Source organism: Euphorbia lathyris, chromosome 8, assembly GCF_963576675.1.
Source record: "Euphorbia lathyris chromosome 8, ddEupLath1.1, whole genome shotgun sequence".
Taxonomy (NCBI): Eukaryota; Viridiplantae; Streptophyta; class Magnoliopsida; order Malpighiales; family Euphorbiaceae; genus Euphorbia; species Euphorbia lathyris.
The window spans coordinates 16,404,860-16,476,948 of NC_088917.1; the positions used below are offsets into that span (position 1 = coordinate 16,404,860).

At 35.3% G+C, this 72,089-nt stretch overlaps 2 protein-coding genes, 1 long non-coding RNA gene and 1 pseudogene across 3 annotated transcripts; all 4 read right to left on the minus strand.

The window, feature by feature from the left end:
• Positions 1-41,774: 41,774 nt before the first annotated feature.
• On the minus strand, positions 41,775-49,429 carry LOC136203861 (probable polygalacturonase At3g15720). The gene is made up of 9 exons (XM_065995086.1): positions 49,156-49,429; positions 44,928-44,992; positions 44,556-44,693; positions 43,766-43,934; positions 42,996-43,205; positions 42,814-42,895; positions 42,609-42,717; positions 42,370-42,486; positions 41,775-42,014 (listed from the first exon to the last, which is right to left on the minus strand). Exons 1-9 carry the CDS (start codon positions 49,427-49,429, stop codon positions 41,775-41,777), a joined length of 1,404 nt encoding a protein of 467 aa, XP_065851158.1.
• A 1,115-nt stretch (positions 49,430-50,544) lies between these two features.
• LOC136203862 (probable polygalacturonase At3g15720) lies at positions 50,545-58,142 on the minus strand. Its single transcript, XM_065995087.1, has 11 exons — positions 58,054-58,142; positions 56,990-57,070; positions 54,936-55,027; positions 53,696-53,760; positions 53,324-53,461; positions 52,536-52,704; positions 51,766-51,975; positions 51,584-51,665; positions 51,379-51,487; positions 51,140-51,256; positions 50,545-50,784 (listed from the first exon to the last, which is right to left on the minus strand). Exons 1-11 carry the CDS (start codon positions 58,140-58,142, stop codon positions 50,545-50,547), a joined length of 1,392 nt encoding a protein of 463 aa, XP_065851159.1.
• Positions 58,143-62,552: 4,410 nt separating this feature from the next.
• On the minus strand, positions 62,553-67,048 carry LOC136203264 (uncharacterized). Its single transcript, XR_010674761.1, has 3 exons — positions 63,586-67,048; positions 63,217-63,312; positions 62,553-62,974 (listed from the first exon to the last, which is right to left on the minus strand). It is a non-coding gene; the product is annotated as an uncharacterized lncRNA (long non-coding RNA).
• Positions 67,049-70,756: 3,708 nt separating this feature from the next.
• Positions 70,757-72,089, minus strand: part of LOC136203863 (probable polygalacturonase At3g15720) — a 2,651-nt pseudogene continuing 1,318 nt past the window's right edge.

Genomic DNA, 72,089 nt, shown 5'->3' on the forward strand with positions numbered 1-72,089 from the left:
TGAATATGTTTATAGATTTCAATGAAATTTGATGTGAATTTTAATATTTTAATCATTAATAATTATGCATTTATATTTTAGTTATTGTTTTACTACAAAGGAACACTCTTGGATCCAAATTTAATGTTTTGTTTTCGTGCAAAATATTAATTTTAAAATAAGAACATTATTCAGTTTACCGAAGGATTAGAAATATTTTTGAAGCACAGTTGGCTACATTTTATGGGCTACCGAGTAGTCTGTACATTACCACAATTCGCTATATCGCAACGTTTGGAACTAAATTGTAAAAATAGTCATTAATCAGTTACCATCCATCGAGTTACTTACTGAATAAATTCAACCATTAACAAAGGCAATTCAGTCTACTACCTTTAGGGACATAATTTCGACAGAATTCCGATCCCCAACATCTATGATTTTCTTGTAGTGTAATCAAAAGATACAGATTTTTTTTTATATTAATCAAATAGGACTATCAAGATTGGAACCCTCTACCACTTGGTTTAAGCTCTAATATCTAATTAAGTATCTAATTAAATCAAAATTGAATGATTAAAGTTCAAGAATAGTTTTTTTTATTCTTGGTGACAAAACTGAATTCTTAAAGACTTTGTATATTCTTGGTGACAAAAGAAGAGCTATTAAAACAACATTTATTAGGTGTTATAAAACTAAACTACTTTTAGGAATGAAAATAATAAGAGAAAATTGAATCCGTTGATGAACGAAGGAATCAAAAAGTTGGTTAAACTTAAATAGTGCCTCAACTTATTAAACTTAAATAATTAACTCTTAAGTTATTATATTGTCATAATTGATACCTAAAACTAATTACAAACTGAATTAATAGTCTTTTAAACTTAATCACAATCCTATAATCCAATGCTAATAATGACCAAAAACTAGGCTGATCATTACAACCAATTTCATATGAAAAGAAGAAAGGGAAAACAGAAATGAATCATGAGTTAAATTAACAATATAGTCTTACATAGATTTTGAAAGACAAGGTACAACAGGTATAGTCGAGGTAGATTTTCCATTAACGTGGTTACAAAAGGCATGAATCTGCTTTCCCGGGTTGGATGAGCTTATGTTAATATGATCCATTATTATATTACCACAACCTATTTTATCACAATCTAATGTAATTGCTTGCTGATGTTCCTTTAACTCCACTATATATTATTCCATTCACTTTTACTGCTACACCCTGCATTAGATAAAAAAGAAATATTTATATGTATATTAATAAATTAAATCAATTTTAACATAGTTTTATTATACCTTTTCTGCACATTTGTGTCCGTTGCAGTAATGTTGATCTATTATGATAGGGTTTTTAGAGTTATGAAGTATGATATCCCTGAATGAAATCTGATTAGCATGCCCTGATCCTCCCTAGATGGACCAAATAAATAAATTAAATATTATGTTAAATCTAAGTTATTAATTATTTATTATGAATTATTGATTATGGATTATTGTTATACTTACCGGCCATGTTTTGATTCTCACACCATTTTGAGTATTAAGAAACGTACAATTACGAACATGAACCTGGTCCACGATGTCCTTCACTCCGCGATCTCCTAAGCTCCCTACACTATATATTTCCATATCCAAAAAATAAAATAGATAAATTCGTAAGCAACAAATCATCACCTAATTTAGTGTTTTTAGTAATATTTTTCTACTGACCTAATTCCATGACCTGGTCCACATGTAACTTTGGTGATATTGATAAATGAGCAGCCTCCATTGATAGCAATACAATCATCACTTGTCACCCCAAAAACAATAACAATAATTATTATTATTAAAAAAAATATCACAATCAATTGATAATATATTTCATGAAAACAAGTAAAATAATTAAATAAAAGAAGGCCTAATATACAAATAACCCCCTAAACTTGTCCAAATGTTGCAACTGCCCCCTCCAACTTTCAATTGTAAGAACTTACCCTTCAAACTTGTCCAATTGTAACAACTTACCCCTTAAACTTGTCCAATTGTAAAACACAACCCCAAATTGCTAACATGCACTGCAATTGAAGAAACACGTGAAATATAAAATCTGAAACGCTCGTGAAGTATGATAATCAGATCTTTGGCGTGATACGAATCCGGAAAAACTTTTTTACGGTTGCTTCAAATACAGGGTAAAAAAATTCCCAATTTGGGGTTATGTTTTACAATTGGACAAGTTTAAGGGGTAAGTTGTTACAATTGAAAGTTGAGGGGGGCAGTTGCAAGATTTGGACAAGTTCAGGGGGTTATTTGTGTATTAGGCCATAAAAGAATTACCAGTTCCTATAATAGAATCGGAAATATGAACGTTGTGTGAAAGAGATAGATCAATTCCATCAGTATTGGGACTATTTTCAGGAGCAAAGATATTAATATTATAAATAGAGACATAATTGCATCTATTTAATCCAATGTGTGCTTTTGGACTGTCAATATATTTTAGTCCACTTATTCAAAATTGTTGCAGTTTCGAAATTGCAAGGCCTGCATCATTAATTTGAATTTCAATTAAATTTAATTAACATCTATAAAAATAAATGAACATAATAAATTTTCGTGTCTTCTAATTTTCTTTTATTTTGTTCACCCGCGGTCTCTTGCATCTGCTCATGATGTCCTGAAAAAAGAAAAAATAAATAAATTACATATATACAGCTTTAACGTCCACATGTTCTTACCTCTGTTTTTAGGCATTGATAAGAGTTTCTTTTTATAAATTTTATTACGTGGAGCCAATATTGCTCCATGTTATGTTATTTGGATCTAAAATCCAAGTTGGAAACGGTAAATTAATTAATTTATTTTTACAGTTTTTATTCTAAGAGCATATATACACTTTCTGTTTGCACCATAATTTAATTTTTTTGGCTTTTATATATTTTTAATTTATTAATTGGCCTAACTTATGTCTAAATAGATTTTTTCAAGAATGAACATCGGGGTAAACCAATCTCCTAAGGTGAACCCCAGAGTAAACTTAAGGTAAATCAAAGGGACATCAGAAGGTCAGTTAATATTTTAACGTGTATTTTGTGAGCCAATTAGAATGCAGGAAAGTTAGAAAGCGTCGTAAGCAATCCATCGTGAAAGTCAAAGTGAAACAGTTATTCAAGACGTGGTTTGAATGTGGAGAACGTGACTTGTGGAAGCAAGCAGGAAGTTACCTCTAACATCTATAAAAGGAAGGAATCACGATGAAACAACCCCAATTCAACAACTCAAAAACTCAACAGACACAAGCCAAAACTCTAGCAATTTATCTATAGACTTCAGCACTTTTACAATTCTCAATTGTTTCTTTAGTTTCAATTTCCAGATCCAAAGTCCATTTATTTCCCAGTACAATTTTTATTTTATTTGTTGTTCAACCATTTCTGTAAGGTCGGTATCGTTTTGATAATCGAATCTTTGGAATTTTACGGTCTCTTTATTCCATTCAATCGTTTGATAATTAGAAGTTATTTAGGCGCACTCAATTTTATTCCATAGTTCGAGAATACTATAATTCTCTGGCACACCCGCATATTTCCCACGAAAGAGCCAAACAAAAATTGGCACGCCCAGTGGGACTCAATCACAATGCCACCGAAGAAAAGTGATAAGAGCAACAAAGATCCTGTAGTTGCAAGTTCTGAAGAAGAGGAGGTCATGGTAACAGGCAATGTTCCACAGATGGTGGGACGAATCGAAGGGGAAAAGGTTACTAGCCCCAGAGGAGAATCATGGATCTCTACAGAGATCCAAAATTCACCATTCTGGGAGAGGCGTTTCAGTTCCATCGAGAAGAATATGGAAGCTCTGCGGAGTGACATAGATTTGAAGATGGATAAAATACTCCAGAAGCTGTCAGAACCAGGGGTAATCAAGAATGGAGAAAACCATGTTCCTCAAGGTTCCCCAGATTCCAATGGGGGACGTGGGGTGTCCGGCGCTGAGAAGTATCAAATTCCACCCTTGAGGGACGAAGTTGTCTTGCAGAAGGCCGCTAGTTCAGCAGGCCGAGAAAATACTGGTAAGTCACCAGTTTCTCAATATTTTGGAAACACTAATCCTACCTCCCACACAGCTTCATATCATGAGGAGGCAGGAGGCCACCATATCACTGGGGACATGGGGGGAAACTATAGAGACAATGGAAGGAACACTAGATTTCTTCATATGCCTTACGGTCACCATCAGAATGGCATGCGTCAACAAGTTCCAGCATTCAATATGGAGGCTGTGAGAGAAGTTGTCCAAGAGCTGTATGGGCCTGGCCTTCGTCAAGTTGGCCGTCCTGAGTTCTACAAGCCTTACCCTCATGTGATTGACATGGAGAATCCTTACCCAAGGGGATACAGAGTACCTGACTTCTCCCTATTCTCTGGGGAAGATGGTTTGTCAACTTTGGAGCACGTAGCAAGGTTCATGATTCAGTGTGGAGAACTTGCCAACTACCCTAATTTCAATCATCTCAAGTTGAGGCTCTTCCCAAATTCTCTGACGGGACCAGCCTTCACTTGGTATGCTACTCTCCCTAGGGACTCCATCCATGGTTGGCACGATATGGAGAGGCAATTTCACACTCAATTCTTCAGAGCAGAGCCAGAAGTATGTGTTGCAGAACTTTCTAGGCTTACTCGGAAGGGAGGTGAAAGAGCAGACCATTTCATTTCTCGTTTCAAAAGGATGAGGAACAGATGCAATGTCTATCTCCCAGAGGTGGAGTACGTGAAGATGGCCCAGAGGGGACTTGACATCGAGCTGAGGAAGAAGTTCCAAGGAATGGAGTTCATAGACTTTTATGAGTTAGCTGCCAAGGTGACGGAGTACGAAGATCTGTTGAGGGAAGAGAGTCACAGAAAGAAGAGTGCCATGGGAACTTATTGCCAAGAAATATACCATGAGGTTGCAGTAGAAGATCTTAAAAGTACAGGGACTCATGTTTGCCCCTTACTCCACTCCACCGGAGGACATGATGCAGCAAAGAAATCTTTTAATGATAAACCTCCGCAATTCAGCTTTGATGTGTCCAAGAGTGATGCTCTTTTTGACTTTCTCTTAAAGGAGAAGTTTATTACTTTGCCTGCAGGTCATAAAATGCCAACAAAAGAAGAAACCAAAGGGAAGACATATTGCAAGTATCATGATTACTGGAATCATGCAACCAACAATTGTTGGGGTTTCAAGAATGCAGTTCAGGAAAGAATCAACAAGGGAATTCTTAAGTTCCCAGAGAAGAAAGAAGCAATGTTGGTTGATGAAGATCCTTTTCCACCGGTGGTGACTATGAACATGGTGGCAGTAGATATGCGATATGTCCTCAATAGGAAGAAAGAAGACCTTCGTTTGAGACTTACAGAGTCCAAGAAGGAGAAAGGCAGAAGTTACCATACTTGGATCCCTAAGGAGTATCTCAGAGGTCCTGATGAACTTCAAGCTAACATCAGGGAGCAAGGGGGTCAGAAGTCAAAAATTTGAGTAGAAGTGAAGAGCATCGGAGGGAATCACTATGAAAGAAGAGTTCAGACTGAGAGGAATCAAAAACCTCTAAAAAGTGAATTTCACCGAGAGAAGCATTCCCCAACTGCCGATCAGAGGAGACCTCGTTTTGTGGTGCCTCAGGCAGAAACTTCTGGTAAGTGGCGCGTGGTGCGCCATAAAAAGTTCCCCCAACCTCTTACAAGAACACAGAAGAGAAGGATGCAACGTAAGAGGGCAGCTGTTGAAAGACACCATGATGAGAAAGAGGAAGTAGGCAAACCGGACGAAAAAGAAGAAGTGAAAGCTGGTGAACCAGAACAAATAGTTTCAGAGGAGGAGCCGGAGGAAATCATTCAAAATGTGCGAATAGGTGACATGGTGATACCGATCAGGTGTGCAACGGCATCAGTGACATTGCCAGCTGATTTCCTAGGAAATTCAAAGGATCATCATGCTGAAGAGGAGAAGAGTTCACCTATTCCTAAGAAGAGAGATTCATTCACCAGTGGGGTCTCAATTCAATCAAGTGGCCCAGGAGAACCAAAAAGAGTAGTTTTTGAGAAACCTGCAGATAGCATGACCAAACACATCAGGCCTCTTTACATCAAGGCACATCTAAATGGCAAGCCAGTATCAAAGGTGTTGATCGATAATGGCTCTGCAGTGAATATCATGCCATTTAGGATGATGAAGACCTTGGGGAAGTCAATAGAAGATCTAATTGCCATAGAGGTTATGGTGTCAGCTTTCACAGGGGAAACCACCAAAACCTTAGGAGTTCTTCCAGTAGATATTACTGTGGGAAGCAACACATCTATAGCAGCATTCTTCGTTGTTGATTCAACAACAAGTTATCAAATCTTGCTAGGGAGAGACTGGATTCATGCCAATTGGTGTGTGCCGTCCTCACTCCATCAATTCTTGCTTTTTTGGAAAGGAAATGAAGTAGAAGTTGTCTGGGCAGATGGGAAACCATTTACAACTCAAGATGATTCCGTGGAGGCAAGGTACTATGATGGAGTTGTGGGTCCAATAGAGTTCAGGGATGAAAGCAAGAGAGGAGGACCCAAAAGTATCACTTGGAAGAAGCAATGTCAGAACAAAGGGAAAGCTATCCTCCAACCATCAGCCATCGTTCCATCCAAAGCTTGGGGAGCGTTGGGAGAACCGATCATCGAAGAAATCGATGATTAGTAAGCATAATGAGAAGGAAATGGCAGTAGCTGCCGCTGCCATACAAAAAGCCCAAATGCAGCAGGTGTTGGAGGAATTACAGAAGGAAGAAGGTCTGGAGGCCCTGGGTGCTGAAGTAATCTATGAAGAAGAGCCTCTGGAAGAAGAAAGTGAAAACGTCATCCAGATAGATGAGTTGAAACCAGCTCCTTCACCACTAGAGGATGATAGATCATTAGCTAGAGATCCATTGGAGGAAGTGAACTTGGGAACTTCTGAGAGCCCAAGATGTACATACATCAGTAGTCTTTTGGATCCACACATCAAAGAGAGACTCATTGCATTGTTGCAAGAATACAAGGATTGCTTTGCATGGGAGTATCATGAGATGCCTGGACTCAGTAGAAAGTTGGTGGAGCATCGTCTGTCAATGAAGCCAGAATTCAAACCTTATAAACAACCTCCCAGAAGAATGTCCAAAGAGGTAGAATTGAAGGTGAAGGAAGAAATTGAAAAGTTGCTGAAAGCTGGATTCATAAGACCCATCAGGTATGCTCAATGGTTATCTAATGTTGTACCGGTGGTAAAGAAGAATGGCAAGCTACGAGTTTGTGTGGACTTTAGAGACCTTAATACAGCAACACCGAAGGATGTGTATGTGATGCCCATGGCAGACATGTTGGTGGATGCAGTAGCTAACAATGAGCTTTTATCTTTTTTAGATTGTGTGGCACGATATAATCAAATTGCCATTGCTGAAGAAGATACTTCAAAGACCGCCTTTCGATGTCCAGGTGCTATTGGGACATTTGAGTGGCTGGTCATGCCTTTTGGCTTGAAGAATGCAGGTGCTACCTACCAAAGAGCCATGAATGCCATTTTCCATGATATGATTGGAAAAAATCTGGAGGTTTACATTGATGACATCGTCATAAAGTCCAAAAAAGAAATGGAGCACATAGATCATTTGAGATGTGGTTTTCAAAGGATGAGGGAGCATCAACTGAAACTTAATCCTCTCAAGTGTGCTTTTGGGGTGAAAGCTGGAAACTTCCTTGGGTTCCTGGTGCACCAAAGAGGCGTGGAGATAGATTAGAACAAAGCCAAGGCGATCATGGAGTCCAAATCCCCTAAAACAAAAAAGGAGCTTCAGCGGTTCTTGGGGCAAGTGAATTATCTCAGGAGGTTCATCTCCAACTTGGCTGGAAAATCTAAGACATTTTCTGATTTGCTGCGGTTAAAGAAAGAAGATGAATTTAAATGGGAGGAACACCATCAGCAAGCCTTCCAGAGTATCAAAGAGTATCTATGCAAACCTCCTGTACTTATGCCGCCAAGGCCAGGTGTACCTCTGAAACTTTATCTATCTGCCGCTCATGATTCCATTGGATGCTTGTTAGCACAAAACAATTCCAAAGGATATGAGCAGGCAATATATTATCTGAGTAGATTCTTGAATGCAACTGAGGTAAAATATTCACCAATCGAGAAACTCTGCCTTACATTGTATTTTGCCTGTACCAAACTGCGGTATTATATGATTGGGGCAAGGGTGTTGGTGGTATCTCAGACTGACTTGATCAAGTACATGTTGAATAAGCCGCTCCTAACTGGGAGGATTGGAAAGTGGACGCTGGCTTTGGCAGAGTTTACTCTGGTGTACTATCCTCAAAAATCAGTGAAGGGGCAAGCACTTGCAGATTTCCTTGCAGATCACCCTTGTCTTGATGTGAAGGATGAAATAGATCAAGATCTACCAATCTTCAGTGTTGAAATATCCCGATGGATTTTGAAATTTGATGGATCTAGCACCGAGACATCTGCAGGAGCAGGAGTAGTCATTATATCCCCCATGGGAACCAAAACAACAATGTCTTTCAACCTGGATTTCAAATGTACGAACAATCAGGCTGAATATGAAGCTGCGGTCATTGGCCTAGAGATTTTGAGGGAGTTAGGAGCAGATGAAGTCTTGATCCAAGGGGATTCCCAACTCGTGCTGAGGCAACTATCAGGAGAATACAAATGCACTAGTCTCAGCTTGGCTCCATATTATACAGCCTCTGTTCAACTACTGCAGGAATTCAATGACTTCTCCTTTCTTCATGTTCCAAGAGAGATGAACTGGGAGGCTAATGAGCTAGCTCAAATAGCCTCTGGTTTGAAAATGTCAGAAGAACTCACCCATAAGTTGATAATGATCAAGAAGCTCAGACATCCTTCCATCATGGAGAGGGGAATTCAAGTGGAGACATTCAATACAGATGTCAATCTAGCTAGTGACTGGAGGAGTCCCATCAAGGAGTATTTGTCGAACCCAGGAAGACGTGTACCTTATTCCCTCAAGATTAGAGCATTGAACTTCTTATTGATGGAAGGTGACTTGTACCGCAAAAATGTAGATGGACTTTTGCTGAAATGCTTAGGATTTCCAAACAGCATGGAAGTTATGAAACAAGTCCACGAAGGAGTATGTGGAGCTCATCAGGCAGGCATCAAGATGAAGTGGCTCATAAGGAGACATGGGTACTTCTGGCCATCTATGCTGAAGGATTGTATGTCTTATGCAAAAGGATGCCGCCAATGTCAAAGATATGGGCAGATTCAAAGAGTTCCTGCAGATGAGATGTACGCAGTCGTCAAGCCATGGCCCTTCAGAGGATGGGCAATTGATTTGATAGGGAAAATTTATCCTGCATCATCAAAAGGGCACAGCTTTATGATCGTGGCAACAGACTACTTCACAAAATGGGTGGAAGCCTTACCAATGAAGAAAGTGGACCAGAGAGATGTTGTGAAGTTCATCAAGGAGAACATCATTCACAGGTACGGGATCCCTCAGTCAATTACCACAGACCAAGGAACCATGTTCACCGGAGATGACATGAAGGACTTCATGGAAGATTATGGAATCAAGTTGTTGCACTCTACTCCTCATTATCCACAAGCTAATGGTCAAGCTGAGGCCTCCAACAAAGTTCTCATCAACATCCTTGAAAAGATGATCGAAGATAATCCCAGGGAATGGCACGTCTTACTTTCAGAAACTTTATGGGCATACAGAACATCAAAAAGGAGTGCCACAGGCGTCATTCCTTTCTCATTAACATATGGACATGATGTCGTGCTTCCTATGGAGGTAGTAGTGCCGTCCCTGAGAGTAGCCAGACAAAATGAACTCACTCCAGCAGAATACACAGAAGCTATGATGATGGAACTTGAAGGATCTGATGAAGCTAGAATGCAAGCACTTGATCGAATGATCGCCCAAAAAAAGAAAGTAACCAAAGCATACAATAAGAGAGTGAAGAAAAAGACATTTGAAGAAGGAAACATGGTTTGGAAACTCATCTTACCAGTTGGGACTAAAGATAGAGCATATGGAAAATGGTCTCCAAATTGGGAAGGACCATTCAAAGTCTTCCAAGTTCTAAAAGGAAACTCTTATTGGTTAGCCAGCTTACAAGGGGAGCCACATAAGAGGTTCATCAATGGAAAGTACCTCAAGAAATTCTATCCCACCCTTTGGGAACTGAGGGAGCATCAGCCATAGGATATAGGCAATATGTATTTGATGTAACGCAAAGCAATTTCAATTTGAAAATTGTAAAGCTGGCTTATAGCCGCTATTTTGTTGCAATAAAATAATAGCAGGCCTCAAGGCCGCAGTTTATTCATCAAGCAATGTCTATCAAGTCTATCTAACAAAGAAATCTCTCTGAGGAGAATTTACCTTTCCCTTGATGGAATCATGTTGATTTTCTCCATTGAATTGATTGATTAGGCTTCTGCTTCTTGTCACCGGCAACCCATTGTCAGAATAAGGATTGGTAGTGCACTGATGTCCACAACAGCTTCATTGAAAACTTGAATTGGGGATGCAATCACAAGCAACTTGTTGGCACCTTGATTAAAGGAAACCGATCAATGATTGATCCGGCCTCTAATCCTTCTCACCATGAAACTTTTTGTCAGAACAGGTACTGGTTGTGCACTTATGTCCAGAGGCCTCTCTACTTCTTGGCACCGACAAACCCATCGTCAGAATAGGGATTGGTAGTGCACTGAGTCTACAACGGCTTCATTGACAAGTTCTCTTTCTCCATTGAATTGATTGATTCAGCTTCTGCCTCTTGGCACCGGCAAACCCATCGTCACAGTCAGAATAGGGATCGATAGTGCACCGATCTACACAGCAAGCTCATTGACAGATTTGTTCATACTTGTTCATACTCCAATCCAACGTGCAAGCAAGCTGAATGATGGAATCTTCATCAACAATACTTGGTAGTGCAACACGGACAACTTGGCAGCATTGTGATTAAAGGAAACCGATCAATGATTGATTCAGCCTCTAATCGTTGGCACCGACAAACCCATCGTCAGAATGAGGATTGAACTTGTTGGCACCTTGATTAAGGAAACCGATCAATAATTGATCCGGCCTTTAATCCTTGAGGCCTTCAAATCCTTCGTCAAAAGAGAAATCGGTTGTGCACTTATTCTCAGAGACTTCAATCAAAGGTACAAGCGAGTAAAGAGTTGGTAGTGCAATCACGAAGAACTTGTTAGCACCGTGATTAAAGGAAACCGATCAATGATTATCAATGATTGATCCGGCCTTTAATCCTTGCTACCGGTAAGCGTATCGTCACAACAGGAACTGATTCGGTTCAAGAAGATGCAACGGACAAAATAGTTCTTCAATCTGCAGAGCATTAAAAAAAAAAAAAGTTTATGCTGTGAAGAAAAATAATTTCTAAAACAAAGCAAGCACAATAAGAATGTTGATAAACGAAACCAGACTCAAATTCAAAGTATGGTGGAAGCTATGAAAGGCTCTCAATTGAGTGTCAGAGGATGAAGTTTGAGGATGAGTTTCTGTATGGCATTTACATCTTCGAAAGAATGAGTCTCTTATCACAAGTTGATTACCAATTCTCCATCAACGGTCGCAAATAAAGGGAAGTAATCGAAGACCAAACCCAAGCAAGAATAGGATCATTACTCACAATTGGAGGAAAAGTAAAAAGAATACCAACATCATCACTTGCAATGCTGCATCCAAAACCTGATCTCCAGCCATTTAATATCAGCAACCGAAGCTTTAAGAAGATTCTGCACTTTCCTAAAATCGGCAACACTGATGATCGTCACAACCCGGTGAAACACACTCCATCGCTTATACTTGCGGATTACGGTTAGGGCACGGACAAGATTCTTATAAACCTCGGCAATGATTCTCCGAACTGGGCGGTCATAGGAAGATTGAACGGAGCCAATAAATCAGACGAGACAACGCAGCTTCTCGGAAAGAATATCGGCGCTGATGTTAGCACTCTTGCTTAAAGGAGTCGGCCTCCTCAACAGCTGAAGTGTGGTGGCTCGGTGAGGACAATCGGAAAACCTTGATATATTTCTCCTACAGATGTGTGTTTGGATTAGCAGGTAAACAAAAAGAAAAAAAAAAAAAAGGTCGAACATATATACTGATGAATTTTAGGGTTCTCTTCCACTACGATTCAGTTTTCTAATTCTAATCAAATTGATGGTTAGCTTTTTATTATATTCTATTAGTTTTTAAGTCCACCTAAAAGTCTCAAACTCTGTGCTTCTGTTTTGATTGATCTTGTTGATTTTTTGTTTTTATCTACTTTTAAGTTCAATTTTCTTCTTTTTCTGTCCATATACATATCTTTTATAATTTATTTATATTCATTTTTTTAAAGTTTGATTTTAGATTAACTAATACCTAGTCTTTTATTTCAATTAAGTTTCTTAAATTCGTTGGTTAAATTTGTTTTATTTTATTCTTTTGTGCATTTTTTTTTTTTTAATTTTCGAAGTCTAAAAGATTTTTTTGTTAGGGACCAAGCATAAATTTTCGTCTCTCAAATCCATGCTTGTGGGGGGCAATTGTTTGCACCATAATTTAATTTTTTTGGCTTTTATATATTTTTAATTTATTAATTGGCCTAACTTATGTCTAAATAGATTTTTTCAAGAATGAACATCGGGGTAAACCAATCTCCTAAGGTGAACCCCAGAGTAAACTTAAGGTAAATCAAAGGGACATCAGAAGTTCAGTTAATATTTTAACGTGTATTTTGTGAGCCAATTAGAATGCAGGAAAGTTAGAAAGCGTCGTAAGCAATCCATCGTGAAAGTCAAAGTGAAACAGTTATTCAAGACGTGGTTTGAATGTGGAGAACGTGACTTGTGGAAGCAAGCAGGAAGTTACCTCTAACATCTATAAAAGGAAGGAATCACGATGAAACAACCCCAATTCAACAACTCAAAAACTCAACAGACACAAGCCAAAACTCTAGCAATTTATCTATAGACTTCAGCACTTTTACAATTCTCAATTGTTTCTTTAGTTTCAATTTCCAGATCCAAAGTCCATTTATTTCTCAGTACAATTTTTATTTTATTTGTTGTTCAACCATTTCTGTAAGGTCGGTATCGTTTTGATAATCGAATCTTTGGAATTTTACGGTCTCTTTATTCCATTCAATCGTTTGATAATTAGAAGTTATTTAGGCGCACTCAATTTTATTCCATAGTTCGAGAATACTATAATTCTCTGGCACGCCCGCATATTTCCCACGAAAGAGCCAAACACTTTCCAATAACCTTAAGTTAAAATTGATTTTACCTCTATGTATTATAATGAAAAAAATAAAAATAAATAAATAACCTGATTAGTCCACCAAGTTGAGCCGTGGCCATCAAAAGTACAAGATCCATCAAGTGTAAGACCATTTACACCGTCGAACAGCAGCCAAAATTGAGCATTGCAGCTAGGCCATTCACCGCCACTGGGTGCTACTATTTTCCCTATAACCTGTCACCAATTTACTTTTCAATAATTAATCCGAGTACTCGATCTCAGATTCAACAGACACGATTTATCTATTATTATTATTTACTGTATTCTCTTTCTCTAACATAAAATGGCTATTAAATATGTTTAGTTTATAAAATAATAAAAATAAGCATATACCTTCATATGGATAGTCTTAGACTTGCAAGGGCCTTTAAATATCAAAGCTTCAAAAGAAATGTTCCTGATGGCACTACAAGAGTTGGTATATTTCCTTTCTGTTCCTGTGCTTCACACAAGTCTCTCCATGCATTTAAGAAAGCCTTCAAAAATAACAATTAAAAAATATTAATATTTTGTTACTATATAAAATTTGAGAAAAAAAAAGTAATTATATATAATAGAAACAATTACAAAACAAAAAATCAGAAATAATTACATTATAATTATCAGTTTTTCCATCTCCAAATGCTCCAAAATCTTTCACATTAAACATAATCTTCCCATCCCCAATGCTTACTAAATTAGATGTAACAATTAAAAGTACCCAAATAAAAGCTTGAAGTATTAAACCCTGCATTTTAATTTTAAGAAATAAGTAAAACACTAAAATATTCTATTACAGAATGAAGGAAATAGGATCATTTACTCATATATATAGGTGATTTTTATATACTTGTTCTCACTCATTTGACTTGTTACATTTTTTAGTTGGATTTAGTTTAGTTCCTAAAATATAAATTTCCTGAAATTCTAGTTGGATTTCTTATAATTATTTTATTATATTTAATTACATATTATACTACTAATAGGGATATAAGCATATATACAATGAATTAAACAGGTTAAAAAAAGTTGACTGTACTGAGATATCTTATGGATTCTGAATGCCACAGATTAATCAGAAAAATTCACCAGGCTTGGTAAATTTTGAGTAAACTTTTCTCTGCAGAAACAATCTTTGTAGTTACCAGTTTCCTTATTATATAGGATTCTGTTGGATCAGTGATATTAGATTATCTGAATGCTAATTTTGCAAACTGTTTAACTATTTAATCTTTGTAGTAAACTCTAACTATTTAACTTAATATTGATGTTAATTAATCAGTAAGATATAGGATCATTTGACTTGTTACATTTTTTTCAATCCAAATCCTAAAATTATAATTGGATTTCAGATAATTCAGATTTATTATATTTAATTACATATTATACTACTAGTAGGAATATACACGTATCAATGAATTAAATAGGTTAAAAAAAATTCACTTTTGAGATATGTGATAGATTTTAGGTATGCAACATTGTTCACTGATCTTCAAAATTCACTTTTGAGATATGTGATAGATTTTAGATATGTGTTATATGGTTATCTCATGGTAACTCAACTTCAATTTGTCTCAATCAAATCACTCAACTTTGAGTTTTGTCTCAAGTATGTCACTGTAACGATTTCAGTGATTAAAAAATATGGAAATGATGACATAAGTGATACATCAATTGGAAACAAGTCATATTTCTAAGGGAAATGGCACATGACATCCAATTGACGTATCACCCATGTCATTATTTGGATGTGTTTTAATCACTGAAATAGTCATAGTGACGAAAAAAATCAAAGTTGAGTGATTTTATTGAGACAAATTGAAATTGGGTGATCATTTTGAGACAACCATGTAAGTTCAGTGACCAATGATGCATTTAACCCTAATATTAATAAACCTATCAGGTTTGCTACTTGCTTTCCTAAAGCAATATTAAAATGTTAGTTTTTGTCCGTGATTGATTATTTAATAATATTTGTCCCTTGATATATCAAAATTAGTGAAATACAGAGACTAACATTAAAATTTGGCCGTTAACACTTGAAAATGAATTTTTTTAAGAATTTGATGATATCCTAAACATTTTTAATTCTTCAACTTTTTAGTTTTGAGTTAATTTAGATAGAAAATAAGATTTCAACTCAGAAAAATCCCAGACATAGGCCTAAACTAGGAGACTCTTTCATTCTAATCCTTGCTGGCACTAAGCTATTCAGTCCCTAACTAAACATGTTTGGTCTAATGATAATTTGGTCAGCCTTTTGGATTCAATGCTTTGAACACCTTCTTGGTCTTTATTTGCATACTTATATTTCTTTGTCAGCTATTAATATGAAGTGGACCTTTAACTATCAGCTCGAGTTTTGGTTCAAACGATTTCATGACATGGTATCAGAGCGAGTGTGACCAAGTGGTCCTGGGTTCGATTCCTGGCAGCCCCATTTGTTGAGTTATTTGCAGGACATGGTAATATGGGCCTGTGTTGTCACGCTTCAAGCCCAAGTGTCCTATAGACAATTGTTCTAGGATACAAGCTTAATGTAAATGAAGTGTTCTTTATAAAGTGTTCATACAAGCATGAAGTGAGACAAAACTTTATAATAAACTAATAAACTTAAAACCACCCCAAGTCAAGTAATATGTTTAGGATTGACATGGGTAGATTCATCCTTGTCACCTGTTCATCTCATTAGTGATTGCGGGATCGTTATATATTGGATTGAGCATTTATCACTCCCGATAAATGGGAGATATGTCCATGGATCGCTTGTGGAAGTCTTGACTCTAAATCCTTGCAAGGTGATAGCTTAAGAATGAAATTAGATTTCTCTTAACCTATCTAATTGGAGTTGACTCGGCCAAGAACAAGTAAAACGAACGTCTCGCTATATGTGACTTGACATTACCCATAGTCATAAGATTCAGTTCAAGGACGTAGTTGATAAAGGATCGAATTATACCGTAACTAATACTGAAAGGTCAACGACAGAATCAACCTGTCTTCTTATAGCTCTAGGGGAATGATTACGGACTTGCTAATCACATACTCTGTACATCATTCCATTATGCAAAGATTAAAATATAATTCTTTGAAAATTAATTTTAATAAGTTGCATACGGCTAGAAGCAATAAGAACCTAATGGGTCACACATAAGACTTGGAACCCAAAAGAGAGACAGATGTTAATTAATTGACGGAAGCCCAACTGAGCCCAATAAGGCCCAGTGACTGTAGGGGTCGAAATTTATGTATAATAAATACATAAATAATTAATTTGATTTTATCTATTCTAATTAGATTAGGATTATGAATTAAATTAATTAAAGGATAACTAAGTTAGGAGTTTTAATTAGATTAAATTACTCCCATTATTATCCAATAAGGTTATTGTTAATATCTTTTATATTTAGATATATTAATAGATAATAATTAAGAGTTCTATTCCGAATTGAATTCTTATTCAATAACCTAATTCTATCTAACTAAGGATTAGATACAAGGAAGATTATAAATACCCCTAAAGGATTTTCGAAATCCCAACTCTTGAGAATTTCGAATTCCACACTAAGAGAGAGAGAGAGAATTTCGAACCCCTCTAGCCCGAGGACGAGATTTTCTACCGCTTTCTTCCGTTCAATTGATTTTCATCTTTCTTTCTTTATCCTTGATCTTGTGTTGATTAATTAGAGGCAATCTATTTTGGTTGCTACTCAACGGTTGATTCTAACTTGATTTTATATTTGTTTTGTTCTGTGCTCGGGAACTCAAAGTAAGAGTTGTGGGCACTTCGTTTGCAACGGTAGATAGAACATCTAAAAGGTATTTCTTCTTATCTCTCTTTATATGAAATAACGATTAACGGATCTTGTGGTTTATGGAAATAGGTTAAAAATATTATATTTCCGCTGCTATACGTTAGCCTATTTTTCCAACATTGGTATCAGAGCAAGGTTAAATCCGTTATTTCATATATGAAAATTGAGAAGTTTTTCAATCAGATTGAATAAATACGTATAGTTAGGTTAATTAACAAAATTGTTTTGATTAATTAGTTCTAAAAGATAAATAAGTTTTAATTAATTGTTAATTAAAATAAATTGTGCACATGTTCCTAATAATTTCGGTTGATAATCATTATAACAAAATCTCTTAGTTTTATGGTTAGATGAATAAAATCAATTCTATTTATTCTAAAAGATAAAACGGAAAATCTATGATAGTTTTTCCTATTTTCTGAAAATCGTTTTAAAACCGTTTTAAAACTGATATATATATATGTATATTTTATAAATATAAAAAAAAAATAAACAGTAGTTCGGGTCACGCCATACGACGCGACCCGACTACTGGCTGCCGCTGCCGCAAGGCAGCGGCATGTCCGACGCCTAGGGCTGCTGCCAAACGGCAGTAGCCTGACCTCGGGCCCGGCCCGATTCCCACCTAGTTTTAAATTGTTTAAAAACTATTTTTTTAATATATGTATGTATGTTTCAGAAATTAATAGTTTTATGTTTTGATTATCGAATGAAAATTTATTTAAAAGTTTGTTTTACCTATTCGTAAATCAAAGTTTTAAATGAATTAAAATCAAAATTATTGGGACGTGCATAATTAAAGTTTTGTGTAGTTAGGATAACATAAAAGACACGAAACTGTTAGAAGTAAAATTGGATGAAAGTTATATGATGTGTTAATGTGATTAACCCAAATATTACATAAAATTGTTATATAATCAACCAATTAAATTTATTTAATTGAGTCTATGTATGTTTGGAGTTATGGACATATTTGGACCCTCTTTAGTCTTTTCTTATTTTTGAAATAGGATCTGCGAGTCCTGCCTTTCTACTATCTATTGTAATTTCTCCTCTCATCTAATTCCCTTCAATTTAATTGAAGTTTTCTTTAGTAGTATAGAAATTAATTTGTAATTTCAAGGCCTCATTGAGAAGACGGAGGACCTAAAGAGAAATATGTAATAGTTAGTATTTCCCTAGGTTGGCCTTTTATTCCGTCTCTGGCTCGATGGAATAATTTAGATGATATGTCCATAACGCCAATGTATGTGTCTGATGTATGCTAAAGCAAATCAAGACTAAGTTAGATTATGAGACCTAAAATAAAATCCCTCATTAAAAAGTTAAGTAAATAAGCAAGTTATTAAAATCGGTTGTCCCTCCCTAATATTATAATTCAGCCGGCAGTACTGAGGGCCTTTGGGTTGTTGGGTAAACTCAAGCTCGGGGTCTTACGGTAACACCTGAATTATCGAAAATCACTTTTCATGAATATGAGGTAATACTTAAATTAGATTATGATAATTGGATGGGTAAACTCATGTTTTCATAAACTAATGGACAATACGGTTGGGATTAATATGAATAGCATATTAGTTACTAATGTGGTTAGTAACCCAATAACCTAGGAATCACATTTAAGATGTGATTGATTACACGAATCTACCTAACGAATGAGACTAGCTTGTTGGGTAAACTCAAGGCGAAATCTCAAGAGTTAGGATCCTAGCTCACTAAAGGATTTGTGAAATTCTTCGAATTAATATGGAGGGCTATTAATTTGGCAAAATAGTGGGAGCAATCTAAAATAAACAAAAGGCCTATAATTTTAGATTGATATACTTTAAAGCAAATGAATAACATACGTTTACTCTTTCTCACTCTCAGGTTTATATAATCACTCTTAAAATCATGACTAAAACCAATCTGCAAAACATTCTTACCGATAACAAATTGAATGGTTCAAACTTCACGGACTGGTTTCGGAACCTCAAAATTGTTTTGAAGTTCGATAAGATAGGGTATGTACTTGATACAACGATACCCCCTATCCCTGCTGATGATGCTCCCATTGAGGAAATTGATGCTTACCAGAAGCACAAGGCTGATGATGATCATGCCGGATGCATCATATTGCATCGATGACACCGGAATTACAAAGGCAACATGAGGAAATGGATGCCTATTCCATCATCATGCACCTTAAAGAGCTGTTTGGGAAATAGACTAGGTGCGAACGCTACGAGATATCCAAGTTGCTATATCGTTGCAGGATGCAAGAGGGCACATCTGTCATGACACATTGTGTCAAGATGATTGGCTATATTACCAAACTTTCACGTATTGGATTCACGATGGATAACGAACTAAGCATAGACTTAATTCTTCAATCCCTCCCAGAGAGTTATTCACAGTTCATCATGAACTACCAAATGAATGACTTGCAAACCTCTCTTGAAGAGCTTGCGAATATGCTCAAGTCAGTTGAGCCCAATATGAAGAAAGACAAGGCAATACCAGCTCTTGTCATAGAGGGATCAAAGAAGAGGAAAGGGAATTTTCCCAATCCTAAATATCCCAAGAAAGGCAAGAGGGACATGCCCACTAGAGCTAAGGGAAAGGAAGTAAAGAAGCCCAAAGGAGAGTGCCACTTCTGTGGTAAAGACGGGCATTGGAGAAGGAACTGCAAGGAGTATCTAGCCACCCTCAAGAAGGGAAAAGGCGGTGCTTCAACATCTGGTATGTTTTATATTGAAATAAATACGATTTCACAGTCTGAATCTTGGGTACTTGATACCGGATGCGGATCTCATATTTGTACAAATATGCAGGAACTAAATCAGACTAAGGAATTGAAGAAATGACGCATAAACTTGCGAGTGGGAAATGGAGCAAGAGTTGCCGCCCTCGCAATCGGAGATTATGTTTTAAATTTTCCCTCTGGGCTTGTAATAGAATTAAGGAACTGTTTATACGTTCCGCAAATGTCTCGTAACATTATTTCTATTAGTCGTCTTATTGACGACGGTTTTCATATTTCAATAAAAGACAAACGTTGCGATTTTTATAGAGATTCGATTTTCTATTTTTCAGGAATATCACAAAATGGGATTTATATGTTAGATGACAAAATTTCTGTTTTCGCGATTGATACCAAAAGACATAAGCTAGATAATTCAACTTACTTGTGGCATTGCCGTTTAGGCCATATAAACAAAAGACGCATGCTTAAGCTACATCAAGATGGGCTTATAAATTCAATTGATCCTGAATCATTGGAAATGTGCGAAGCATGTTTAAAAGGCATAATGACAAAGACACCCTTTAGCAATAAAGGTGAACGTGTATCAGACACTCTAGGACTCATTCATTCAGATGTATGCGGTCCTATGTCAGTCCAAGCAAGAGGAGGATTCAGATACTTCATTAGCTTCATAGACGACCATACCCGATATGGTTATATCTACTTGATAAAGCACAAATCCGAAGCTTTTGAGAAATTCAAATGCTTCAAGAATGAAGTGGAAAATCAACTAGAAAAGAAAATAAAGACACTTCGATCCGATCGAGGTGGCGAATATTTTTCAGATGATTTTCTGAATTATCTAACTGAATGTGGGATTTGCTCATAATGGACACCTCCCTATACACCACAACACAATGGTGTATCCGAGAGGAGGAACCGTACCCTACTAGATATGGTACGATCCATGATGAGCATATCATTACTTCCAAAGACATTCTGGGGCTATGCCTTGGAAACCGCCCTCTTCACCCTAAATCGAGTACCAACTAAATTCGCTAGTTCCACACCATATGAATTGTTCGTTGGTAGGAAACCCGTATTCTCATTCATGAGAGTATGGGGTTGTTCAGCATTTGTCAAACGCATTGCGTCTGACAAACTAGATTCTAAATCTGATAAATGTTTCTTCATTGGATACCCTAAGGAAACTATGAGGTATTACTTCTATCATCCAGATGATCAGAAAGTGATAGTATCCAAGTACGCAACCTTCTTAGAGAAAGAGTTTCTCGAAGACACAGAAAAGGGAAGCATGATTGAACTTGATGAAGTTCATGAACAAAAAACACCAACTGAAACAACAGAAGCGATTGAGGAACCCGATGCAGTCCCATTAGATGAGACTCAAGTGCCACCCCTTCATAGATCACAAAGAGTTCGTGAACTCCCTATTAGATATGGTTTTCTAGTGGGAGATGATGAGGTTCCCGTGTTAGACGATGAACCCGAAAACTACGAAGAGGCTCTTACTAGTCCAGATTCTAAAGCGTGGCTCGAGGCCAAGGATTCTGAAATGGATTCCATATACACCTACCAAGTGTGGACTTTGGTTGGTCCACCCGAAGGGATAAAACCCATTGGGTGCAGATGGATCTTCAAAAAGAAGACAGACATGGATGGAAAGGTTAGCACCTACAAAGCTAGGTTAGTAGCGAAAGGATATCGTCAGAAGCAAGGAATTGATTATGACAAAACTTTCTCTCATGTGGCTATGTCCAAATCAATCAGAATAATGCTTGCTATTGCCGCTCACTACGATTACGAGATTTGGCAAATGGATGTGAAAACATCTTTCCTAAATGGAAACCTGCTTGAGGATGTATATATGATGCAACCTGAAGGTTTCATATCAAAGGATGCAAACAAGGTTTGCAAACTTTAGAGATCCGTTTATGGACTCAAGCAAGCATCTAGAAACTGGAACAAGCGTTTTGACGAAACCATAAAACAATATGGTTTCGAACAAAATTGCGAAGAAGCTTGCATTTACAAGAAAGCAGGTGGGAGCTCTGTAGCATTTCTAATATTATATGTGGACGATATATTACTAATGGGAAATGACATAGCTCTGCTACAGTCGGTAAAAGTATGGTTATCTGGTAACTTCTCAATGAAAGACCTTGGTAAAGCAGCTTATATACTTAGTATAAAGATCTACAAAGATAGATCAAGAAGACTGCTCGGTCTTTCATAGGCTACATACATCGAAAAGGTGCTAAAGCGGTTTAGCATGCTTGAATCGAAACGAGGTAACTTACCCATGCTACATGGAGTAAAGTTAAACAATCATCAATGTCCTAAAACCAATGATGATAAGAAGCGTATGGCTGTAGTCCCGTACGCCAGCGTAATCGGTTCGATTATGTATGTTATGCTATGCACTAGACCTGACGTAGCGTTCGCGTTATCTATAACGAGTCGTTACCAAGGAAATCCGGGAGACGAGCACTGGATTGCTGTCAAAAACATTCTTAAGTACTTGAGAAGAACTAAAGACATGTTTCTAGTGTACGGAGAAGGAGATCTGAAAATAGAAGGATTTTCAGACGTAAGTCATCTCACAGATGAGAACGATTTTAAATCCCAATCAGGATACCTGTTTATCTTGAATGAGGGCGCGGTCAGCTGGAAGAATTCCAAGCAAGGAAGCGTAGCTTTCTCTACGACCGAGTCAGAGTATATCATTGATGCGGAAGCAGCAAAGGAAGCAGTTTGGATGAGGAAGTTCATTACTGAACTTGGTGTGGTGCCTGACATTGTAAATCCCATTACACTGTATTGTGATAACAATGGAGCCATTGCGCAAGCAGAGGAACCACGGTCTCATAATGCGTCGAAGCATTACCTTAAGCGATACCACATTATAAGAGAAATTGTGGCGAGAGGAGATGTGAGAATAGAAAGAGTACCTACAGAGGACAACGTTGCAGATCCGTTGACAAAGCCCTTAACCCAGAAAGTACATGATCGTCATCTAACTTCTACTGGGATAAGTTATAAAAACAATTGGCTTTAGTCCAAGTGGGAGTATGTTGGGGTTTAGTGTCCTATAGACAATTGTTCTAGGATACAAACTTAATGTAAATGAAGTGTTCTTTATATCATTTGTTTTAATGAGATATATGTTTTATAACTATATAAAGGCAATCCCTTTTAAGCACTAAATAAAGTCTAATAAAAGGAAATCCGTAAGTTTGTTTTAAAGTGATTATAAAGTGTTCATACAAGCATGAAGTGAAACAAAACTGTATAATAAACTAATAAACTTAAAACCACCCCAAGTCAAGTAATATATTTAGGATTGACATATCACTGCTAAGACTTCATGTAACAATGTCTTCTGTCCGACAGAAAGCTGATCTCACAAGCTTCATATATATAGATATCTGGACAGTTACATGGATCCGATGAAAAGTAGTTCATTAGGATTGGGGACCCGACTTGAGATAACAGGATGGGTAGATTCATCCTTGTCACCTGTTCATCTCATTAGTATTAATAGGTATAAATAATCCTCAGACTCAAAGGAATGTTAATTGGTATTCTGGATTACGGAATGTGACGCTTTTATCCTATTGTAACACGATCCTTAACAGAGATGACTTTGGGTGTGAACAGCAGAGGTTGGGTATCACAGGAAGTGATTGCGGGATCGTTATATATTGGATTGAGCATTTATCACTTCCGATAAATGGGAGATATGTCCATGGATCGCTTGTGGAAGTCTTGACTCTAAATCCTTGCAAGGTGATAGCTTAAGAATGAAATTAGATTTCTCTTAACCTATCTAATTGGAATTGACTCGGCCAAGAACAAGTAAAACGAACATCTCGCTATATGTGACTTGACATTACCTATAGTCATAAGATTCAGTTCAAGGACGTAGTTGATAAAGGATCGAATTATACCGTAACTAATACTGAAAGGTCAACGACAGAATCAACCTGTCTTCTTATAGCTCTAGGGGAATGATTACGGACTTGTTAATCACATACTCTGTACATCATTCCGTTATGCAAAGATTAAAATATAATTCTTTGAAAATTAATTTTAATAAGTTGCATACGGCTAGAAGCAATAAGAACCTAATGGGTCACACATAAGACTTGGAACCCAAAAGAGAGACAAATGTTAATTAATTGACGGAAGCCCAACTGAGCCCAATAAGGCACAGTGACTGTAGGGGTCGAAATTTATGTATAATAAATACATAAATAATTAATTTGATTTTATCTATTCTAATTAGATTAGGATTATGAATTAAATTAATTAAAGGATAACTAAGTTAGGAGTTTTAATTAGATTAAATTACTCCCATTATTATCCAATAAGGTTATTGTTATTATCTTTTATATTTATATATTTTAATAGATAATAATTAAGAGTTCTATTCCGAATTGAATTCTTATTCAATAACCTAATTCTATCTAACTAAGGATTAGATACAAGGAAGATTATAAATACCCCTAAGGGATTTTCGAAATCCCAACTCTTGAGAATTTCGAATTCCACACTAAGAGAGAGAGAGAGAGAGAGAGAATTTCGAACCCCCCTAGCCCGAGGACGAGATTTTCTACCGCTTTCTTCCGTTCAATTGATTTTCATCTTTCTTTCTTTATCCTTGATCTTGTGTTGATTAATTAGAGGCAATCTATTTTGGTTGCTACTCAATGGTTGATTCTAACTTGATCTTATATTTGTTTTGTTCTGTGCTCGGGAACTCGAAGTAAGAGTTGTGGGCACTTCGTTTGCAACGGTAGATAGAACATCTAAAAGGTATTTCTTCTTATCTCTCTTTATATGAAATAACGATTAACGGATCTTGTGGTTTATGGAAATAGGTTAAAAAATTTATATTTCCGCTGCTATACGTTAGCCTATCAATTGAGTCTTCCCTTGCCTTTAGTGATTTTAATTTGGCCTTTATGTAAAACTCAAACCCTTTGGAACAATGAAACAATGAGCATGTTTGAAAAGCAAATTCCAGTCATCATCAGTACAAATGACTCACCAAAACTTCAACAAGCTCCATAAATTTCTTGCAAACAACATGTAACCGACCCATTCTGAAATTTTTAAGGAATGTATGCTTTGAAATGGTATTTTCAACTTCTTTAATATAATGATGGTAGCATTGCAAATGTAAATTCTTGTAACTTGGTTAGCAGAAAGTGTGACTCATTCTTGCATTTTAACAGTAAATCTCAACTCAATTTACTGCATTTTGTAGGGAAAGTCGAAACAACAACAACGAAACAATGAGCATGTTTGAAAAGAAAACACTTCATTGAATTACTAATTTTAATCAGATGGAAAATGCAACATAGTTTAGACATTAAGCCAAATCTCATAATCCAATAAGGAAATAATTCTACTTTTCTACATGGGGGAAAAAATGGAGGACAATACATCCTCCTAAACTACACAAGAATCCACAGGACTAACTATGAATGTACTATGCTCTTCCACTTCATCAAATTCTTAACCTCCTCATTGTTAATGTTGTGTGAAATGATGCATCCACTTTCTCCAACTACTCCAGGTATTGGACTCAATAGAATCAACACTTCATCCTTATTTCTGAACCCCCAACGCTATTGAATAGTAGAGTTTTAATTTAGGGTTGCTAACTGTTGAAAAAATTAACAATTAATTTAAAACAATTAAATAAAAAAGGAACTGTTGTGAAGTCTCAATTAATAAGGGACTATTTTTGTAATTTGTAGTAATGAGAGATTGTTTTTATAATTTATAATTATTAAAAAAAATAATAAAAAAATAAAAATTAAAAGTTTGAAAATTGACCACCAAAATTTGGTGGTCAATGTATCAATTAATTGTGCCAGCAAGTTGCTGGCACAATTAATTAGGTTGCATACCTTGGCTTATAAAAAGCCAATGATGCTCAATTTCAACTTGAGGTATTGAGAAAAAAAAAGTGAGAAAAGAAAAGAGAGTGGAAGAAGGATATAGAGTGAGAGGATGCAAATTGTGCCTTCTGAGTTTTTGAGATTTTATTTTTAGAGGGTAGTTTAATTGTTTTGGGAGACAAAAATAGTAAGATAATTATTTTGGGTATTTTCGGGAAACACCTGAGTGATACTATTTTTGGTTTTATCTCATTGTAACTCTAGATAACACCTCTTGTACACCTCATAAATTCAATAAAATTGTCTTCAAGTTTTAAGCTATTATTTTTCTTAGCAATATATTGCTTATGATTTGAGATTTATTGCTTTCGCTAAATTGTCCTAGTCCAGAAAATTTCCAACACTAACTTGATCCATGATTCCAGTGAACCATATTCTTTCATCACCCATAAATGAGCTACATGTTGAGTCGGCTCAATAGCCGCAATTGATGAATCCCCAAATTCCATGATTCTCCTTCCATTTATTAAACCTGGCTGATGAGGCTGGAAATTTGCCGAACATTCTGGTGATGAAATCTGATGAAAAATCTCAGCCTTGACATCAAACACCATAATGAAATCACAATGCAACTTCGGACCAAGGTGATGAACGGCAAGCCAATGAAACCGGCCATTCACAAAAATGGCTGATTGGAATTAAGTGAGTAGATAAAACACCGGCTCCGCGCAATAAACAAGATTTTGTAATCCTGCGTGCTTTCATCAAACCCTAAGCCCATAACAATGGAAAGGGTGTAAATGGTGGTGGTGAAAGGTGGAGGAGGAACGGACAGAAAACCTCCAAATGAAGGGTTAAAGAGCATGAAGTCAAGAACGGGATTAACACCAGAGAGACCGATTAAACGATTGACAGATCCGACCATATGTTGCCGCATACAACGATGAGGAGGAAGATGGAGTAACATGGGGCGTAAGTAGTCTTGTTCATTATTGTCAAAAGGCAATACACAACTTCCAGAAGTTTTATCAGTATAGTCCCGTTGATGTACAAATAATTGGGTATTTTGGGTTTTGAGATTGAGATTAAGATTGCGTAGGTAGTTTGAAATGAAAATAGGAGTTGTGATGAGAGAAAATCATGATTTACAAACGCACATGTACTGGATAAGTTATTCGGTGTTTGTTTGGGAGATAGAAAAATGAGACGCATGAAGGATAAATCTATTATCTCTCAAATCCTATACCCAAGAGGGGTGGTATAAGAATGTGGGATAAGCTCCCTGCGATTTTAATTGGATGGATAATTCCATTTTATCCCTTAAATTAATGTTATGTAGTTTAAATAAAATTAAAATAGTAAAATGTATTATTTTATCCATATCCCTATCTCACATAACAAACATTGAATAATAATTCTCGACTATCATATTTTTATCTTTATACTAACCATTTATAGGTTGTTGATTCAGGTGCAATGGACCACATAACCAAAGATAAAGATGCCTTTGCTGAATTCCGACGAGTGCCAATTGGAAAAAAAATGGATCTATGTAGGGCAAATTTGAAAATTTAAAGTCCAAGGGATCAAAGCTTGTAGATTACATCCGCATGGTGTTCGAACTCTTATTCTTCAAGATGTCCCATATGCTCTTCAGGTTCGAAGAAATCTCATTTCTGTAACAGTGTTATTGAATTTTTGATTAATTTTCTTTTTAAAGATAACAATTTAAAATTGTGTTTGAATGATGAATATTTTGGTTCTGGTTATACTACAAATGGTTTGACTATTTTTTATGTTGATTTAAGCCATGATAGTAGTTTTTCCCATTGAATTTCTTCTTCTTGATCATCATCTTTTTTTAATGATAAAGATGTTAAGTTATGGCATGCTAAACTAAATCACATAAACCAAGATCGAATGAGTCGATTAGTAAAAGAATCTATCAAGTAGTTTAAGAAAAGTACAATTACCTCCATATAAATCATGCCTTAAAAGGAAAATCTCTGGAAAACCATTTAGCAAAGCTACTAGAGTCGAAGTTCCTTTGTAATTAATTCACTCACACATATATGGTCTAGTGAATGTGAGGGCTAGGTATGGGTCGTACTACTTTATCACTTTTATAGATGACTATACTAGGTATGGTCATGTCTACTTGATGTCTCATAAAAGCACTTTCAAGAAGTTTATGAACTTCACCGAGAATCAACTATAATGAAATATTGAAGCTTTGAGAAATCATCATGGTCGGGAATATCATTTAGATGAATTCAAAGCTTTATGTGATGAAAATGGAATTGAACAATAGTTGTCCATCCCTTATACTCCACAACGTAATGCTAAAAGGAGAAATAAAACTCTTCTTGATATGGTTATGTCGATGATGGCTGAATCGAATCTACCAATTTCTTAATGGGGAGATGCATTGCTAACAACCATTTACATTCTGAACTGAGTACCCTCCAAGTCTGTCACTCGATCCCATATGAATTAAGGATGAATCGAAAACCCAATTTGAGCAATCTCAAACCTTGGGGTTGTACTATCTTCACCCATGATACCTCAAGTAAATTTGGAAAATTAGGTCCAAAGGGTAAAATGTGTATCTTTATAAGATATATAGATGCATCAAAAGGATGTGTCTTAGTGGGAGAAAATGAGTGACGAAATTAGAATCACGAAACATTGTCTTTTTGGAGAAAGTGTTTCCTAAATTATGAGAAGTATGCTATGACCTCAATTTATTTGAGGAATTGGATTCAAACGGATCTCTTCAGAGTGGGAGAAATTTTGAGGAACAAGGTCAAGATCTGGTACCTCAAATGATTACGAATGATCTAAATCCTACCTTAAGTGGGAGTGTGATTCCTAATTATTTTGAGAATATGGATCTTGGTCCTAGTGGAAGCAAACGGGACTATGATGAATATGTGTGACATGTTTATCAAGATTTAGAGCCACATCGCACTATAAGGTAAAAAAGTCAAACATCATCAATTTACCATCGAAGGCACTGTTAATTTTTTTTTTTTTGGTAGAAAATAAAGTTTAGGTAAGGGTAGGTCTACCCACTCCCAAGGTCAGAGCAAACCACAGACCTCGATAAGGGTTTACAGTGGAATTTACAGATCACCTGCCAATGAGGGCTAAATTTTGACGGAGTGGGGAATCGAAGGCACTGTTAAAATTAATAAACTTAATTATATTATTAAAAAAAATAAAAAAATAAAATAAAATAATAGATGCATGTTCAAGTGATAAGGGGATAAGGTAAGGTATGCATTTATTAGAAAAGAAGAAGATAAAAATAATAATGCATGAATGTATGGACTTGGGATTCCAAATTAGTCAAAATTATGTGCTAAGTTTGACAATTATATATATATATATATATATATATATATATATATATATATATATAAGTAGATATAGATGCAAATAGAAAAGTGTTGAGAGTGGAGGGTGCTTCAAAGTTTTATCTTTGTGTGTTTGTAATAGTAGAATAAAATCAATAAAGGATTTATTTAGTATCAATTCTTATTTCCGAAAAACATTAAATTCCTCACTTAGTCCTTGTATTTCAACAAAGTGGTATCAGAGCCATATTACGAGAGTCATTCTTTCGCCAAACAGACCCTATAAAAAATGTCAGACGGTCTCAAACTTCCTTATCAATACCCTCAGCTCACAAAAACCAATTATTCAAGTTGGTGTATTCGAATGAAGGCGTTACTCGGATGTCAAGATGTCTGGGATATTGTCGAAAAAGGCTACGTAGTCCCAGGCAATGAGGCAGCGTTGCCACAAGCAGAAAAAGATACTCTGCAGAAAAATCGCAAAAGCGATCAAAAGGCGCTTACACTCATCCATCAAGGTTTGGATGAATTAATGTTCGAGAAAGTAGCCGAAGCTACCACCGCCAAACAAGCTTGGGAAATCCTACGAGTTTCTCTTCAAGGGGAGGAGAAAGTGAAAAAAGTTCGTTTATAGATGCTGAGAGGAGAATTTGAGATGATGAGGACGAAAGAGACGGAGGCCATTAGTGATTACTCATCCCGAGTAAAATCTGTCGTAAATCAGATGCGGCAGTATGGAGAAAAAATTGAAGAGTCCAGAATTATTGAAAAAATTCTACGATCACTACTACCAAAATTTGATTATGTAGTGGTGGCTATGGAGGAGTCTAGAGACATCAGTGAAATGTCAGTTGACGAAGTTGTAGGGTCACTACAAGCACGAAAGGAGCGGTTTGAGAAATGAAGAGAAGATTCCGCAGAACAAGTCTTAGCAACAAAGGCTGTGTTTAAAAATGGTGAAAGTAGTCAGTCCGGCAGAGGACGCGGAAGAGGTCAAGGAGGAAATGGTAGAGGACGAGGACGTGGCAGAAATCAAGGCAGAAATGAAAACCGCAACAACAACAATGACAGAAGCACTCAATTCACCAGAGGCATAGGAAGAGGCCGAGGATGCGGTCAAGGAAGAGGAAACTAGAGGCCGAATGAAGGACGTGACAAGTCCAATATTCAGTGTTATAATTGCTCCAAGTATGGTCACTACGCGGTAGAATGTTGGAGTCCGCATAAGGAGGTAGAAGAGACTACCAATAATATTCAAGATGAGGAAGTAACTGGTACTGTGTTACTTACCTACGAAGGTGAAGAAAATCGCGAAAATAATATATGGTATCTTGACAATGTGGCAAGCAACCATATGTGTGGTGACAAGAAGATGTTCGTGGAGCTCTATGAATCCGTTCGCGGTAATGTTGTATTTGGAGATTCCTCCAAGGTTCATATTACAGGCAAAGGAACAATTCTTATTCGGCTCAAAAATGGCGCTCACCAGTTTATTGATAATGTTTATTATGTTCCTAATATGAAAAGCAATATTTTGAGTTTAGGACAGTTACTGGAGAAAAATTATGAAGTTCACATGGTGGACCGGAAACTACTCCCGTTGAATGAGAAAAAGGAGCTAATTGCACGAGTACCCATGGCGAGAAACAGAATGTTCACAATTAACTTTCAGATGGACGTGGCCAAATGTTTGAAAGCTTGTGTGCAAAGTCCCCCCTGGCTTTGGCATTTACAGTACGGACATCTCAATTTTGGAGGACTGAAGCAGTTGGGAAAGAAGCAGATGGTAAATGGATTGCCTCATATTGACCAGCCTCATCAACTGTGTCAAGGATGTCTTGTTGGAAAACAATTCAGAACCAGTTTTCCAAAGGAGTCCATGTCAAGAGCAAAGGCGCCACTTGAGCTAGTTCACACAGACGTGTGTGGACCGATCACTCCACAGTCTCTAGGTAAAAATAAATATTTTCTACTTTTCATTGATGATTATAGTAGAAAAGCTTGGGTGTATTTTTTGAAGAAAAAAACAGAAGTTTTTGAGACATTTAAAAAATTCAAAGTCCAAGTGGAGAAAGAAAGTGGTCATTTTATTAAAGCACTCAGATCAGACAGAGGCGGTGAATACATGTCCATATCTTTCAAGCAATTTTGTGAACAACATGGAATCCGTCATTTCCTTTCAGTCTCCAGATCACCTCAGCAAAATGGCGTAGTAGAAAGAAAGAACAGAACGGTGCTCAACATGGTGAGGAGCATGTTAAAAAGCAAAAATTTACCGAAGGAGTTATGGGCCGAAGCAGTAGACTGTGCTGTCTACCTGTTGAACATATCACCAACTGTTAGTGTTTGGGATCAAACTCCACAAGAAGCATGGATTGGAATAAAACCTAGTATTTCTCATTTGTGTGTTTTTGGCAGTGTTGCTTATGTCCATGTACCGGATGAAGAACGCAAGAAGCTAGATGATAAAAGCAAGAAATATTTGTTTGTGGGCTATTCAGAACATTCTAAAGGGTACAAAATGTTCGATTCGCAGACTCAGAAAATTGTAATCAGTAGAGATGTCACAATTGATGAAGAAGTAGTTTGGGACTGGACCGGTGAAAAAGAAAACAGCTACAGTTTTTATCCTTTCATGGATGAAGACAATGATCAGGAAGAACCAGCCACAGTCACAGCCACAACACCAGCAACCAGTTTGACATCAGCAAGCTCATCCAGTTCGAGTTCGTCCTCAAGTGATGGAGACAGTTCAGATGAACATCCGCCCGGAAAGCCAAAAAAATTCATACCTATTAAAGATCTGTATGATGTAACAAGAAATCTCGATGATGAATTAACTCTTTATTGTCATTTTGTTAATGATGAACCAACAGATCTAGAAGAAGCAATGAAGGATGAAAAATGGAGACAAGCCATGGAAGAGGAGATTCATTCGATCGAGAAAAATAAAACATGGGAGCTGACATCACTTCCGGCCAGTCAAAAACCCATTGGAGTTAAATGGGTGTTCAAAACAAAGAAAGATGCAAACGGTGAAATTGTCTGACATAAAGCAAGATTGGTGGCGAAAGGGTTCAGTCAATGACCCAGAATTGACTACAATGAAGTTTTTGCTCCTATTGCCAGAATGGAGAGTATCAGACTGGTAATTTCTGTAACTGCTCAACACGGGTGGAGAATCCATCAAATGGACGTGAAATCCGTATTTCTCAACGGATATCTGGAAGAGGAAATTTATATCCAGCAACCACCTGGGTATGTTGTGAAAGGTCAAAAAAATAAAGTGCTAAAATTGAAAAAGGCACTTTATGGTCTTAAGCAAGCACCATGAGCCTGGAATAGTCGCATTGACAAATATTTTCAAGAAAATGGTTTTGTCAAATGCCCATATGAATATGCCCTGTATGCAAAGGTGAAAAATGGAGATATGTTACTTGTTTGTTTGTATGTGGATGATCTCATTTTTACAAGGAACAATCCTAAGATGTTTGAGGAGTTCAAGAAGACAATGGCTCGTGAGTTCGAGATGACTGACATTAGTCTAATGTCATATTATCTTGGCATTGAAGTGAAGCAGAATGACAACGGAATTTTTATTTCTCAAAGTGGTTTTGCAAAGGAGATCTTAAAGAAATTCAAGATGGAAAATTGTAATTCCGTCAGCACGCCAGTTGAATGTGGAATTAAATTGACAAAAGATGAAGGTGGAGACAGAGTCAACCCGACATTATTCCGAAGCTTGGTTGGAAGTCTCAAGTACTTGACATATACGAGACCGGATATTCTCTATGCAGTTGGCTTAATAAGTCGATACATGGAAGCCCCAACGGTGTCACATTGGAATGCAGTAAAAAGAATTCTCCGTTACGTGAAAGGTACAACTAATTTGGGATTATTTTATTCAAAAACTGACGATTTCAAATTAGTTGGATTCTGTGATAGTGATTGGACCGGTGACAAGGATGACTGAAAAAGTACAACTGGTTTTGTATTTTTTATGGGTGATACTGCATTTACGTGGAGTTTGAAGAAGCAGGCGATTGTGACGTTGTCAACCTGCGAAGCTGAATATGTTGCTTCAACCTCATGTGTGTGTCATGCGATTTGGCTCCGAAAATTGCTAGAAGAATTTCATATGACTCAAAATGATCCGACGGAGATTTTTATCGATAATAAATCCGCACTGGCGTTAGCGAAAAATCCAGTGTTTCATGATCGAAGTAAGCACATTGATACGAGGTATACTTTTATTCGTGAGTGCATTGAGCAAAAAGAGGTGACACTGAAGTACGTGAAGACGCAAGATCAAACTGCAGATATTTTCACGAAGCCGTTGAAGTAGTATACGTTCAGCCATTTGAGAGCTCAACTGGGAGTCACGAAAAATTAAGTTTAAGGGGGTATGTTAAAATTAATAAACTTAATTATATTATTAAAAATAAATAAATAAATAAAATAAAATAATAGATGCATGTTCAAGTGATAAGGGGATAAGGTAAGGTGTGCATTTATTAGAAAAGAAGAAGATAAAAATAATAATGCATGAATGTATGAATTTGGACTTAGGATTCCAAATTAGTCAAAATTGTGTGCTAAGTTTGACAATTATATATATATAAAATATAAATGCCTTGTATTGAATATATATATATATATATATATATATATATATATATATATATATATATAAAAGTAGATATAGATGCAAATAGAAAAGTGTTGAGAGTGGAGGGTGCTTTAAAGTTTTATCTTTATGTGTTTGTAATAGTAGAATAAGTTCAATAAAGGATTTATTTAGTGTCAATTCTTATTTCCGAAAAACATTAAATTCCTCACTTAGTCCTTGTATTTCAACAGGCACGACTCTTTTAGTCACTTACACTACGCCAAAAACCCCTTCAGACGACGGTTAAAAACCGTCGTCCCACGACATATAAATCTGTCACGGGGCTCACTGCCGTCTGTTGCCCCTTCAAACGATGGTTAGGTTCTGTCAAGTGAAGATACGATGCATGACATAAGTCTAGTTTCGTACTGTCATATTAATCTTGTTACGATGCAACTTTTTTATTATTAATGTCACCTTTAATGTCATCACATAACATACCAATAATTAAAAATGTCAAGTAGATATATGGGAAATTGACATATTGGTATTCACGATGTCAGTTTTTATAATAATTATGTCCTTGTAACTTGTTTCATATGACATATTTCTTGATCAATCATGTCAATGGATTTATTTTCAGATGACAGATTCGTTTATTTTAATGTCTTTGTATTGTTGTTTAGATGATATTTCTTTTAACGTAAATATCACTTTTTGCCTTCTTCTTCGAATGAATCTGGTTATTGAAACATAATCAAATGAACAAGAATTTATGTATATCAATGATTTTAAATTTGCCAATCTATTTACATTTGAACCAGACTAATGCTCATAATCTGTTTACATTTGAACTAGACAAATTTCTGAATGTATGTAAAGGTAAAAACAACAAGCAATTAATACATCTCCAAATCTGTCAATCTTTCAAAGGCGTGGTGTTGGAAGAAAAATCTAACTTGATCTTTGTATATATCTATAAGTCATTATTAGGCATAGAATCCCTAGTCTTGATATCTGCAAAACCAACTGATGCTCATTAATCACGTACCGTATACAGATAGACCTAATAACTCTCATTTACCCTTTCCCCTTCCTAGACCTTTCACTTACCCACAGTATAAATATGAAGCTTTTACCAGTTCTCAAGAGTCACAACCCAACACTATACTTACTCTAGTTATATCGATCATGGATAGACGTATAAATAGGTACAAATTAAATACAATTACATCCGGGTATTCCTGATCCGCACAAAAGCATTGTTCTCTTATATTCATATCCATCAAAATAAAAGGTTAGAAACAAATAACATAGAGATACAATTAATTATGGTGTAAAAATGGACAAAGGACTAAATTGAATAAATTTAAAAAGTTTATTTAGGGACCTAATTGAAAAAGAGAGGACAACTTTAAATTAAGGACTAAAGTCAAATAAAATATAAAGTTTCAAAATAGGGACTAGAATGGATAAAATGAAAAGTTCCAAATTAGGAACTAAAATGAATAAAACATAAAGTATTAAATTAAACGTTAAAGGAACAAAAATAAAAGTTTATTAAATCAGGGATTAAAAGTGAATAAAAATAAAGTTATTGATTTTTTTTTGCTGCTATTAACATGAGGAATGATCATGACAACATCAAGAACAAGAAAATATATTAAGTAAAATAATTAAATAATTGAATTACCAGTTCCTATAATGAAATCCAAAATATGAATGTTCGATGAAGAAAAGAGACCAATTCTATCAGTATTGGGACGATTTTGAGAAGTAAAGGTGTTAATATTAAAAATATAGGTATTATTGTATTTTTTTAGGGTATTGCTATATACCGCACCCAAATTCTTTATCACTGCACCCATTGGACCATTTTGCCCTTAGAATAAATTTTTTTTATCAAAATTGGGAAAAAAAATTTTTAGAGAAAATTCAAAATTTAGCCTAAACGGATGCGGCATACCATTCCCACCATGGCGGGAACGGATGGCCTAAACGGATGCGGCATACCATTCCCACCATGGTGGGAATGGTATGCCGCATCCGTTTAGTCTAAATTTTGAAATATGCAAAATCGTAAAATTTTTAGTGACAAAAAATACTAAATCATTCAATTTTTTGTGACAAAAAATTAAAAATTATCCTATTTTTTGTGACGAAAAATGCAAAATCGTCATGAAAAATATGGATTATTTTCATGAGTTCTTTGATAAAAAGATGTAAATCTTAAAGTTTCCGACTCGTAATCATCCATTTTCGGGGTTCGGATTATCACACATCAATTATTTTCATAATTTCAATTATTGTTGTTCGGGTTTATGATGTTGGAGAGAGAATTTTCACTTTTTGATCAAAATTATGAGAAGGGCTAAAAAGTCCAAAAGTGGCGGTGAAAAGGAATTTAATGGTGGTATTTAGCAGTTCACTTTTTTTAATGCAAGACATTATTGAATTTATTTAATCCAATATGTACTTTTAAACTGTTAATATAACTTAGTCCACTTATTTCAGCATTTTTGCAGCTTTAAATTTGCAAAGCCTGCATCATTAATTTGAATTTTAATTAGATAATTAATTAGCTAATTAGTCCATTTATTTCAATTATTATCTATAAAAATAAATAAACTTAATAAAAGTTTTATTATGTTTACTCAGGTCTCTTGCATCTATTCATAATGTCCTGAAAAGAAAAAAATAAATAATTTATATATAAGTTTATAAAACATTATGGAATAGTAAAATTTTTGAGAAACATTAATTTTATCTTTAATATTTCTAATTTGAAACAAGTTTAGGCCTAGATAATATGGAGTCCGCCTTTGAATGCTTGGATTGCAACAAATAAACATAGTCCATACAGGAAAAAAAAATAGAAAATTACACTGAAAAACATATTTTAACTTTTTTACTTTCAATTTTCTAAATCATTTTTCTATGTTTTGCCACCCTAGAAATATCTTATTTTGAAAAGTATCAAATTTTCTTATAAATGAACAATCCTATTGGTATAGGATGAACACCATATAAATGATCAGTTTTCTTATTTGGGCTCAGTAGATCCTAAAATCCAAGTTGAAAATGTTAAATAATGTTAAGGATGTGAAGGATATATATGCACTTCCAAATAATCTTAAGACAAAATTGAATTTATCTTGATATATTTTAATAAATAAATAACCTGATTAGTCCACCAAGTTGAGCCCTGGCCATCAAAAGTATCCAGCCCATCAACGGTATGACCGTCTACACCATCAAACATCAGCTAAAAATGAGTGTTGCAACTAGGCCATTCACCGCTACTTGGTGTTACTTTTTTTCCAATACGATTTTGATCACATGCATCTTAATGATCATTAATTCAATTTATTTTTCGATAATTAATTCAATTTACTCAGTTCGAGACTCACTCAACACTGTTTATTCATTATTATTATTATTATAAAATGGCATATTAAATGTTTAGTTTATAAATAGTAAAAATAAGCATGTACCATAATAGTGATAGCATTAGACTTGGAAGGGCCTTTAAATTGGTTAAAAAAAAAAGTTTACTATACTGAGATATCCAATGGATTCTGAGAAATTCTTACTATTTAACTTAAGAGATTGCTGTTAATTAATTAGTGAGATTTTGTCATTGATAAATAATATAAAAAAAGTCTGTGTTTTGCACTTGGATTGATGACATGTCATCTCAAGTGGTTAGTGACATTTTGAAAAACCAATTTCATTCATTAACATTTGGAGCTAGCTCATTTCCTATGTGGCCGTGGCTAAGCATCAATACTCGACTTCCCGATAAACATTGCGTACTTGCTAGTAGACATACCATTATCCTGACATGCACCCTAACCCGCATCGGAAAAGCCATGAGATGCCATGCAATTCCACTAAGTAAAATGCGTTTAACTACAGACCATTGTATCTCAGTAGGAGCAGAACTGTGAGACCTGGTTTACGGGAACAGAGATTTCTGGACGAGTGAAAGTTAAATACTGCAAGCTTCCCACCATTCTCTGATAAAGAGTTGGGTCATAAAAAGTCGGGCTGTAAAGTGACCCATAAGCTACTTGGCGGTGATAGAATGTCAATATTTCCTCGCATTCATGAAGAGACCCTTACTTGTAAAAAATCAAATTCAATACCTAGAAAATAATGTGCTTTCCTAGATCGTGTTTTCTATCGGTAATTAGTAAATCATCCACATATATCAAGCAATACACATCCACTTTGATAAACAAATATGTAACTAACTACCTGTTTTGAAACCCCAGCAGACCAATTGTGTAATGGAGGTGTCAATTTCTCATGCTACATATGAGGGTATTGTTTAAGACCATATAAGGATTTTCTTAATTTACAAACAGTTTGAAGCCGAGCCGGATCAATAAAACTAGGTCAATTGCAACAAACATTTGGAGCATCCCAATTGATCTTGGGTCAATTGTGACCCACGTTTAAAACGCCTTTGGAGCAACTGCGAAGAGTGCACTAGCGACCTGCAAAACACGTCGATAACGTCACTAAAAGCGCGTCACTAATGCCTTTTTTTGCACTAGTGGTAATATCTTTCCAATGCTAACATTTTTTTTTGCTTTCAATTCTTAAATGGCTTAGCGATGTTACTGCTAAGAATTTACATCCTAACTAGGATTATCTGTTATAAACAAATTAATGAGGTCTATAAAAAAAGTTAAATACATACAATTTTTTTTTTTTTAAGTAATCAGGGGAATTGCATTTTTTTTTTCAAAGCATTATCTACAACATGATAATATTATACAGGACAATTAAAAAGATGTTTTTCACCATAGGAAACATAATTTTATTTATTGTTTATAAAAGCTCAAAATATTTTTTTTGCTGAAAATTACTTTGTATTAAAAATAAAAAAAAATTAAAATTACAACAAGAGAAAACCAGCTTTTGATCGAGAGAAAACCAGCTTAGTGTTGAAACGTATATAAAGAGTACAGAGGATGATACTAGATAGACTTGTTAACAAACTAAGATATACACAAATCCTATATTTACGGTTAACCAATTTAAGACATTATGTACTTACACATCTCAATAAAATGGAATTATTGAAGTCACAAGGTCATTAATAATTTCTTTGGCCTCATAGGCCATCTGAAATCAAAATTTTTAATTTTTTTACTTGTCCAACCCTTCCTAAATCCAAATATTATTTACATGTTAGGACCATTAAACAAAATCTATCTTAATTTTGAGAAATTTTACATTAATATTTAAAAATTGGTTCTTGACCATTCAAATTATAATACGCATATATACAAAAAAAATTGAGCAAATTCCATTTAGCAAATTTTTTTTTGGAAGGCAGGTGTAAAATCGGCCCCCCAACTGAGTAATCCTGTATTCGCCGCTACTCTTTATCATGTACTAAACAATAAAACATTTAAAAAGCCCCTTAATGGCCTATTTAGCTCATATGTTATTGTTTATTATTTACTGTTTGTTTAACTCAACTGGGTTTTACACTAAATTTTTTTATCCATGCCCAATCCAACCCGCATCTTTTAAAAATTGGGCTTGGGCCAGATTTAGCCCGAGTAGAAAACCTAAATCTCAGGCCCAGCCCGACCTGCCCAAAAAATTTCTTAAATTATAATTTATTATAAAATCAAATGGTGAATTACATCTTAATATATAAAATCCTCACAATTTCTGTAAAGTTATATAACTATATAATTTTTATCAAAAAAAAATATATATGACTATATAATAAAATTATAATGTCCGTCCATAAAAAAATCTACAAAATAGAATTCACAAAAATGTAAAACTGAAATTTCTATTTATTTTTTAATGGTACAATGGTGTATAAATTATTAATGGTATATAAGTTATTAACTACCGAGTGATTAATTAATTACACTTTAGGCAAGTTGAAGGGGCTACTTGAACATTTTGTACAAGTTGAGGGGGCTATCAAGACATTTTAAAACATCATGAAGTCAATTAAGATTTTTGGACAAGTTCAGGGGGCAAATGATGTATTACGTCTTTTTTTAAAAGCAATTGCATGACTTATTATTTCACCATTTGGATAAGAGTACTGTATTTTATTTTTTTGAGAAAAAAGCACTTTAAACACCCACATCCTTACATAAAGCACTTTCTAAGAAACTATGAACACACAAAGTAATAAAAGGAATAAGATTGGTATAAGAATGATGAGCTAACTCATGAGCAACTATATTCGTTAATTGAGGAATAAACGTCACCAAACAAGTCGTGTATTTCTGAAGAAGTTTCTTGATCTCTTGAACTACTTCACCATACTCTGTAAGATCCTTGTGACTCGAACACTAAATATTACCAACTCCTTTTGCGTAACTTCAAAATCGATATTGTTGTAGCCTAAGAAAGGCGTCTAAGGAATACCGTCTCGTAACGTCAATGCTTCACCCAGCTTGGGCGATATCAAGCCATTCGAGACCGAGTTATAACAAGCTATAAACAGGCCTCCATGATTACGTAGAACAACATGCATACCGAAACAAGAGGGGTCGAAACAATAGTTGCGTCTACATTGTATTTCACCTGCTCTTCTACTCAGTTTCTCTAGAAATTCTGTCTTTGCTTATTGCCCTGATTCCTAGTCATCCTAGTATCAATATTGGTCATCTGCCCTTGCCGCCAATTATGTGAAAACCACATTGAACTTTTAACGCCGTTGTTGGTATTCTGCCATGACTTCGACACCATGACTTCGACCAAAGCTGGGCATTCCTCCGTGTACAGATAGACAAGAGAACCACCGCCAAAAGACAATTTTCTGCTTAACCAATCTTTGACCTGCTTCCATTTTACTCCAGGAGTTGTGATTGAACTATTGCCCAATATTGATTCACGTACGAACATTCCCCAAAGAGATGTCAGTCGTGTTCAACGTGGTTCATACAAAGAAAACACTCAATTAGAACACTAACGTGCTACCGAATGAGGCGAATTCTAGTAGGCAATTTAGTAGCAAATCTCCAAAGGAAAAACTTCAATTTAGGGGGAAGAACTAAGTTCCATAGATTTATCCATCATTTTCACCTTGGCACCATGCTATGAGCAGACTCAATAATCTGATACCTAGCTTTTAACGAGTACAAATTGTCCTTTGAGAAATGTCAGACGAAAAAGTCATCTTTATCCGAGAAAGATACCACCATTTATTCCAAATGATATTGACCTCTGAACCATTTATACCATCATTTTATCAACTATTGACACAAATTACCTACTAAGCTTAATTTGCTATGTAATTTTTAATCCAACTTGCTAATAAAATTGATAAAATTGAGTAGGACAAAACAATGAGAGTAAACTTATAAAATAGAGTGAATATGAATTTTAGTTTCATTCACGTTTGCCCTTTAAAAAAAGCAATGCAAATGACTCTTTTCCAACGAATTGTTTGTCAGGAAAAGTGTCATTTGCATCGCGCTTTTAAAGAGACCCACGCATATGTAATCATTTGCATCGACTAAGAGCTTTTACTTGAATTACTTACTTGATCTTCAGTATATACAGGGGCAATCCCGACGCATGGTTCATCATGAGTTTCAAAATATGCTACTTTGATATAATATTGGAAACCCAAGACTTCCTTTTATTTTGTGACTGTATAAAAAATGTGGTACAATATTGTATATATAAATACATCAAAGGCGTTGTTCATTTTGGAATCTCATACAAATTAATGAAAGTTTTTGAACTAATTGGTTTTTCAAGGACAGATTCAAAAGATGACATGAAAAATACATCTAAAAATGGTCCAATGCCGAAAAATGAAACATAACAAGATCAAATTTCATTTTGTTCGAGAACATGAAAATGAAGTTGAAGTTAAATAATTGTATTAAACAAATTGTAGAGATTATAACTTTGGTATAATATTGGAAACCCAAGACTTGGCTTTATTTTGTGATTGTAACAAAAATGTGGTACATTGTATACTTGTATAGAGTAAAATTAAAAAGAAACACCTAGCTAATTAGTGAAGTTAGACAAGGAACAATAGGTTGAACAGAATGAGAAGAACCATGGACATTTTGGCAATAAGCTTGAGTCTGAGAATTAGATGATGAAGAGGTTATGTTAATGTCTTCCATTATGATATTATTACATCCTATGGTCTCACTGCATTCCAATTTAATTGCTTCATTATCTATTGTACTTCCATGGAAATCTCTGTATGTAACATCACTCACTACCACTGCTGTTGTCTGCAAAAAACAAACAAAAAAAAAAGAATTAATTAATCACATTTTGAGTTCATTAATTACACTGTTTGTTGACTGTTATTCTGCTTTTACTTTTTTCTTTTAATAACATTGGCGTACAAGGAGGAGGATTGGATCCGTATGGACTCCCTTTATGGTATATTAGGGTAGATATATTGAAGGGTGGGTTAAATGAAGATGAAAAATAGAAGAAGAATAAGATGAAGGAAGAATACTCAGACAAAGGTCCAGAAGAAAGGAAGAGTATTTTTCAAATATAGTTGGGATGTCCGGTTGCTCCCTTCTCTATTGCCAACTCAAAAAAAAAAAATTACACAAAAAAGTGTAAAAAAATTACCCCATTTTGGCAATTATGTCCCCCATTGCAATAGTATTGATCAATAAGTATAGGGTTTTGGGTATCTATTAATGTGATATGCTCGAAACTGATTGTTTTTGCAAACCCTAATCCACCCTGAAAAAATATACAAAATTATAAGAAAATTAGTAAAACATGATATTTAAATATATACTAACTTAATTATAAATATTTTGCTTGGTTATTAATAATCAATTAATTTTAAAATATATAGATACCTGCCATGTCTTGATTCTTGCCCCATTTTGAGTTCCATTGAAAGTACAATATTGAACTTGAACATCTTCTACAGTATCATTTCTTCCATCTTTTCCTAAACGTCCCACACTACAACATAATATACATTGAGAATTTAATTAGCGATTTTAAAAGTTAAGCATCTAATTTCCTTTCAAAATAATAGGGTTAAATTTCCCTACGAACCTAATACCATGGCCCGGACCGCAATTCACATTGGTGATTGTAATATGGTACGATTGGCCATTGATAGCAACACAATCATCACCTATTCAATTTATAATAAAAATTCTTTATATTTTTATGCATTAATTAATTAATTAAAAAAATAAATATCATGCAAAGATAATTTTAAAAAATATAATCACCTGTTCCGATGTTTGAGTCAGTAATATTAACATATGTCGACTGAGAGATGTCGATTCCGTCAGTATTTGGACTCTCTTTGGGTGCTTGTATTTGAGGATTGGAGATAGAAACACCATTACAATCACTAATTGAGATATGATTCTTTGGGCTGTTAATGTGGGTGAGGCCACTTAGTTGAAGATTGTCACATTTGCTGAAATGCATAGCCTGTAATTAATTAAATAATATATTAATTAGTAATTAATTTTGTTATTTTATAAGGGTCAAATTTATCAATAATCATATATATCAACTAAGATTAATTATATCAATTATTGTAGGGAATGGTGTAAGAACTTACCCCGACGTGGTAGTAAAACCGTTGCTAAAGGTAGCAACGGGCGCATTAACAACATTTTTCGAACGGTTTTCAAAACCGTCGCTACAGTAAAAAACCCAACGGTAAAAGGCTTTTTTTTGTAGTGTTGAGAATTTCTGCCGATATTTATTTTAAAAAGGATAAAATTAAACTAAGGTTTATGCCACTTTATATGATAAAAATAAAATTAATCTTCTTTGCTAACTCTTTCTTTATATAAAAGAAATAGCGACATCTCACCGTAGGTGCTCCGTCGCAATTTGCATAACTCCCCTCAAATATAAAAATGGAAATCAATAACAGATATCAGAACTCAACTAACAAAAGTAAAGGAAATAGAATTTAGCAGGTAAAAGGAGAATATGATAATTGAATTAGAAGAAAAAGTAAGTATATAAAAGATTAGGAAATTTACAAAATTGTGGAGTTTTTGATTGGTCCACCAAACACAACCTTGGCCGTCGATGGTTCCAGATCCGACGATGGAGAGATTAGCAACATCTGAGAAAGACAACCAGCCATCCAATGGACATTCTTTCCAATCATCTCTACTTGCGGGTGCAACTATTTTCCCCAATACCTGTCCACACCCAATACAACTAATTAACTACCATAAATTAATTGCTCAATATACATGTATTTTGAAAATATATATATATATATATATATATATATATATATATTATAAAGAAGGAATCAAGATGCATTTAATATTTTGTAACAAAAAAAAAATAAACATATAATTTTGATAATTTATTGTAGAAACAGCATGAGAATATGATGCGAACTCTATATGGTTGCATTTTAAGGAGTTGTTTGAGAAATAGACGAGGAACGAGTGATATGAGATATCAAAGCTCCTCTTTAGTTGGGAACAGTAAAATGACCACGCCTCACTACAAGAAAGATATTTTTTGTAGGGAAAATTTTCCTCATTAAAGATCAGTATTCGCCACTACAGGCTTTAGTGGCGGGAATAAAATTCCCCACAAGTTCTCAATTCGCCACAAATGTGCATATTTTGTTGCAAAACACTTTTCCTGGTGTTTCACACTTTGGTGTACAACCTTCATTTTCTCACACTAAAATGTACACCTCACATTGTGTTATACAACAGGTAAAAATGACAGGTCAACGGGCCTCCTTAGTATTTTTTGCAATTACTAAAAGTGGGCCACTATGGTAAGATATTTTCAATGACCTGAACAATAATTGTGGTGGAGGCACAAGGACCCGAAAATTTCACCGGCTGCAATAGAAATGTTTTTCCCTGTGGTATCTCAAGGCTAGGGGTGCCCTCTTTAACTTGGCACAAAGCCTTCCAGGCTTGTTGAAATGCCTACAAACATGCAATTTAATTCACATCAGCAATGGCGAAGTCATGACACAATTTTTTTATTTTTCTAGTGTTAAAAGAAATTGAAAACAGAGTTATGGAACTGGACCGAGACTATTAAAATGGTGCTGCATCAGCATTTAGAGCTTGACATGGCAGCATCAGAGGGGTCCCGAACCAGTTGGGTCTGGGACCCCTATAGAACCATTCATAACAAACACTTGATTTTATACTTACATTGGAATCATCAGTTTCGCCATCTCCAACAGCTCCAAAATCAACAACATTAGGACCTTCAACCACTTATAAAATAGTGCAAAAGTACAATATTCTGAGAAATACTTCCTGCACCATTAGCAAATTTCATAATTAATGACTATAAATTTGATATTTTCACTAATTAACTTCAATTATTCTCACCATTTTAAAGGGTTAGAAAATTAAGAAAGAACAAAAGCTATATATTATACTATGATATTATCTTAATCTTTGCTTTGATCAATATTATCAATAGATTATATATATATATACATGTGATCGATATTATCAAGGAAAGAAATCACATATATTTTTAAAATCTGGCAAGTGAAATCAAACTGGATTATGGACAACTGAGGTTAAAATTAATTAAATTTTTTTAAGTCAAATCTGGTAACCAAATATGATTTACTAGTTAGTATGATTTTGTGAAATTAATTCATTTCTGTTAATTACTAGTGGATACGCCTACCATTGATTCACCTAGGTAAGCTTTTGCCAAAGGTTCATTTTCCCATTAGGTACTTTGATTCGACCCATGATTCTTGGAGCACTACGTTGTATAAAGGACCTAGATAGGATGTCCTTATCATTCCCTCTTTCTTTTAAAGCGTTGGATCCCGATTCGCCAATAGTAATTTCAAAGGACCTATCTGGCTTCCATGGACTGAGATCACGTATATTGAAGGTTGGTGACATCTTGGCTAGCCAGTTTGGTAGGGTCACGTGATAAGCATTGACATTATTGATCCTCTTACTCACTTTATATGGATCGTACCTTCTTCATCGAAGTTTGCTGCTCGGGGCGCTGACGAGTCTTTCTTTGCTTAGGAAAACCACCACTTCACCTCCTACTTCGAACTGAAGGTCTATTCAGTGTTCATCCACTTTTGCCTTCAAGTTATGGTTTCATTTCTGAAGAGTCTCATTTACCTCTAGATACATCTGCATATCCTCATTCGCCAACTGTTGGGTGATCACATTCCCTCCATTATAAGCAAACTCTACCTGAGCCAGAACCAAGTCCCACATCCTGGGCTTGTCCTTACACTTGCTTCTGAGTAAATTCCCTAGGGTCCGGTTAACCATTTCTTTCTGACCATCAGTTTGCGGATGTGCGGTAGTACTGAACTTTAAGATCGTATCGAAGAGCCCATAACGTCCGCGAAAAGTGGCTCAAAAACTTCGTATCTCAGTTTGAAACCATACTCTTTGGTACCCTGTGTAATCTTACTATCTTGAAGAACATTTTTTGGTGGATGGGGCATCATTTGTCTTTTGGCAAGGGATAAAATGGGTATCTTGGAAAACCTGTCAACCACAGCAAAAATGGAATCCATGCCCCTCTAGGTTATGGGTAATCCGACAATGAAATCCATGGACAAGTCTTCTCATACATTCTCTGGCACATGTAATGGTAAATGTAGGCCGGTGTTGGTCGTGTGTTGCTTGGCGGTTTGACAAATGTAACATCGCTCCACCAAATAAGCTACACCCCTTCTCTGTTTTTTCTCCTTCTTCTAAATTACAGGAGCATTTTTTTTTCTTTCTAAAAACAACACATATGAGGGGACTGTTTAAAGCGATATAAGGATTTTTGTAATTTACAAACGGCTTGAGGCCGAGCCGGATCAATAAAACCAAGAGGTTGAACCATATAAACAGCCTCATGTAAATCCACATGTAAAAATGCATTCATGTTGAAATACAAACCAGTTAAGTGCAACAATCAAAGCAAATACAAGACGTAAAGTAGTGGGTTTGACCACTGGATTGAATGTATTGTTGAATGAGTTGACCGTATAAATTTGTTTTTCTCTTTCTTAATACATAGCAATTTCTACTTCCTCTTTAAAATTTCTTTTTATTTGACAACAAAACTGAGCAAAATTTTGGAGTGTATGTTGAACGAGTTGGTATTAAGCAATACGAACTCGTATCTTATTTGAGTGAGCTGTTTTATCATGAAAACGACCAGATTATACGACTGCTTACACTATTAAAAGATAGTCACAAACGTCTGAAAGAGAGCGAGCTCGTCACCGACTCATCCCAAATTTGTATTTTTTTTTTGTTTGTGCAACAGCAAGTGCATTTCCACTACAAAAAAATGGATTTTAATAATGGGAGAAATAGTTATTAAAAGTCCAAATACCCTTAGTAAAAACGTTTAATAAGTGGAAAAACCACTTATGGACCTCTTATTAAACGTTGCCTTGCTAAGAATTTACATCCTAACTAGGATTATCTGTTATAAACAAATTAATGAGGTCTATAAAAAAAGTTAAATACATACAATTTTTTTTTTTTTAAGTAATCAGGGGAATTGCATTTTTTTTTTCAAAGCATTATCTACAACATGATAATATTATACAGGACAATTAAAAAGATGTTTTTCACCATAGGAAACATAATTTTATTTATTGTTTATAAAAGCTCAAAATATTTTTTTTGCTGAAAATTACTTTGTATTAAAAATAAAAAAAAATTAAAATTACAACAAGAGAAAACCAGCTTTTGATCGAGAGAAAACCAGCTTAGTGTTGAAACGTATATAAAGAGTACAGAGGATGATACTAGATAGACTTGTTAACAAACTAAGATATACACAAATCCTATATTTACGGTTAACCAATTTAAGACATTATGTACTTACACATCTCAATAAAATGGAATTATTGAAGTCACAAGGTCATTAATAATTTCTTTGGCCTCATAGGCCATCTGAAATCAAAATTTTTAATTTTTTTACTTGTCCAACCCTTCCTAAATCCAAATATTATTTACATGTTAGGACCATTAAACAAAATCTATCTTAATTTTGAGAAATTTTACATTAATATTTAAAAATTGGTTCTTGACCATTCAAATTATAACACGCATATATACAAAAAAAATTGAGCAAATTCCATTTAGCAAATTTTTTTTTGGAAGGCAGGTGTAAAATCGGCCCCCCAACTGAGTAATCCTGTATTCGCCGCTACTCTTTATCATGTACTAAACAATAAAACATTTAAAAAGCCCCTTAATGGCCTATTTAGCTCATATGTTATTGTTTATTATTTACTGTTTGTTTAACTCAACTGGGTTTTACACTAAATTTTTTTATCCATGCCCAATCCAACCCGCATCTTTTAAAAATTGGGCTTGGGCCAGATTTAGCCCGAGTAGAAAACCTAAATCTCAGGCCCAGCCCGACCTGCCCAAAAAATTTCTTAAATTATAATTTATTATAAAATCAAATGGTGAATTACATCTTAATATATAAAATCCTCACAATTTCTGTAAAGTTATATAACTATATAATTTTTATCAAAAAAAAATATATATGACTATATAATAAAATTATAATGTCCGTCCATAAAAAATCTACAAAATAGAATTCACAAAAATGTAAAACTGAAATTTCTATTTATTTTTTAATGGTACAATGGTGTATAAATTATTAATGGTATATAAGTTATTAACTACCGAGTGATTAATTAATTACACTTTAGGCAAGTTGAAGGGACTACTTGAACATTTTGTACAAGTTGAGGGGGCTATCAAGACATTTTAAAACATCATGAAGTCAATTAAGATTTTTGGACAAGTTCAGGGGGCAAATGATGTATTACGTCTTTTTTTAAAAGCAATTGCATGACTTATTATTTCACCATTTGGATAAGAGTACTGTATTTTATTTTTTTGAGAAAAAAGCACTTTAAACACCCACATCCTTACATAAAGCACTTTCTAAGAAACTATGAACACACAAAGTAATAAAAGGAATAAGATTGGTATAAGAATGATGAGCTAACTCATGAGCAACTATATTCGTTAATTGAGGAATAAACGTCACCAAACAAGTCGTGTATTTCTGAAGAAGTTTCTTGATCTCTTGAACTACTTCACCATACTCTGTAAGATCCTTGTGACTCGAACACTAAATATTACCAACTCCTTTTGCGTAACTTCAAAATCGATATTGTTGTAGCCTAAGAAAGGCGTCTAAGGAATACCGTCTCGTAACGTCAATGCTTCACCCAGCTTGGGCGATATCAAGCCATTCGAGACCGAGTTATAACAAGCTATAAACAGGCCTCCATGATTACGTAGAACAACATGCATACCGAAACAAGAGGGGTCGAAACAATAGTTGCGTCTACATTGTATTTCACCTGCTCTTCTACTCAGTTTCTCTAGAAATTCTGTCTTTGCTTATTGCCCTGATTCCTAGTCATCCTAGTATCAATATTGGTCATCTGCCCTTGCCGCCAATTATGTGAAAACCACATTGAACTTTTAACGCCGTTGTTGGTATTCTGCCATGACTTCGACACCATGACTTCGACCAAAGCTGGGCATTCCTCCGTGTACAGATAGACAAGAGAACCACCGCCAAAAGACAATTTTCTGCTTAACCAATCTTTGACCTGCTTCCATTCTACTCCAGGAGTTGTGATTGAACTATTGCCCAATATTGATTCACGTACGAACATTCCCCAAAGAGATGTCAGTCGTGTTCAACGTGGTTCATACAAAGAAAACACTCAATTAGAACACTAACGTGCTACCGAATGAGGCGAATTCTAGTAGGCAATTTAGTAGCCAATCTCCAAAGGAAAAACTTCAATTTAGGGGGAAGAACTAAGTTCCATAGATTTATCCATCATTTTCACCTTGGCACCATGCTATGAGCAGACTCAATAATCTGATACCTAGCTTTTAACGAGTACAAATTGTCCTTTGAGAAATGTCAGACGAAAAAGTCATCTTTATCCGAGAAAGATACCACCATTTATTCCAAATGATATTGACCTCTGAACCATTTATACCATCATTTTATCAACTATTGACACAAATTACCTACTAAGCTTAATTTGCTATGTAATTTTTAATCCAACTTGCTAATAAAATTGATAAAATTGAGTAGGACAAAACAATGAGAGTAAACTTATAAAATAGAGTGAATATGAATTTTAGTTTCATTCACGTTTGCCCTTTAAAAAAAGCAATGCAAATGACTCTTTTCCAACGAATTGTTTGTCAGGAAAAGTGTCATTTGCATCGCGCTTTTAAAGAGACCCACGCATATGTAATCATTTGCATCGACTAAGAGCTTTTACTTGAATTACTTACTTGATCTTCAGTATATACAGGGGCAATCCCGACGCATGGTTCATCATGAGTTTCAAAATATGCTACTTTGATATAATATTGGAAACCCAAGACTTCCTTTTATTTTGTGACTGTATAAAAAATGTGGTACAATATTGTATATATAAATACATCAAAGGCGTTGTTCATTTTGGAATCTCATACAAATTAATGAAAGTTTTTGAACTAATTGGTTTTTCAAGGACAGATTCAAAAGATGACATGAAAAATACATCTAAAAATGGTCCAATGCCGAAAAATGAAACATAACAAGATCAAATTTCATTTTGTTCGAGAACATGAAAATGAAGTTGAAGTTAAATAATTGTATTAAACAAATTGTAGAGATTATAACTTTGGTATAATATTGGAAACCCAAGACTTGGCTTTATTTTGTGATTGTAACAAAAATGTGGTACATTGTATACTTGTATAGAGTAAAATTAAAAAGAAACACCTAGCTAATTAGTGAAGTTAGACAAGGAACAATAGGTTGAACAGAATGAGAAGAACCATGGACATTTTGGCAATAAGCTTGAGTCTGAGAATTAGATGATGAAGAGGTTATGTTAATGTCTTCCATTATGATATTATTACATCCTATGGTCTCACTGCATTCCAATTTAATTGCTTCATTATCTATTGTACTTCCATGGAAATCTCTGTATGTAACATCACTCACTACCACTGCTGTTGTCTGCAAAAAACAAACAAAAAAAAAAGAATTAATTAATCACATTTTGAGTTCATTAATTACACTGTTTGTTGACTGTTATTCTGCTTTTACTTTTTTCTTTTAATAACATTGGCGTACAAGGAGGAGGATTGGATCCGTATGGACTCCCTTTATGGTATATTAGGGTAGATATATTGAAGGGTGGGTTAAATGAAGATGAAAAATAGAAGAAGAATAAGATGAAGGAAGAATACTCAGACAAAGGTCCAGAAGAAAGGAAGAGTATTTTTCAAATATAGTTGGGATGTCCGGTTGCTCCCTTCTCTATTGCCAACTCAAAAAAAAAAAATTACACAAAAAAGTGTAAAAAAATTACCCCATTTTGGCAATTATGTCCCCCATTGCAATAGTATTGATCAATAAGTATAGGGTTTTGGGTATCTATTAATGTGATATGCTCGAAACTGATTGTTTTTGCAAACCCTAATCCACCCTGAAAAAATATACAAAATTATAAGAAAATTAGTAAAACATGATATTTAAATATATACTAACTTAATTATAAATATTTTGCTTGGTTATTAATAATCAATTAATTTTAAAATATATAGATACCTGCCATGTCTTGATTCTTGCCCCATTTTGAGTTCCATTGAAAGTACAATATTGAACTTGAACATCTTCTACAGTATCATTTCTTCCATCTTTTCCTAAACGTCCCACACTACAACATAATATACATTGAGAATTTAATTAGCGATTTTAAAAGTTAAGCATCTAATTTCCTTTCAAAATAATAGGGTTAAATTTCCCTACGAACCTAATACCATGGCCCGGACCGCAATTCACATTGGTGATTGTAATATGGTACGATTGGCCATTGATAGCAACACAATCATCACCTATTCAATTTATAATAAAAATTCTTTATATTTTTATGCATTAATTAATTAATTAAAAAAATAAATATCATGCAAAGATAATTTTAAAAAATATAATCACCTGTTCCGATGTTTGAGTCAGTAATATTAACATATGTCGACTGAGAGATGTCGATTCCGTCAGTATTTGGACTCTCTTTGGGTGCTTGTATTTGAGGATTGGAGATAGAAACACCATTACAATCACTAATTGAGATATGATTCTTTGGGCTGTTAATGTGGGTGAGGCCACTTAGTTGAAGATTGTCACATTTGCTGAAATGCATAGCCTGTAATTAATTAAATAATATATTAATTAGTAATTAATTTTGTTATTTTATAAGGGTCAAATTTATCAATAATCATATATATCAACTAAGATTAATTATATCAATTATTGTAGGGAATGGTGTAAGAACTTACCCCGACGTGGTAGTAAAACCGTTGCTAAAGGTAGCAACGGGCGCATTAACAACATTTTTCGAACGGTTTTCAAAACCGTCGCTACAGTAAAAAACCCAACGGTAAAAGGCTTTTTTTTGTAGTGTTGAGAATTTCTGCCGATATTTATTTTAAAAAGGATAAAATTAAACTAAGGTTTATGCCACTTTATATGATAAAAATAAAATTAATCTTCTTTGCTAACTCTTTCTTTATATAAAAGAAATAGCGACATCTCACCGTAGGTGCTCCGTCGCAATTTGCATAACTCCCCTCAAATATAAAAATGGAAATCAATAACAGATATCAGAACTCAACTAACAAAAGTAAAGGAAATAGAATTTAGCAGGTAAAAGGAGAATATGATAATTGAATTAGAAGAAAAAGTAAGTATATAAAAGATTAGGAAATTTACAAAATTGTGGAGTTTTTGATTGGTCCACCAAACACAACCTTGGCCGTCGATGGTTCCAGATCCGACGATGGAGAGATTAGCAACATCTGAGAAAGACAACCAGCCATCCAATGGACATTCTTTCCAATCATCTCTACTTGCGGGTGCAACTATTTTCCCCAATACCTGTCCACACCCAATACAACTAATTAACTACCATAAATTAATTGCTCAATATACATGTATTTTGAAAATATATATATATATATATATATATATATATATATTATAAAGAAGGAATCAAGATGCATTTAATATTTTGTAACAAAAAAAAAATAAACATATAATTTTGATAATTTATTGTAGAAACAGCATGAGAATATGATGCGAACTCTATATGGTTGCATTTTAAGGAGTTGTTTGAGAAATAGACGAGGAACGAGTGATATGAGATATCAAAGCTCCTCTTTAGTTGGGAACAGTAAAATGACCACGCCTCACTACAAGAAAGATATTTTTTGTAGGGAAAATTTTCCTCATTAAAGATCAGTATTCGCCACTACAGGCTTTAGTGGCGGGAATAAAATTCCCCACAAGTTCTCAATTCGCCACAAATGTGCATATTTTGTTGCAAAACACTTTTCCTGGTGTTTCACACTTTGGTGTACAACCTTCATTTTCTCACACTAAAATGTACACCTCACATTGTGTTATACAACAGGTAAAAATGACAGGTCAACGGGCCTCCTTAGTATTTTTTGCAATTACTAAAAGTGGGCCACTATGGTAAGATATTTTCAATGACCTGAACAATAATTGTGGTGGAGGCACAAGGACCCGAAAATTTCACCGGCTGCAATAGAAATGTTTTTCCCTGTGGTATCTCAAGGCTAGGGGTGCCCTCTTTAACTTGGCACAAAGCCTTCCAGGCTTGTTGAAATGCCTACAAACATGCAATTTAATTCACATCAGCAATGGCGAAGTCATGACACAATTTTTTTATTTTTCTAGTGTTAAAAGAAATTGAAAACAGAGTTATGGAACTGGACCGAGACTATTAAAATGGTGCTGCATCAGCATTTAGAGCTTGACATGGCAGCATCAGAGGGGTCCCGAACCAGTTGGGTCTGGGACCCCTATAGAACCATTCATAACAAACACTTGATTTTATACTTACATTGGAATCATCAGTTTCGCCATCTCCAACAGCTCCAAAATCAACAACATTAGGACCTTCAACCACTTATAAAATAGTGCAAAAGTACAATATTCTGAGAAATACTTCCTGCACCATTAGCAAATTTCATAATTAATGACTATAAATTTGATATTTTCACTAATTAACTTCAATTATTCTCACCATTTTAAAGGGTTAGAAAATTAAGAAAGAACAAAAGCTATATATTATACTATGATATTATCTTAATCTTTGCTTTGATCAATATTATCAATAGATTATATATATATATACATGTGATCGATATTATCAAGGAAAGAAATCACATATATTTTTAAAATCTGGCAAGTGAAATCAAACTGGATTATGGACAACTGAGGTTAAAATTAATTAAATTTTTTTAAGTCAAATCTGGTAACCAAATATGATTTACTAGTTAGTATGATTTTGTGAAATTAATTCATTTCTGTTAATTACTAGTGGATACGCCTACCATTGATTCACCTAGGTAAGCTTTTGCCAAAGGTTCATTTTCCCATTAGGTACTTTGATTCGACCCATGATTCTTGGAGCACTACGTTGTATAAAGGACCTAGATAGGATGTCCTTATCATTCCCTCTTTCTTTTAAAGCGTTGGATCCCGATTCGCCAATAGTAATTTCAAAGGACCTATCTGGCTTCCATGGACTGAGATCACGTATATTGAAGGTTGGTGACATCTTGGCTAGCCAGTTTGGTAGGGTCACGTGATAAGCATTGACATTATTGATCCTCTTACTCACTTTATATGGATCGTACCTTCTTCATCGAAGTTTGCTGCTCGGGGCGCTGACGAGTCTTTCTTTGCTTAGGAAAACCACCACTTCACCTCCTACTTCGAACTGAAGGTCTATTCAGTGTTCATCCACTTTTGCCTTCAAGTTATGGTTTCATTTCTGAAGAGTCTCATTTACCTCTAGATACATCTGCATATCCTCATTCGCCAACTGTTGGGTGATCACATTCCCTCCATTATAAGCAAACTCTACCTGAGCCAGAACCAAGTCCCACATCCTGGGCTTGTCCTTACACTTGCTTCTGAGTAAATTCCCTAGGGTCCGGTTAACCATTTCTTTCTGACCATCAGTTTGCGGATGTGCGGTAGTACTGAACTTTAAGATCGTATCGAAGAGCCCATAACGTCCGCGAAAAGTGGCTCAAAAACTTCGTATCTCAGTTTGAAACCATACTCTTTGGTACCCTGTGTAATCTTACTATCTTGAAGAACATTTTTTGGTGGATGGGGCATCATTTGTCTTTTGGCAAGGGATAAAATGGGTATCTTGGAAAACCTGTCAACCACAGCAAAAATGGAATCCATGCCCCTCTAGGTTATGGGTAATCCGACAATGAAATCCATGGACAAGTCTTCTCATACATTCTCTGGCACATGTAATGGTAAATGTAGGCCGGTGTTGGTCGTGTGTTGCTTGGCGGTTTGACAAATGTAACATCGCTCCACCAAATAAGCTACACCCCTTCTCTGTTTTTTCTCCTTCTTCTAAATTACAGGAGCATTTTTTTTTCTTTCTAAAAACAACACATATGAGGGGACTGTTTAAAGCGATATAAGGATTTTTGTAATTTACAAACGGCTTGAGGCCGAGCCGGATCAATAAAACCAAGAGGTTGAACCATATAAACAGCCTCATGTAAATCCACATGTAAAAATGCATTCATGTTGAAATACAAACCAGTTAAGTGCAACAATCAAAGCAAATACAAGACGTAAAGTAGTGGGTTTGACCACTGGATTGAATGTATTGTTGAATGAGTTGACCGTATAAATTTGTTTTTCTCTTTCTTAATACATAGCAATTTCTACTTCCTCTTTAAAATTTCTTTTTATTTGACAACAAAACTGAGCAAAATTTTGGAGTGTATGTTGAACGAGTTGGTATTAAGCAATACGAACTCGTATCTTATTTGAGTGAGCTGTTTTATCATGAAAACGACCAGATTATACGACTGCTTACACTATTAAAAGATAGTCACAAACGTCTGAAAGAGAGCGAGCTCGTCACCGACTCATCCCAAATTTGTATTTTTTTTTTGTTTGTGCAACAGCAAGTGCATTTCCACTACAAAAAAATGGATTTTAATAATGGGAGAAATAGTTATTAAAAGTCCAAATACCCTTAGTAAAAACGTTTAATAAGTGGAAAAACCACTTATGGACCTCTTATTAAACGTTGCCTTGCTAATTATTTTCCATAACCTGAATGAGTCCACTTATTAATAACTTGCAATAATGAGAAATCTACCATTAGTAAAAAAGTATTTGTAATAATTAAATATTCACTTATTAAAACTAATTATAACAAAAAAAAATCACTTATTAATAACTAATTATAATAAAAAAACCCTTATTAAAACATATTCAAAATAATAATAAAAATTCACTTATTAAAACCTATTTATAATTGATAAAAATTCCTCTTAATAAAAATAATTACAATGACAAAAAAATCTCATTATTAAAATATTGACATTACACCCATTTGGGTTTCTAAACTAAAGCTTCAAAATCAATTAGGACATCAAACTATCAAAATCATCAATTAGATCTTTGAATTAAGTAAAAATCAATAATTAAGTCCCTAACATATCTTAAAATCGGAAACTCCGACTATTTGATAGAGACTGTAATAATATTTGTATTGGTTCAAAATGAGTTTGGGGAATAATTTCTGAAGCTGTTTAACCTAATTATTATCCATGGGTCCTCAATTGAATATTTTTTGTTTAGAATTTGGACTCGATTAATGATTTTTAGCTAGTTTATGGATATGATTGATGATTTTGATAGTTTAGAATCCTAATTGAGTTTGAGGATCTAAATGGATGTTATACCTAAAATATTTATAATAACTAATTTTTTTTTGTTATATAATAATGAACAAATACTCAAGTTAAATCACTATTTTTTTACAATTAAATCATCACAACATAAATTAACCACAAAAAACTACCATATAATAAAGATTGAAAACAAACCATACAATATTTACAATATATATACTTTTAATATGTTCACAAAAGTTGTCTGTAGAGTTAGTTTCATCAAGAGATAGAAACAAATTTCCTATTTACTTAACAAAATATATCCAAAAAGCCGTTTGGATTCTAATCTGTATCTTGAACCCAAAAGATAGAGACAAATTTCCTATTCACCTTAAACTAGCATCAGCATGCCATTTACTCCATAACACTGACCCTATGAATCGATTAAAAAAAATGAACGAAGCTAGTACCATGAGGCCCAAAGCTGCCTTAACTTCTCACTGCAAACCAGAACATATACCACCATAAGTTTCTCTTTCTCTGTCTCTCTACTGAAACAAAACCACATATCCTTACATTCACAGTCAGAGCATCAACAGAAAAAGTGAGAACTAATACATACCCTTAATTCGCTTTTGTTAATAGTATTTGACTCTTCTTCAATTCACTGATAATTTCACTTCTCTGCAATAGAAAATAACGAGTCAAACACTAATTGAAGTAAAATTTGGGCGAAAACCCAAACATTGACACTATTTCAAAAAGTACATGTACAAAACCCAAAGAGTGTGAGAAGGAGGCAGATTACAGCAAGGGATTGAGCAGAATGAAGTGCAAAGCATGGGATTGGAAATGACAAGAGTGTAGGTAGCAACATATTTTTCACATGTAACACTTTGAACGGTTGTGGGCCTTTTGACCCATGCATTTGCTGAATTGGTTATAATTTCCATAAGTAACAGCCAAGCTATTACTTTAATTTATCATAATTCTTTACTGCTGAGTTCTGTTTTATCTCTTATTCTGGTGAGGCTTGTAACAGCCAAGCTATTACTATTTACCACTTGGTATGCCTTAGTTTTCCACCAAGCTTTGATCAATCAACAAGTTTTATTGTGTAAATTAAATAAGCCTAATCTATAATCTTCATCCTATGTAGCTCTCATCTTTACTTAGTTGTTCATGTTCAATTCCCACTTTCGGGGTGAGGATTTTCAATTCCTACAAGTTTAGCTCGTGAATCTTGAGAGTTTCACAGCTCCTTCAACTTTTGCTTGAGAATATTTTTGATAGTTTGTAATTAAAAACTATGGCCGCAAATCCAATCCGTATCAAAAATATTAGACTATGTATTTAGTTATTATTTATCTGTAATTATTCTGTTACCTATCTCTAGCCTAGAATATAGGTTCAGTTGTTGACTATAGTTGTTCACTACAGAGTGAACTGTATTCTGTATAAATACTTCAATTGATATCAATAACAAACACAGAGAATTATACTCCTTCATGGTATCAGAGACCCTAACCCTAACCCTTCTCTTTCCTTCTTCTCTATCGTCGCCGCCGCCGCGACACCGTCTCTAACCATACGGCCGCCGCCGCCGACTTTCATTCCGGCCATCTTTCCCCTGCCGATACATCACCCAAATCGCAACCCGTTCCTTATTCTTCTCGTCGACAGTAATGAGCACCATCACAGAAAAATCCTCCACCGGTACCCCGCCCAACACCAATTCGACCATGAACAACACAGACTCGAACCCAAATCACCATCCGTCCCTCACCGTCTCCAATATTTCTACCTTCATCAAAATAACCCTAGACGTCGAAAAAGGGAATTATCCTACTTGGGCTGCTCTGTTCAAGCTCTATGTCACAACATTTCAGGTCCTGGACCATATATTTCCTCCATCACCCACAGACCCTTCCGCCACCACTCTTCAACAATCCAACCCCAATCTCTGGGCTCGTATCGATGTTGTTGTGCTTCAATGGATCTATAGCACCATCTCCCTCGACCTTCTCCATACTATTATTGAAGCTGATTCCACAACCGCCAGGGCCTGGAATCGTCTATAGGAAATTTTTTCAGATAGCAAAAATTCCCGGGCTCTCTTTCTTCAGCAAGATTTCTCCAAAACCAAACTTAGTGACTATTCTGACATTTCAACCTACTGTCAGCATCTAAAATCCTTGTTTGATCAATTGTCAAATATGGATTGTCCGGTTACCAATGATCAAATGGTGTTACAGCTTATATCCGGTCTGACTGAGGCTTATGATACTGTTGGTACTCAAATTAGACATGGGGATCCACTTCCACCCTTTCAGAGAGCCAGATCCATGCTAATTCTTGAAGAAACAGCCCGTGCCCGCAAGAACCCTACTCCGTCTAAACTAGTTGCATTGACCGTGTCATCTGCTACAGCTACGGCTGCACCGTCGCACTACTCACCGCGTCCTACGAATTATCGGGGCTCCTCCTCCTACCGCGACGGCAGACATGGTGGTTGTTCAAATCGCGGCAGAGGCGGTCGACACCACTACCGGTCGTCTCAGCCATCGCACTATCGACCTGCTGCCCTTCCTCCTTGGGGATATACCTACCCATGGGCACCAGCGCAACAATGGGCGACTCCTCCATGCCCTTATCCCACTTCAGGCAGGCAGCCATCACAGTCTGGTATTTTGGGACCTCGTCCTCACATGCAGCAAGCACACCTTCATATGGAATCACCATCATATGTGCCTACAGATATTGCAGAAGCTATGCACACCACGACACTCGCTCCACCTCCTGATCAATGGCACATGGACACAGGAGCTACTTCACACATGACAGCTGACAAAGGTACACTCACTTCTTATTTCAATTCGAACCTCAATGAAAATATAATTGTTGGTAATGGTCATTGTATGTCTGTTTGTGCATCTAGTAATGCATATCTAGAGTCTAAGTGTCATCGTTTAAAGTTAACCAATGTCTTGCATGCACCTCATCTTATCAAAAATCTAATTTATGTCCGTCAATTTACTAAAGATAACCAAGTTTCTGTGGAATTTGATCCTTTGGGTTTTTCTGTGAAGGATTTACGGACGGGCAATATTATCATGAGATGTAAGAGTTCTGACGCCCTATATCCAGTCACCTCTAGCTCCCACAATTCCGCGTCATCTCATTCTGTCTTTACTACTTTGTCTTCCACCGTTTGGCACAATAGATTAGGACATCCAGGGCTTCCTATTTTTAACGCCCTGCTCAATAAAAAGTTGATTTCTTGTAATAAAGTTAAGGATCCTTCTCTTTGTTCTTCATGTACTAATGGAAAACAGGTAAAATTACCTTTTCAGTCATCCAACAATTTTGCTTCTATGCCTTTTGATATAATTCACAGTGATATTTGGACTTCACCCGTTCTTAGCTCGGGTGGCCATCGATTCTATGTTCTATTTTTAGATTCATACACAAATTTTCTTTGGACTTTTCCGTTAGCCCACAAATCTCAAGTCTATTCCGCCTTTCTAATTTTTAGGTCATATGTTCGCACTCAATTTGAAAGAGAAATTAAAGTTTTTCAGTGTGACAATGGGGGTGAATTCAATAATAATTCCTTTAAACAATTTTGTCAAACAAACGGAATGCAATTTCAGTTCTCTTGTCCGTATACTTCACCTCAAAGTGGAAAATCGGAACGCACCATTCACACCATTAATAATCTGATTAGAACAGTAATGCATCATGCCTCTGTCCCTCTTAAATTCTGGCAACATGCTCTCGAATTAGCAACATATCTTCTAAATATATATCCTCACAAAGTTCTAGGATACCAATCACCCACCAAAATTCTGTATAACCAGGAACCCACCTACTCCCACTTACGTGTCTTCGGATGCCTTTGCTTCCCTCTAATTCCATCCCAAACACGAAATAAGCTTGAATCTCGCTCTTCTCCATGTGTTTTCTTAGGGTATCCATCTAATCATAGAGGATATAAGTGTCTGGACATGTCTAAAAATAAGATAATCATATCCATCATGTCATTTTTGACGAATCAACTCTTCCGTTTTCAAACGCGCCTCCTAATTGCGCGTCTCCCTCACAAATTTCTGCCGAGTCAAACAGTCCCTTCCTACCTGCTGTCCAATTTCGAACTCCTACTCCTCGTTCTAATTCCGTCGATCCCGAGTCTGTCGCGTCCCCCATTTTTGTTGCGTCTGTATCGCAGTCCGCATCACCCGTCACTCCGTCCAGCCCAATCGAGTCGTCCGCGTTGTCTCACCTCCAATCCAGTCATGTCCGCCAGATCGTATCATCTGCTGTCCCGTCAAATACAGACAAGTCATCCGATTCGTATCCCATCTCGTCCTCAAATAACAGTCTGTCCGCCTCCTCGTCTGTGCGCACAGCGCAAACGCAGTCCGATTCATCTGCAGTCTCGTCTTCGATCTCCTCCCATAACACTCCACAAACTTCTTCTGATACTTCTATATCTTCCCCTCAATTACAAGTCATTAGCACTCACAAAATGGCCACGAGAGCTCAGCATGGCATCCACAAACCACGTCGAATGCTAAATTTATCTGCCTTAACAAAACCTACCATATCTCCGCTTCCGAAAACACCTTCTCATGCATTAAGTGATCCAAACTGGATACAAGCCATGACTGATGAATTTGAGGCTCTTATTGCAAATAAGACGTGGGTACTTGTACCCCGTCCAAAATGTGCTAATATTATTCGTAGTTGGTGGATTTTCAGGCACAAAACAAAGTCAGATGGCTCCTTTGAGCGATATAAAGCAAGACTGGTTGGGAATGGTTCCGGACAGTTGGCAGGAGTTGATTGTGGTGAAACGTTTAGCCCTATGGTTAAACCAGCCACCATTCGTGCTGTTCTCAGCATAGCACTGTCTAAACATTGGAAAATTCGGCAATTAGATGTCAAAAATGCTTTCATACATGGTGATCTTACTGAAACCGTCTACATGCATCAGCCACTGGGGTTCTGGGATTCCAGGTATCCTGATCATGTTTGTCTGCTACAGAAATCATTATACGGTCTCAAGCAGGCACCTCGGGCCTGGTATCAGTGGTTTGCTAATTTTGTAATTCAAATCGGTTTCTCCAATAGCATCTCTGACAACTCTTTATTTATCTACAAACAAGGCTCTGACACGGCATATATCCTTCTGTATGTCGACGATATAGTGCTAATCACCTCTTCTGACACACTTCAGGCTTCAGTAATGTCAAAATTGAACTCCGAATTTGCAATGAAAGATATGGGCCCTTTGAACTATTTTTTGGGCATATCAGCGACTCACTCTCCTGGCTCTCTCTTCCTATCTCAGCGGAAATATGCTTCTGAAATAATTGCAAGGCCGGACTCAGCTCGTGCAACCCGGCCACCACTCCTGTTGATACCAAACAAAAGCTCAGTATCTCGTCTGGTTCTGCTTATCATGACCCAACCGAATACAGAAGATTGGCTGGTGCTCTTCAATATCTCACACTACAAGAAAAAGGGAATTTAATGATGGGGAAAACCATCATTAAAAGTCTAGTTCCACTCATTAAAGGTTTTTAATGAGCGGAATTTTCCCCTTGAGGAAGCCCTTCTTACTAAAAGTATTAATGAGCGGAATAATTCCACTCATTAGTAACTTACAGTGAGAGGATATTTACCCTTATTAGAAACTATATAATGATTAAAGATACGCTCATTAGAAGTATTTGTAATGATTAAAAATACGCTCATTAGAAGTATTTGTAATGATTAAAAATACGCTCATTATAAGTATTTATAATGATTAAAAATATTTATAATAATTAAAAATGGTCTCATTATAAATATTTGTAATGTTTTGGATTGAAGAGAGCTACTCTAAATTAAATATATTCCACTATGAGACAAATTAAAATAGCATTAAACTTCCAAGGAAATCATCACATATCAAAGATTGAAGGTATATAGCAAAGAAGGTATAATCGCATTCAAAGTATTGAGAACTCCTACAAATTAAATCAGAATTCTATTAAGTAGTCAAAGTATAGAAATCTCCAAAGAATAGAGTTAAATACCAAAGAAATTGTGCACATCAGCGAAAAGATGATGTTTATAGGAAAGAGGGAGTTGAGGTGTTAGCAACATGAGTAAAAGCCAACAGAGAAATACAGCTTCCCACATCCAGTGTATTTTTCCTCTTTCTATTTCTACCTGTTTACTATTACCAATAAAGGATGTGAAGATGTGAAGTTATGCCTGTGGAAATATTTGCTACTGCATTTTCCAATCCTTCAAAGTGACTCGATAAAGAGAAATAGGGCCAGTCAAGTTCGTGAGCTCCGTCGCAACTCCAAGTGAGCATCCAAGGTCAAAGGGGACGGAGACTATGCTCTTCCATTAATAGGTTCACTATGGTTCTGATTGCAAAGGTTTTCACATATTAACACCTGATTGTAAAAGGTATTCTATTAGAAGTCAAAACTATATATCCATTTGCTGCATTTAAAACTATCTACACAGTTATCATATATATTTTTTCTTTTCATTTATGTTTGGAAGCCTAAAATGTCTTACATATAGATAAAAAAATTTGCAATCAAATATATGCAGCTCAAGTTTCCCTATGTGGATGTAATTAACAATAATACTACTTTAATGACAGTGCAGTATATACTTCCCAATCACTAACCTTTTGAATAAATAAGCCAAGTGAATGAGCATTTTAATAAGAGAGGGCCTGCATTATCTTGCCGTCAGTAGCCATGTAAAGGAGAAGCAAGGTCCTCTGAATTAGAGAAACTACAGAGTATTAGAATCTGTTGGCTTTAAGGTGACTGTTTCATGCTACCATGTGAAAACCAACTGTTTTAGTATCGGATATGTTTCAAACAGTTGAAAATCAAATAATGCATCTAACAAGTCCAGCAAATGAGACTTAACCTCACTAAGCTTGTTTCTCAACTGGTGTGCAATGTCATACTACTAGCACATACTACAATTTCATAGCACCCAGCCAACATAATTTTGCCAGAATAACAATAATCGAGAAGCCAACTACCTGTTTTACTCTGAAAAATCTCCGAAATTTGAAAGCAACTTATCAAACCTGGCCTCGAGTTGCTAAGTCCAACTTGCAGTGGTTTCATTGGCTGAAATTATAATATCATTAGCTTCTTAGATTGCAAAAAGTTTGGTAAATAAAATTGCTCCTTATTATGAATTGCCAAAATCAGAATTGTAACGTTAGATAACAATGATTCACACCAATCATTGAGTTAGAATATCCAGTGGAAATCTAAATTAATAGAAACATAAAGAATTGCAAAAAGATATTCAATGAGCATTATATAGAGTACCATAAAATAATAAAAATAAGCTAATAAAACAAACAAATAAAATGTCAAGACTTAAGAACAGTCTGCTGACGAAACAGAAACAGCCTTCAGAATAAGACAAACAGTCTATACGAAAAGACAAATATAGCACAAGCAGACAAACTCCTCATAAAAGACAATTGTTCAACTTTCTATGTGCTACAAAGGACACATGAAACAAACTATTGTTCAGATTTTATTAAATCAGCCTTGAAACTCCAAATTTCTCAATATATGCCTCATGTGACCTCTCCTTCTCTCTCCTTTTTTTTTACTGCTTTTGACTCTACCTTGAGAAAAAACAGACACACAAGAGAACAACCTGCACATATAAGGCAATTTATAAGACTTTATGGATAATAATTGGTTCATTTTGGTTCTAATTTGAGTCTAAAATCCATAAATATACATGTATAAATTGCACTTATCAAACACCCCCAAAATAGACCTTGCTTGTCCTCAAGCAAAAAGAAAGGTGAAGGTAAGAGATGGATGGATATGTTTCTCAATCACAAAGCTACCAGCAAAAATTGATATAAGGATCCATTGGGTGTTGAAAAACTTCCAATCAACAGAAGGATGTCAAGAAGCTAAGCATCGAATGTACATTATTTTCAAAGTGGCACTGATGAATCAATTTATTTCCAAGCAACGTAATAAAATAAAGTCCTAGCTAAGTTTTAACAATGCACAAAGACCTTGGATCCTCACTGACTGAATTTCACTCTTCTCACTTGGTGTTTGGGTGAGGTGTTTTGTCACACAATCAGCCAAAACATGGGGACACTAGATGCCATAGGCTTGCACATCGGTCCAAACTCTGCTACTTGCCTTGAGAAAGAGGTTCTCTTAGAAGGGCTTGAGGTGGTTTTGGTTCTGTTAGATTTTGATAGCAAGATGATTTTTGGCTTGATTTGGTGATGTTTGAAAGATTAACACTAGGATTTTGAGGATTCGATTTTTTTTCTTCTAGCAGAAAGTTCAATTAATCACCAAAGTGAAAATTTTAGCAATATGCCTTCAAAAATTAGACTTTTTAACTCAGGCAAGAAACTTTGTTAGGGCTACCATGGCAAGTTCTGGACTCAATGCGTCATGCATGCCCACTCAACAAGAAAAGAGCAATTGCGAATGGTAAACTCACATGATTATGGGTTTTTATCCTACATCATTTAAGTGCAAAGTTTAAACAGAGCCACAGCCAAATCTCAAGGTGCATAGGGTTCAAAAGATTTAGGCAGCCACTAAGCTTTAAAGTTCTGTTCTTAGACTTGAACTCATTGAAATCCTAAATGACTAGATTTAACTCAAACCTATAGGATACCTTAAACATTTACCTTAAGCTCTGTAACTTTGAAGTGGAACATGGTGGTGGTTAGGTTGGCACAAGTGGTAACAAAGTATGTGGTAATTTACACAGGTGTGACATAAAGTGTTTCAAGACAACATCTTTCGAGGACAATCACAATTTCAAAAAAGAAGGTGAACTTTAGGGGGACCCCAAAATAAGTGTTAAAGCTATTTTGTTGATCTGCACTACGGGTCCAAAACCAGGGGACCCCAAAATAGGCTTCCAAAGTACCATGTGATTAAACAAAATCAATTCAGGAGGGTCCAAAACTAGAGGACCCCCCAAAATAAACATCAACCATAATCACACAATGTTTAAGGTGTTCAACAAAACAACAAAAGTTTGAATGAAAACAGCTGCATTTTGCATGCTGAAACACCCCCAAAATAAGATCAGCATTGTCCTCAGTACTAAAGATAACAAAAGATAGAGAGTATATACCATGTTCTGCATATGCAATCAAAGAGAGTAGAGTTAGAGACATTACAAGAGGAGATAGAGATTGGTCAGGCATGGATTTCAATTCATTTGTTTAGTTAGTGAGGAGAGTTGTTATCTTCCCTAACATTTCAGGTGCATGACTGGATTGTGCGTGTGTCTTTTTCAGTACAAGTTCAAAAGAGGGGCTACGGCTATAGCTTTCAGTGTTTTCAACATGAGGGGTTGCCTTCTCCTCTATCAACAGCTTGGGCTCAGCCTTTTGATATGCATAAATTTCCTCTATAGCCTTTATTTGCTCACTTAGCTTATCCAAATATTCCAGTACCCGGTGCATAGACAAGTTGGCAGCATCTGAGCATAAGACATCATCATCAAACAGACTTCTCTTTGGTTCAGGGTCTCAGTAGACACTTTACTCTTCAGAGTTGATTCTCTGATCTTTCTCTTACCAGTCTTCTCAGCCTTTGCCTCCTCCTTAAATTCATTAGTGATAATCGCCCATGATTTTCCATGTCTTCTTCAAATGTCAAGTTTGCTCGTCGAACATGCAGTCAAATGGCTCCATTCGTCAAGCTACCATCAACATGTGCACTGAAGGATTAAACATCCCCATCCCCCTAGACAACTTAGTTATCGGAGGCCCACACAAAATGTAACTCGAGCTTCTTTGTTCTTGCCTGGCTAAATGTAGCCCAAGCCAAAACCCCACATTGATCCGCTTCTTGTTGACCATACACCATAGCACAAACAGGTCATTGGTAGGCATATTGATTTGATTGTACCTAGCAAACAGGCTAGTGTCCAGGTATTTTTTTTGCAGGAAACGCACTTTATGGTAATAACCACATACTTAAGCAAAACAACAAAATCATGCAATTTTAATGAAACAGAGCAAGAGTAGATAATACTCATCTCATATATTGTAATTTAGAGAGACAAAACCAGTCTCTGAATTATACACATAGCCCCAGGAAAAAACTAATGAGTTGAATTATTCTAGATACATGTATGGTGTTCCTATCCTAACTATTTGGTCGGAAGAAGATTAGAATGGGACGACATTTGTCTTCAGTTTGAGGTATGAAAATTATCCCTTTTAATAGGGACATCATCATCTTTATCATTCCCTGTAGACTCTATAGATTTATTGAGTCTTCATTTCAATCATAAAAAGTTTTTTAGTCATCATAGTTCTTTTCTGTTTTAGTTTGGAGCTTAGATGGTGTTGATTTACCTATGAAACATAATGTGTCACTTTGGCATAAGAGGTTAGGCCATATGCACAGAGTGGAGTTTCTCCCTTTTTCAAGCTAAGCGGAATGCTCATATGTGATATTTTTTTATACAAAACAATCCAAAAACTTATTTTGCTCTAAATTGATTCAATCAACGTGAACTTTTATATTACTATATTGATTTTTACGACCATTTAGAAAGAAACCTCTAATTGGTAATTTGATTATCCTCAATTGAGTCTATTTAGAAGATTTAAACTGAAAATGGCACAGAACTTCTTAAGGCAGCTATCAAGTTTGTTTTAGAACAGTACCCTATTTTCCATCAATGAACTTTTGTGGATATTCCTACCAAAATGGCATATTATAAATAGTACTTGCCATGTAACCTCAACTATTTGGTTCAGATTCTCTCCCACCATTTCCTTACAACTGTTACCAAACCAAGCATTTCCTTCCCAAGATCAAAGTAGAGTGAAATTGTACAAACAGAATATAGGACCAAGAAAAAAAATCCCTAAACCCATTAATAATCAAAGCAAACCCATTTAAAATTAAAGCAAACAAAGTCAAGATTAAGAAGTTCATGCACTAATGTGAAGTAAAATCAGGCGCTTAATGTCAAAGAGAGCTCCAAATGCAAATGTTGTCATCCAAATCTCAATCCATCTAAAAGAGTAAGAGAGATAAATATTCTACCTGAGTAACGAGGGCTGGTGACTGAAAGATGGACAGAGAAAGAAAGAGGGGTCGTACCGCTTGTTTCATGCTCGGCGCTGGCCATGTCTATGCATCTATTAAAGCATCAAACAATTTCATTGAAATTAAAAACTAAAAGATACCTGAGCTTCGGTGGTGAACGGAGCAGCACCACGGAATTAGAAGAGGAGACAAAGCAGAGGAGAAGAAAAGATTAAGTTGGAGATTCTTTCTTCCATTAATGTGGCTAGGTCTAAAAAGTTAGAGGATGGATAAAGAGAAATCTGGAGGATATCAACGATGAAGTCGAGTGGCTGCCTATGGTGGTGAACGGTAGAAGCCGTTGTAGGGGAGGAGGTGGGTTACTCTTCGTGATGGTGTGAATGTCCAGATTAGATGAAGCAATGGAGAACCACAATCTGGCGCAAAGTGAAAATTTGGGGGGAACCCTAACCCTTGAAAAATTGGGGAAAAAATGGGGGGAAGGGAAGGGCGGTAGAAGGAGGAGTACTGAAAATGAGTAAATAATGAGCGGGTAAATTTTAATGAATTGAAAAAAAACATATTTTAGTCAATAATAGTTGAGATGTATATTTCCACTCATTAAATATATTAAGAACTTACTTTTAATGAGCGTATTTTTAATCCACATTAAATTCTAGTCATTAAAACCTCTTTTTCTTGTAGTGTCACTCTTACCCGACCCGATATCTCGTACGCAATTCAACAGATATGCTTGTTCATGCACAACCCAAAAACTACACACATGCCTGCTCTTAAACGCATCCTCAGGTATGTTCAGGGCACTCTTGACTTTGGCCTCACACTTCTAGCATCCTCTCCCGCTCAATTGGTCTCCTACACGGATGCCGATTGGGCAGGCTGTCCCGACACTCGCCGATCAACATCAGGCTACTGTGTATTCCTAGGGGACAATCTAATCTCTTGGTCCGCCAAACGATAGCCAACACTGTCCCGATCCAGTGCAGAGGCCGAATATCGCGGCGTTGCCAACGTCGTGTCAGAAACACGCTGGATACGCAATCTGCTTTTAGAACTTAGCTGTCCGATTCAGAAATCTTCAATAGTGTACTGTGACAATATCAGCACCGTGTATCTCACAGCCAACCCGGTTCAGCATCACTGCACTACGCATGTGGAAATGGACATTCACTTTGTCCGAGAACGAGTTGCAAAAGGAGAAGTCCGTGTCCTTCACGTGTCATCTCGCTATCAAATCGCTGACATCTTCACCAAAGGTCTTCCGTCAACACTATTTGAAGATTTTCGCAATAGTCTCAATGTTCGCCCTCCGAACCCTTCGACTACGGGGGTGTATTAGACTATGTATTTAGTTATTATTTATCTGTAATTATTCTGTTACCTATCTCTAGCCTAGAATATAGGTTCAGTTGTTGACTATAGTTGTTCACTACAGAGTGAACTGTATTCTATATAAATACTTCAATTGATATCAATAACAAACACAGAGAATTATACTCCTTCAAAAAATACTTTGGTTAGTTTTCGCACCCATTTTTATGTATTTTTCTACTGTTTATTTGACTCAGTGACGTGGTCATCTTATTAGGTTTGTTAGGAATAGGTGATGCATGGCAAAGGCGCATAGGTACATTCTTTAGTAGGTACATTCTTTAGATTAGCTTGATCCCTTTCAGCTTGTTTAAGATAGAATAGCACTTGATATATCTATCTTTAGTATTTAGGTATTTTTCTCTAATATGCACTTGTATGTCCAATTGCATTGCCAGTTATATATGTTCTTTATTCTCAATTTTTTCCATTAGAATAATCTTTGAAACTTATGAAGCTTTATAGAACATGTATAGTTTCAGGCCACAAACAAATGAGATAGCTCAGATATATATAATTTCTTGTTAATAATTCTTGAATTCTGTTTTTATCTTCCTCATGCCCTCTTTTAAACCAATTTGCAATTTCTGTCTTTGCTCAGGCCTTGTTATGAAACTTGAAAAATCTAAATTGTCATGAATGTGTTCTTTATGCTTGCAAAACCCAAAATGATGAAATTGTTGACCTTATTGATATGTTATGGTACGCGCAAACTAATTATTTATATATTTTTTAGTTTCTTCTTATTTGTGTATTATTGATTCATGAATATGTTTATAGATTTCAATGAAATTTGATGTGAATTTTAATATTTTAATCATTAATAATTATGCATTTATATTTTAGTTATTGTTTTACTACAAAGGAACACTCTTGGATCCAAATTTAATGTTTTGTTTTCGTGCAAAATATTAATTTTAAAATAAGAACATTATTCAGTTTACCGAAGGATTAGAAATATTTTTGAAGCACAGTTGGCTACATTTTATGGGCTACCGAGTAGTCTGTACATTACCACAATTCGCTATATCGCAACGTTTGGAACTAAATTGTAAAAATAGCCATTAATCAGTTACCATCCAGCGAGTTACTTACTGAATAAATTCAACCATTAACAAAGGCAATTCAGTCTACTACCTTTAGGGACATAATTTCGACAGAATTCCGATCCCCAACATCTATGATTTTCTTGTAGTGTAATCAAAAGATACAGATTTTTTTTTATATTAATCAAATAGGACTATCAAGATTGGAACCCTTTACCACTTGGTTTAAGCTCTAATATCTAATTAAGTATCTAATTAAATCAAAATTGAATGATTAAAGTTCAAGAATAGTTTTTTTTATTCTTGGTGACAAAACTGAATTCTTAAAGACTTTGTATATTCTTGGTGACAAAAGAAGAGCTATTAAAACAACATTTATTAGGTGTTATAAAACTAAACTACTTTTAGGAATGAAAATAATAAGAGAAAATTGAATCCGTTGATGAACGAAGGAATCAAAAAGTTGGTTAAACTTAAATAGTGCCTCAACTTATTAAACTTAAATAATTAACTCTTAAGTTATTATATTGTCATAATTGATACCTAAAACTAATTACAAACTGAATTAATAGTCTTTTAAACTTAATCACAATCCTATAATCCAATGCTAATAATGACCAAAAACTAGGCTGATCATTACAACCAATTTCATATGAAAAGAAGAAAGGGAAAACAGAAATGAATCATGAGTTAAATTAACAATATAGTCTTACATAGATTTTGAAAGACAAGGTACAACAGGTATAGTCGAGGTAGATTTTCCATTAACGTGGTTACAAAAGGCATGAATCTGCTTTCCCGGGTTGGATGAGCTTATGTTAATATGATCCATTATTATATTACCACAACCTATTTTATCACAATCTAATGTAATTGCTTGCTGATGTTCCTTTAACTCCACTATATATTATTCCATTCACTTTTACTGCTACACCCTGCATTAGATAAAAAAGAAATATTTATATGTATATTAATAAATTAAATCAATTTTAACATAGTTTTATTATACCTTTTCTGCACATTTGTGTCCGTTGCAGTAATGTTGATCTATTATGATAGGGTTTTTAGAGTTATGAAGTATGATATCCCTGAATGAAATCTGATTAGCATGCCCTGATCCTCCCTAGATGGACCAAATAAATAAATTAAATATTATGTTAAATCTAAGTTATTAATTATTTATTATGAATTATTGATTATGAATTATTGTTATACTTACCGGCCATGTTTTGATTCTCACACCATTTTGAGTATTAAGAAACGTACAATTACGAACATGAACCTGGTCCACGATGTCCTTCACTCCGCGATCTCCTAAGCTCCCTACACTATATATTTCCATATCCAAAAAATAAAATAGATAAATTGCGTAAGCAACAAATCATCACCTAATTTAGTGTTTTTAGTAATATTTTTCTACTGACCTAATTCCATGACCTGGTCAGATGTAACTTTGGTGATATTGATAAATGAGCAGCCTCCATTGATAGCAATACAATCATCACCTGTCACCCCAAAAACAATAACAATAATTATTATTATTAAAAAAAATATCACAATCAATTGATAATATATTTCATGAAAACAAGTAAAATAATTAAATAAAAGAAGGCCTAATATACAAATAACCCCCTAAACTTGTCCAAATGTTGCAACTGCCCCCTCCAACTTTCAATTGTAACAACTTACCCCTCAAACTTGTCCAATTGTAACAACTTACCCCTTAAACTTGTCCAATTGTAAAACACAACCCCAAATTGCTGACATGCACTGCAATTGAAGAAACACGTGAAATATAAAATCTGGAACGCTCATGAAGTATGATAATCAGATCTTTGGCGTGATACGAATCCGGAAAAACTTTTTTACAGTTGCTTCAAATACAGGGTAAAAAAATTCCCAATTTGGGGTTATGTTTTACAATTGGACAAGTTGTTACAATTGAAAGTTGAGGGGGGCAGTTGCAAGATTTGGACAAGTTCAGGGGGTTATTTGTGTATTAGGCCATAAAAGAATTACCAGTTCCTATAATAGAATCGGAA

What these genes read in the sequence shown, in the direction of transcription:
- LOC136203861 (XM_065995086.1), bottom strand. Translation starts at nt 49,429, where the DNA reads ATGTTCGTACGTGAATCAATATTGGGCAATAGTTCAATCACAACTCCT. An exon ending in CCACCACAATTATTGTTCAG is followed by an intron (nt 43,935 to 44,555) that starts GTCATTGAAAAT and finishes GGGTGTGGACAG; the next exon opens with GTATTGGGGAAAATAGTTGC. An exon ending in CAAGAATCAAGACATGGCAG is followed by an intron (nt 42,487 to 42,608) that starts GTATCTATATAT and finishes ATATTTTTTCAG; the next exon opens with GGTGGATTAGGGTTTGCAAA.
- LOC136203862 (XM_065995087.1), bottom strand. Translation starts at nt 58,142, where the DNA reads ATGGCCGGAATGAAAGTCGGCGGCGGCGGCCGTATGGTTAGAGACGGT. An exon ending in GCGAAACTGATGATTCCAAT is followed by an intron (nt 53,462 to 53,695) that starts GTAAGTATAAAA and finishes GCATGTTTGTAG; the next exon opens with GCATTTCAACAAGCCTGGAA. An exon ending in GGTCCGGGCCATGGTATTAG is followed by an intron (nt 51,488 to 51,583) that starts GTTCGTAGGGAA and finishes ATTATGTTGTAG; the next exon opens with TGTGGGACGTTTAGGAAAAG.